This window comes from Lissotriton helveticus, chromosome 7, assembly GCF_964261635.1.
Source record: "Lissotriton helveticus chromosome 7, aLisHel1.1, whole genome shotgun sequence".
Taxonomy (NCBI): Eukaryota; Metazoa; Chordata; class Amphibia; order Caudata; family Salamandridae; genus Lissotriton; species Lissotriton helveticus.
Window position 1 is genome coordinate 916,706,472 of NC_136068.1, and position 72,089 is coordinate 916,778,560.

At 44.1% G+C, this 72,089-nt stretch overlaps 1 protein-coding gene across 1 annotated transcript; it reads right to left on the reverse strand.

Annotated features, from left to right (window-relative positions):
• Window positions 1-24,192: 24,192 nt before the first annotated feature.
• LOC144769326 (uncharacterized) lies at window positions 24,193-35,651 on the reverse strand. The gene is given in 3 exon segments (XM_078653396.1): window positions 24,193-24,326; window positions 32,316-33,950; window positions 33,953-35,651. Coding segments are annotated over 3 exon segments (3,468 nt in total).
• Window positions 35,652-72,089: the final 36,438 nt, after the last annotated feature.

The window sequence follows — 72,089 nt, forward strand, 5'->3', positions numbered from 1 at the left end:
TTTTCCAAACAAATTATTTATCACGGTCTATTGTTCACTAATTTAAAAATGGTTAAAATCCACATTATTTAGAAATGACTCCATTGTTTCTTAAAAATGCATCTAGGGACCTGCATAAAGTGGATCAGACACTCAGTGGTGTAGATCAAACAACATAATTGCATATAGTGCTATAAAAATCCAATTAAGTAATGCTATATTGAAAAACATTAAAATACAATACAGAATAGTAAATAAGACCTTGTCAATGTGCAAATAAGCAATAAAGTGCAATTTATAAAAGTCTTTATAAAGTGCCAATGCATAGTGCAAATACCACAACTCTCTATGTAGTTGAATAAAGTGACAAATGCAAAAAGTGCAAAATATGCAAACATGTAAACAATTGGATATAGTCCAAGAAGACAAGGTTCTTATGTATTCAAATGTAATATAGCAACAACAGATATGAATGCCTATAATGCAGATAAGAACAATGGTCAAAGTGCCAAACTGGAAAGAGTGGATTAATAGTAAAACAAGACCGCAGTTGAGTATTCTCAACACAGTTATACGTAAAAAACGGGATTTAACAGATAGTACCCAATGGCTATGTCCAAAATATAAATAACATAAAGTGTTGCCCAAATAAACTAAGAAAAAGCTTATATGATAACAACCATGAAACCATATGTGATGGGAATACGGGGAAGTGATAAATAAACGAAATTCTGTAAAAATTGGACCGTGAAGGTGTATGGCGGCTGACACTTAAGCTAACCCAAAATAAGCAAAGAAGTTTACAGGAAAACATGCAAATCATCCGTAGTGTTGAGCCCGTTTGGAAATTTGCTATCTAGTTCCAAAATGAATTGAGTCTCAAGTCTCCTAAGCATCCTATCTCTGTCACCGCCCCTGAGAGGCTTATCCACTGATGCGATGACGAAGTAAGTCAGGCATATATATATATATGTTTTAAAATTAAAATTTCTTTTTTTTAAAGTTACATTAATTATTTATTAATTTTAAGTTTATTTAAGTATTTTAAGTATGTTTAAATTAATTATATTTATTATTATATTAGTTTTAAATTAATTTTAAGATATTTAAAAAATTCGATATTTTGACTGTCTATACTTTTTCCTATCGATATTTTGGAGTCAATATTTTTGTACTTACCTGTTTGTAGATAGGAAGTCGATATTCTGGCATTCTATATTTTTACCTCGATATTTTTGCAAGTCGATATTTTGACTGTCGATATTCTGTCAGTGATCCACTCTTACCCTGCACAGCAGAGCCATGCTAAACATTCCAGCCTTCAGAAACACCCTTGACAACCTGGTTGTTCAACACATAATTGAAGTTCTTTTCTCACTGTTTAGCAAAGCTAGTGCCAAGGCACATTTGTGTATTCGAGCGCTCTAGAAGTTGCTGTAACATAACATAACAGATTTCCTGCTTCCAGAGGTAGTTTAATTCTCTCCAGGAGGTCAGACATTCACACCTATTCTGGAATATGTATTCCAATCACTGGAGTGGGGCTCCAAGGCAAACTAAGGGGCATATTATCAAGAAGGGTGTTAAAATTATCGCGCTTTAGCGACAGGAAACTGCTGCTAAACCGTTGATAATGGGCTTGATAATATGCCCTTGAGAATTCCAATAGAAGCCCATGTTCACACCAGAACATGGGCTTCTATGGAAATTCACGTGGGCATATTATCAAGTCCATTATCACCGCTTTAGCGGCAGTTTCCTGCTGCTAAAGCAGCGATAATTTTAACGCCGTTTCTTGATAATATGCCCCCAAGTTTTATTTGATTTACTCTTAGGCAGCACAAAGGGGCCGATTCTGATCCGGTAAAATTCCCGTCTGTATGATTTGCATCCGGAGTCGTTTCCGTACGACTCGTACACACACCGTACGACTCGCCGAGTACGATCCGGACCGGGGTATCAGGACGCGATTCGTACGGTCCACGTCAGGTAAGGGCGATTCGTACGGAAAAGTGCACATTCACATACACACTGAACGGTGTGTACCCCTCCATGATCGCAGGGGTATGCACCGTACCCCTGCAATCATGGGGGGTACGCACCGTACCCAGGAGGGGCCGTTCCCTACCTGTTTTGGGGCAAACTCTGCTTTTACTGCTGTTACGGCTGTTTTCAGCTCCCGTAGAAAAAGGGTCACACGGTGCGTACCCAACACGAATCGTACTTGCCGGTTCGGAAAAAGCAGCCGCGAACCGTACAGATGTCGCGTACAGCGGGTTCCGAGGGAGATTCGTACGGGGATTTCATTCGTACAGTCCCTGTTCGATTCGTATGGAGTCCAGCTCCCGGTACGGATCGTACTTTGTTGTACGTACGGGGGACGTTGCAGGGTACGATTCGTAAGGGAAAACCGCTCCGAACGGCAATTCGGAGCGCTTTTTACCGGATCGGAATCGACCCCAAAGTGTTTTTCAAAAGTAGGGTTTCAGGTAAGTTCGTAAACAAATCTACTTTCACCAGTAAATTAAACTTTTAATAACTAGTGCAAAAAGCGCAGTTGAGTTATAAAAAAAATATTCACAATCAGGCTTGTTCAGTGACAATATAGTTAAGCCTGCAAAGTGAAAAACAGCATGTGGCAACCGTTCATTGTGGGGACCAAATGTTTCTTAATAATTAGTAGGTCCTACTTTTATATATCAAGCATCCAGCTATGTGAACTTAAAAGTCATATTTAGGGGAGGTCTAGCTAATATATAAAATCAGGTTTCCTGCATGGCAAAGCAACGAATAAATGAATGAATCTTTTTTGTTCAGTTATTTAAAACTTTCAATTAAAAACACCTGTTAAAATTAGAAAGTACAATAGACAGGGTAGCTGTAGCGTTGATCGTTGTGTCTTATTCCATCACAAGTTAAAATCATTTAATAGACATTGTTGCTAATTTAGAATTGGTATGACTTGTAACGCTTTGTTGCTATGTTAGTTATCGGTTGTAAGCAAAGTGTTGAGTGCATTAACAATGAGTGAAAGTCATTGACATGGGATGGGGTGCTGAGAGAAAGTGCATAGTGTATGCATTAAAACAGGCGAATGGGAGCTAAGCCTTGAGCTGGACTGTGGGTCATAGAGTAAGGCTCTGAGAGAACGAAAGTGCTTAGTGCATGCATTAAAACCGGGAGATGGGTGTTTACCAGTGGAAGTGTTGCTGGACCATAGCTGCCAAAGTTAGTAGGGTAGTAGAAATAGCTGGCTTGGATAGTAAATGAGAGAAGAACTGGAGGGCACACCCAACATAAAGCCCTAGTGGCCGTGTTGTGGAGGGAGTGTAACAGGATTGCACAAGTATAAAGCATCACTGCTCTTTGGGGTCAACGTGGTCAATTTTGATTTGGCCAGAGTCATACATTTCAGGAATTTCCAACAGAGGATTAAATCCTCTCCTTGGAGGCAGGCTATAATTGCCTGCCTGCATGTGCGAGCTCCGATCCTTATAAAGTGTTGTTTCAACAGGACTTATCACGCTGGCAATAAGACGGGGCAGGTGCAGATAATGTGGCAAATGTCTTTCTTTGGGAAACAGCAGAGCCGACAAGTGGACTCAATAGCATTTCTCCTCCAGAGCGGGAGGTTGAAACCTGTGGAGAACCAGCCTCGCCAAAAGTTCAACAGCCTGAGTTTTGCCTTTAAACCAAACAGTTCTTCAAGGTATGGATGAGGCTTTAAAAGACCATAAGAGCCATTTTTCATCCAGCCATGCAACCTTTTTGACCGCAGGGCTTTGTTGTTGAGAGAGGACAGCTTTCTCGTTGTTGAGTCTAGGGCTCTGTTAAAGGTTGGCTGGGTGAGAGTTAAGGCCCAAGGAACCTCTGCCTGGAATGTTGTTAGAGCCCGATTTACATAGTCGTGTGCATGAGTGTTTCCTGAATCAGAGATAGCTTTCCACACAATGTTGCTCAGCGTGGATCTCGGATAATTTTTCAGCTTGCAGCAGGTTTTAGATAGAGACATTTTACATTCTGTCTTTGAAGGCCAAACTCCAGGCGTATTTGAGCTGGTGAGGCATGACACCGAAGATTAACACCTTCACCGCCGGGGTAATTCCCCCACGGCGCAGGGGGGAGGACCGCAGCACCGTGGTGCTTGTGACGAGCCCAGCTGTGAGTGGAGCTGTGATCATGACGAGCTGGGGTCATCATGACTCCGCCCACTGATTGATTCTCCCACACAGCGGGGAATCAATTGTGTGGCTAGTGCCGCAGCCATTATGACGAGACCAGCTCGTCATGAGCACAGCTCCACTGTGCCTCTTGACGAGCTGAGCTCGTCATAAGCATGGAAGGGGTTAAGCACCCCCGATAATGGCCAGTTATGTCTTTGTCTTATATTTTATCGGCTCTCCCTCTAAGAGCCTCCACATCACATGCTATAGAAGGGACGTGTTTAGCAGCCAGGACTTGTAGGAGTTGTTAAAGTGACAAGCCTTTTAGAGAGTTCCTTAAGGAGCAAAAGGCAGGTCTAAGGGTGTTTCTTTTCCTTTGTATAGAATTGCACTGCCTGTTGAAGATGTCACTTGATTAACAGATTACACCTAAGTAGTTGTATTCTGTCATGCGTTCCAGGGCTGAGCCATCCAGATAAAACGTGGGCGGCAGAGTTCCTCTTTAGTTGACTAACATGGTCTTGGTTATGTTCAGGTTAATTTGGAGCCCGTGCTTTGCTGCATGGCATGACCAAGAACTTCTCATTGCCATGTGCCACTGCAGTGGTTTTAAAACGTCAGGCCAGCCAGAGCACCATGATGCTCTATAGAGCAAGAAACCTTTTGTATGGATGGTGTAATACATATTGTAGGCCACACATGACATCTAACACCCATATCACTGGTGAATTTCCTGTACCAAATTATGAGTTCTTCAGGACAATTGAGTGTAACCAATTTAAAAATGTATGTTTCAAAGCAAGTGAAGTCAGTGGGTTGTAGACTGAGCTAGCAGTGGTATTGGCTAAAATTAGTTGTCAAGCATGGACCACAAAGGCTACATGTGGGCAACTCATAGAACCTTGGGATTTGATGTTTCTCAAGAAACCATGCTCAGCTGGTCACTACTAAATGTAGAGTTTGAGCTACACCTAATTGATTAATATCTAATAGAGCCATGTGTGTTCTACCAAATGCACCCCGATGATGCACGCTATATTTTATTAGAGAGACGTTGCCACAATGCCAGCACCTGTCCACTTAAGAGGATCCTCCTCACTGTGTCTTGGGCATCAATGCCGCCAGTTCGCTTTCGACCGTGTGGCAGGTAGATTGGACATTTGGACACAAGCATTTACAGATTTGAGTGTTATTTTGGATGGCAAGATTCACTAAAGAAAATACATTTCTAATTTAGTTATGACAAATAAAATCATTGCCTATTTAAGTTCATTAACATTTGGGGTTAAACGAGGTAATAAAAGCTGCATATGGTGTGCCAGGAATAGATGCTTTCAGTATCCCAGTGGAACTTGTTGCTAAGTTACAAAGCGTGCAGAATGTTGCAGCACGCCTAACACCATCACTGACAGAGAGGAACTTGTCAAAGAAGCTCCGAAAGCTCTTACCTGTTTTATAGTCCACCAACAATTAAGGCATTTTACAGAGTGAGGTATGCCTTTTAACCCTTTACTGTTGCTTCATTTCTACTGATTCAGTTAATGGATGCGTTTGTTTCCACAACAGTTTCCTGGTCAGGAGGAGTGTTTTTGTTTGGAAAATTCTAATTGACATTAACGAATGTCACTTTCAGTTGATGAAAGATTGAAGAGATTTCTTGTCTCAAAAATATTCTGAATTCTAAATGTGTTCCACGCTGCATTGCTGAATGCGCGATGAATGCCAACTTCACACTTGGACTCTTGATAGCGCCTTGAAGGCCTTGTGCGTCCCAATACCATTGTAAAGTATTGAGGATAGTGAATGTGGGTTTCAATCTTGTTTGTTATTTGATGTGAGCGTGTGGAGAAATGTTGTTTTTGTATAGCTAAGGAGAGGTAGGAGTAGCTGTGTCGTAGAGAGAGCTGGTTCATGGGACCTGTCAGTTGCTTTTCTGATAGCGACCTAAATTCAGATATAAGGATCAAGGAATATTAGGATAAGGAAGAAAAGTAGTTGTTACTGTGCTGGAGATAGGTAGAATAAAAAATGTCTACTATGGTATGTTAAGAGCCTATTTTAAGTCTTTGCAGGCTTATGTGACATTAGATTATAGGAGGCATTCAGGGCAAAACATATTTTCCTCCTGTGTCCTAGCCATTCTTTGATTCATTCAGAACATCCTAGGGTAATATTTTCAGGCAAGACATCCCTGGTTAACATGTCCCTAGCTGCTCCTAACATTTATTTTCAGTGTCCTCCTCATAAGATCGCAAACGGAAGCAGAGTGGTTGGAAGCAGAGAGAGTCACTCCTCCACTACTTCCTCAAGTCTTTTTGGGAGGGCATAAGACCACATGAGCTTGGACACAACCATATAGGACTCCAACTCTTATTGTTTAGCAGCACCTTTTCTCCCACTTCCCCTGAGGGTGCTAGTAGCAGTAGGCAGATTTTAAACCAAAAGGGTGCTCCTTGTCTCTGCTTCTTCTCATCCTTTCTTGACTTTGTCCCCACTACTAATGTCTCTCTGTTGGACGTGGCCATTTTTGCAGGGTGACCCCCAAACATTTGACCTTCCTCCTAATTTTTGCTGAATTCGTTTTTGTTGGTGGTAGGACTCTGTGCACTTTACCACTGTTAACCAGTACTAAAGTGCATGTGCTCGCTACTCTAAGCATGGTAACTTTAGCTTGTACCCAACTGGCATATTTAATGTACTTATAAGTCTCCAGGAGCTTAATACTACATGTGCCCGGGGCCTTTAACATAAATGCTACTACTGGGCCAGCAGCACTGATTGTGCCACCCACATAAATAGCCCTTTAAACATGTCTCAGGCCTGCAATTGCACAACCTGTGCATGCAGTTTTAAACTGTCATTTTGACCTTACAAAATAAACCTTTTTCCAGGCCCAAACCTTCCTTTTAATAACTCAACCATAGGGTAGGCCCCGGACAGCACAAAGGGCAAGGTGCAATGTAATTTATAAGTAGCACATGTACTTTTAAGTTTTACATGTCCTGGCAGTGAACAACTCTTACATTTGTTCAACTACTCCAAGGCCTATCTCTCCCATAGGATAACATTGGAGTTGCCCTAATCATCTTATAAGTGTAATTTCCGAATGGGAAGAGATAGCCAGTTCACTTTTAGTGTCTCAGGAATCCTAATTTAAAATCCTAATTTATGATGAAGTCAGATTTCAAATTGCAATTCTGAAAATGCCTCTTTTCGAAAGTTGCCATTTTCTTGCCTTTGCCATTTCATGCCTGCAGCCTGTCTCTGGTTCTGATGAATGGGTATGGGTGACAGCCAGGCTCTGTGTATTCCTCCTAGACCGCCACACACAATGTGAGCTTAGGTGTAACTGGATGGGACATGGCTGGAAGGATGGGAGGGATTTCTTGGATACTGCCCCACTTACAATTGAATAGGCTGTGTCCTGTCTCCACACAAAGGGCTGTATACCACCTGTAGTTAGTCTTGAGCCATGGTCTGGAAGGCAGTCCATCTGTGCACTTCAAATGCATGCCTCTAGAATCTTCTCCCTACTTCTAAGGCACAACTGTGTATAAAAAAATGACCTCAGAAACTAACTCTTCAGTACACTTCTGGGCCTGTGGATACTCTGCCTGGAGGAATATCTGCTATGCTGCTATAAGGACAGATACCCTTTTGGACTGCTGCTCTGAAGGAACTGCTGTGCTGACCTGCTGCCTGCTGCCCTCTTGCCTCGGAAAGAAGAACTGGACCTGTAACTCCATCTTGACCCAGGACCCCAGAGTGGCTCAAAGGGGTAGTCTGCTGACTTCCTGATTTGAGCCTCAGGGACATAAAAGGTTTGCCAACAGCTCCTGGACCAGTCTTCAGAGAGTTCTTGACCCCCAAGTAGTGCCTTTCAGGTCCTGGATACTTGGTGTGACTCCTGAGCTCTTGAAATCAAGCTATTGGGTTCTTTGTGACAGCAAAAGGGCCAGTTCTCACTGGAACTGCACCGCTCGCACTGAAAATCATCACAAGGGGACGCCAGCCCACCTCTTCGCACAGCAAGGATCGATTGCCACGCCTGACTTCCCCTGAGCCACACTGACTACTGTCAGCGACGCTCTCCTCACTCCCGGTGACCTCCTCCAACGCAAACAGGATTCTTGGCACAAAACTTGAGCAGGTAAAACTTCAGCAGGTCTGCTCCGGGACTGTATCTGACCCATACTCCATTGCCCTTGGCCTTATCCTTTGACTTTGACCAGGTGCAGTGAGACCAGATATTCACAGTTAGTGCTTTATGCTTATAGGCACAAATCTAATACTTTATTGTTTAAAAGTTCATAACTCCGGTTCTACTAATTAGATTTTTGTCATTTTCGTCTTGCTCTATCTTTTTAAATTTGTGATATTTTTGTAATTTGGTTTGGGATCTTTTTGCGTGGCGTTCTCACTATCTTACCATTTGAAGTGTTACACGAAAACTGTACACACTGCCTCTAAGTTAAGGTTGACTACTCTGCGCTAATCTACCAGGGGGCTGGGCACAGGCTAATTTGGAGTTTGCTTGTGCCTTAACCTGACCGGGATTCTGGTTGCTGCGTGACCAGGGCTCACACCCCAGTCAACCAGTAGGCCAGTTTCTAACATTGGTAGTATAGGTGGGAAAAGGACTTGTGTTTGTGCAGTATTATACACTGATTTGGTGTACATTACCAACCCATATCTAAGACCAATTAAGTTTAAATTCTCCCTGATTGGACTGTTTGATTTTTCAAACTTTTCTCCCTCTATGTTGTACCGGAATCTACCTCTACAAGTAGTTGAGCTGACAATCATGAAGTCCTACCCTCTGGCCCAGCTCAAGGACTTCTGTAAAGAGAGTGGACTTCCAACCAAATGCACCACTAGGAAAGTGCAATTAAAAAGGCAGGAGGGCCTGGGCAGAAGTCAACCAGTCACTTGCTACAGCAACTGAAGGAGATGAGGAGATGTACAGACAAGGAGAGGATTTGAATCTCAGTCCTGAGGGTCTAATGCCTGCTGAAGACAATGACTTAACCCCCAATGTGGTGCTCTATGCCCGGGCAGGGAGCAGTGTGTCTTCCCACAACCTGTCCCCAGAGAAACTGGCAGGGTAGAGGGAGGAGGGAGCATTCAGGCTGGAAATGGCCCAGTACAGGATGAAAAATAAACTGGCCATGGAAAAGAAGCAAGCTTTGGAGTTCTTGGCTCATGAAAGGAGATAGAACTGGAGGCAAGGCAGGCAGAGTCCAGAAGCATTGGAGGCAGCATACTTACAGTGTCTGAAGGAGACAAGAAGGTCAGCATACCCAAAGTTCTTGTGCCCAGCTATGTGGTAGGGGATGACATAGACAACTGGGCTGCCGCATATAAGGTAGCTCTAAAGGTACACAGGATTCCAGAGGAGCACTGGGGGTGACTTGTGGAAAAACATGCCTCCAGTGGGGAGGGACACACCGCTTAGTGTCCCAAAGAAGGGTGGTGCAGTTCCCCCCAAGCAGAGTGAGGGAAAGGTTAAGGATGAGAGTAAGGTGGGAGTAAAGGATTCCCAAGCCCCTTCTGCAAAACAGGGGGGTGGTACTGGCCCTGAATACCACACTTGTTCCATGTCTTTGAAGGAAGCTTATACTGGCCCTGCAGTGCCCCACGCTTTCTATGTCTTTGAATGAAGCTGGCGGTGGCCCTCAGTAGCACATTTGTTCCATGCCTTCCCTCCATAAAAGTAAAGCTTATTTATCCATTACAATGTGATTGAATCTCGAGGGTTTAGTTTTGGTTCTTGCACTTTTCTCCCTTTGGTGGGTAGTGGGGAGATTAGAACTATCACATGATGGTTTGACCACAGAACCATTCTTCAAAAGAGAAGTGTTTTTGATGAGAACAACCCTATTGAGATTCCAAATACGAGAATCTTAAGTCTTAATTGCATTAGTTAACACTTTAATAACCTTATGAGGTTTCTGAAATAACCCATATGCCTTTCACCCCAGAGGAGCCTTGATCATTACTAGATCACCAACACTTACCACAGTAGTTTTAACAGCTTTCCTGACATCATACCTTTGTTACGTGCCACCACCTTTTCTTTTTCTTTATACTTCCAAAGATCATCTGAAGATACATTTTCTTTCTTAGACTCTATATCATTGACCCAGAAAGGCGCCACAAGAGTACTGGGATGTCTCCCCTTAAAAGATCAAAAGGAGCACGTCCAGTTGCTGCATGAGGGGAGAACGTACAAACTTCAACCTTTTTACTTGCTTCTTTTTTCCAACCCAGTCCATTTTGTTTTGACATGGAAATCTTCTCTTTAAGCACGCGAACAAAGCATTCCACCATACCATTCGTTTCCGGATGATAAAGTGAACAGCGTTTGTGCTTGATGGAACATCGTTGTAAAAAACTCTTCCATTTCACCTGACACAAATTGTACACCATTGTCAGTCAATAGAAATCCAGGTAGGCCTTCATGCACAAATATTTCTTTAAGAAAGGAAATAACATGCTTAGAAGTTATGCATTTTGTGAATGTGATCTCTGGCCACCTTGAGTACATGTCAATAAGGACAAACACACCGTCACCAGTGACAGGACCTAATATGTCTAAAGCCAATTCTTGCCAAGGACCTTTGGGATGCTCTCTGATGACCATAGGCTGAACCCTAGGTTTGAGACAGTTTCACTTAGGGTACAAGGTATGCACTCCCTAATTAATCATTCAACTTGAAGAGCAATGCCTGGGCACGAGTAATTAAGACTCAGTCTTTCTTTAGTTTTGGACATACCCTGTTGACCACTGTGAGCTAGCTCTATCAACTCCCCTCGGAACACCAAGGGCAGAATTAATTTTGAATCCCTGAAGGTGAGATCATCGACTTCAGATAATTCATTTCTAACATAGCAATATTTATCCAAGTCACCATCAGTTTTTTTATTCCACCCTTTATTGATTAACAAACTCAGTTCTTTAAGAACCTCATCAGTCTTACATTCTTCTCTCCACCTATCTTCTTTTATACCATCATGTTCGATGTTACACACCCATTCATTCAACTCATTATTCTCAAAATTTGCTTCATTCGCATTGGAGTGTACAAGCCTCGAGAGGGTATCTCCAATCCAGTTCTGCGTACCGGGTAAGTACTCTACATGAAAAGAATACTTACCCGTGCAGTGAGTGCAGGATAACCACCATATTTTGCGTGTGCAATGTGATGCATGTATCTGTGTGAAAGCAGGATTAACATTGTCTTATGTGAGTGCCCGGTAAGTGGTGTACAGGTTGAAAGTTGTCCCTGTGTGTGTGCAGAGTGAGGTATATGCCTGTTTGAGTGCAGCATGAGGCATGTGTCTATACAAGGTCAGCAGTCTGAGTTTGGGGACCCTACATGTTATGCCTTTGTGTGCATGCAGTTTCCAGTGGCCAAACCTTTTGGTTTTGGTAATACTTTCAAGGGTAATGGCCCTAACTTGCAGAAATGCAGTGCAGGGAACGAAAATATAATAGTTCGAATATGAGAATGGTAGTGAGTTTTGATATTGCAGATGCAGAGTCTGTCCGAAGAGGTTGAGTGTGGGGGGCAACTGACAGAGATGGCACCATGGTGAGGGAGGGGCAGCTACTTTGCTTGTACGGAGGCCCATGGCAACCTAGCAATGCCCCTGAACAAATTATGCAGCTTTCAGGAGCACTATTGGCCAGGTCAATGAATTGCAAAAAGAAGTAATTCTGCACCTTTTCATATGAGTATTGCAATTATTCAGGTTTAGTACTTATTTGTGCATCAAGGGTCAGCAGCTTTCCTCTGAATTGAATTTCACTTTTAGTGGCCCATGAATGTGGAAAGAGAGTTCTGATTTGCAGCCCAGCAGAGATTCTTTAGCTATAGGGATCTTTAATTGGATTCTAGTGATTTAGCTTGTCTATGATATACTATTGACCTGTACAGCAAATGGTATAGATCTATTTTGCACTGATGCCAAAAAAAAGAAAATTGATCTACACTTGTATTGTCCCTTGTGTAGTATGGAATGGAGTAAACAATATTTGCATCAGGTGAAACACAGCACATACTGATTTCATATTAGTTGCTGTGTTCACCATAAATATAAAATATGAAACACGGTCTAAGACAAAATCAATTTTTACTGTTCACATTTTTTTAAATAAAACAAATTAAAATAAAAAGTATGTGTTCAATAAAAATCAATATCACTATTAAGACCTCTGTCCTTGTTATAAAAAGGTGTGTTGTATATGTTTATCTAACGGTTCTGCAATACATTTTTTCATTTTGACCCTTATTCAAACCTTTTCTGTAAAATGGACTTCATTTCAATTTGGTACTACACAATGAGCAACTGAGTGCTAAGTGGTGTACCCTTGTTAGTGCACTCGCACTCTTTTTTTGTAATATGGCAGCAGGTATTTTGAGCACATTAAAGATGAACTGTTGTTTCACTGGAAGTCAATGTAAAAATTCAGGGTGCATTTAATGTGATCTTTCCTCGATGAAAGAAGCAGCAATCCGCTGTTTCTGCAGACATTTCACCTGGTGCAGAGGTAAACTGAGATAGGTATATCAGCACACTCTTAGTTGAAGAACACTCAAGCGCTGATAGCACTGACGCTCTCAAGGTAAGCCAAGTAGCAAGTCAATTTCTGAAAAGAACAAAGGTGACACAATCCTATTTCAAAAGTGATTGACATTTGGCACCCCCGTATTCTCTTGGTTGGAGTGTATGGTTGATGGTATAGAAGATGTCTAGACAGTAGACAGTGCCTTCGTAATTTAAGCCTCCGTATATGTTCATGCTCGGCAGTCTTAATTTAGATGGTTGGTGAGCAGCAAAAACACCTGGGATAATGAGCAGCAAAAAACACTTAGGGCCAGCGGTAAGACCCTTTTTAACGGTCGCAATTGGGAGATCGGCCCGTTTGCGACCGCTAAAATAGTTTGTAGCATGTACAGACCCTATTTTGCGAGTCGGTAACCTATTATCGACTCGCAAAATAGGATTGCAACTTGCTATTAGGAAGGGGTGTTGCAAGGGAATCCCTTCCTAATAACGTGATGCATTGGTATGTACAATTGTTTTGCAACCTCAAATGTGGTCGCAAAACAATCACAGTTACTACCTACTTCAAGTAGGTGGTAAGCCAGTCCAAACGTTAAGGGGTCCCCTGTGGAAAATAATGTTTACAAGCAAGGAGTGGTCTCATGGACCACTGTCTGCCCTTAAACAAAACTTTTCATTTTTTCTTTTAAACGCCTCCCATTTTCCTTTAGGGAAAATGGACTGCATTTGGAGAGGAAAAAGTTGCTTTATTTAAAAAAAGCATACACGGACATGGTGGTCTTCTGTCCCCAACAGGATACCAACCCTGTGATATGTGAGATTCCTAAGGGGTCGCAAATTGTGATGAGGTGGGTCTTTAGCGACCCCATTAGGAATTGCAAACAGTGTCTGAGACACTGTTGTACATTCCATTTTGTGAGTCGCAAATTGAAAGTCATATTATGTTGCAAATTATGACTCACAAAATGGAATAGTCTAATATGTGGCCCCAAGTGATTTGATTGTTTCCTCCTGGTATTCCTTTATTCCATGTACTACCTGCTCCCATCTGGTTTGCCTCAGTGTTTAATCATTTCAGGTGGATATTTCTTGGATTCTCCTTTTCCACGACTTTCCTGGTCTCATGATCTTTTTCTGCTTTGCATATATCGCATGCTCTGCAAATAATCCATTCTCATCCTCAGAGATCCCAATTCCACAACATGAGGGTGCCCCCTACAGCCCCACTTAAAGCATCTCTATCCAGCCTCCCTAGAACCTCACAACCACCACACAGGTCGCTCTCAACCCCAACGTTAGTTTTTTTACCATGACCCTTTTAGCTCTTGTGATGACCTCACTGGTCCCCTCCAATTTCTTTTTATTGGAAGGAGCTGTGCCAGTGAGCAAAGGCGCCTGCGAGTACTGCAGAGACGAACTGAAGAGTCAAAAGAGGGGCCATCCAATTAACTGTATGAAAACGTTAAGATACCACATTGGTGTCCGCTTACTATTTCACAATGTATAATTATTGTTCATTTCTCTTTTCCATGTTTCTTTGGGAATACAATAGAGCTGATGTACTAACTGTTAACTTGTCTTCTATGTCTCTACTCATTTCCGACATTAACCCAGCTGCATTGAGTGCTTGAGAAACTAATTAGCTGACATTCCACATCAAAAAGGGCGAAAAGTCCACGTGAAAAATAAAGATTACCCGCTTTTACATTTGTGGAAATGAATCATGTAAACCCTGTTTCTTTACTTCTATCGGCTTGTTTCTGCTTTAATTTAAAAGACAGATAGGCGGGTTAATGAAGTCTCGAGTGATGCTTTTTTTGCACAACGCACTTTGTCTTATATATTTTAATGGCCATAATTGTGAAATTTTGTGGCATAAACAGGTCCTGTTATTGAACTTTTTCTATGTAATGACTGCAGCAATCTCTGCAACTTTATGGACCTATTTGAGCTATTGTGCAGTAACTGATGGGTTGGCCATAATTATTTCTCTTCCTTCTTTGTTTTTCTCTTTTATGAATACAGCAGATGTATTGATGTACTCAGAAACGTATTTATTGACGATTTTATTAAACAAGCATTTGCAATGCAATGAGTTACGCAATTGCGAGTTTTTTAGCTATTGACATTGAGAATGTCAATGACTTTTATAATATTAAAAGGCATTGTCATTTACAATACCAATAGTTCGAAGTTTTGCAATAGCAACACCTACTGTATTGCAGAGCGCTGTGTCCGTGAAGAGGGCACCGCGCTCACTATTAAAGTTAAAAAAAAATAAAAACAGAACGCGTTGTCTCTGAAGCAGACGCCGCACTCAACATCACTGTTAAAAAAAAAAAATTCAACTGAGCACGGTGTCCCTAAAGCCGGTGCTGCACTCAGCATGCAAGTTAGAGCGGCATAACGCTCTATAAGAAAAGCAGCCGCCATTGTCCCCATTAGTAAATAAACAAAATAGTCCTCATCCGCTTATAACACAGACCGTGTAACAAGGCAAGTAAAAGTCCAGTTGTTATGGGCGATAACAAATGCAGACAAGGCAGTACAATGGAGGGACTAACAAGCCTATTTACGAATCAGAAGCCAGAATTTACAAAGGACAATGACAAATATGGGCGGGGAGTGGGTGGGGCTTCCAGTGCATACTTCAATACAGCATGCCTCGCAGATCGAGCAGTGCATGCGCGCTGCCATTAGCCTCGACCTAAGAAATTATTTGTTGCATTTGTGGAAGGTACAAGTTTGTCATTTTTCTGTAAGAATCTACTTCTTGGAACTAAAGATTTATGAATGTGTTTTAAAAGATAGAAGAACACTTAATTGGCATTAAAGTTGGAAGCCGTAATTAAAATGTTTATGTGCATACCTAGTGCAGGTAATATTCCCTTTAACTGAATGTTGTAGCGCAAGTAGAAAGACAAATTATGGTTTCAGTGGATCAAAAATGGTAATTAATGTATCCAGTGGTGTGACAACTTGATCCTGATTTAAATTGTGGGTATATGGTTAGGGGTTGTGAGATAATGTGTCTGCTCTTTTGTCAAAAGTGGGACAGGCAGATGAATGATCAAACACACAAAAGGTAATGGGAAGGGTATTTGAAACTAATATGCCTCTTCAGTCCGCATACCATTATCCCGCATGCTGTCACAACGCGGTCGTAACAATGACCGTGTTATGACAACGCATACCATTATTTCACAAGTCGTTACAACGACTTGAGGAGGGGGGCGCTGGGTGTTGGAATAGTAAAATTTACTATTCCAACTCCAATCTGTGCGGACTTTAGGGAAGGTGTTGGATTTTAAATCCAACACCTTCTCCCCCCCTCCGCAAGTCGTTGTAACAACTTGCGGAGTAATGGTATGCGTTGTCACAACGCGGTCGTTATAATGCCCACGTTGTGACAACATGCGGGGTCACAGATGCGGGGTGAATATGCTTTACCGTTTGAAACTATCCAACCATTGGCAATTACTCGAGGTAGTATTCCAACCCATCATTTTGTTGCCCACTATATCACTCAAGATTAGACTCATCTATATGCAAATCATCCTTGGTCTTGCTACTTTAGGAACAATCCAGCCAAAACGGCCTAACCAGATCCGCTCTGAACTGGAAAACAAGCAAAGTCATGCCTGGTTTTAGCCTATTTGAGCCTGTGCACCTTGGTACCAGTGACACAGTGAGCATGGAAATGAGGTCACCTATATCCTGGATGGTAGCAGAAAATGCAAAGAATAAAGGAATACCAGGTATGAAGAAAAACATTAATTGTGGGGAAAATTCAACTATCACAATACTGTTAATGTATCGATAGGTGGGACCTGATAGGACTGTCAAGAGTGGGGGACATATGGAAAGGGGGTAAAGTAATTGAGTTCTCTACATTGCAGCAGGAATATGATATGGTAGACTGAGAAATATTGCAATACTGTCAAGTGCGACCCGCCCTGTACACACACATCCCAAAAGGGGAAACCCTACCTGAAGCAACACCGCTGGATGACAGGCTTCTTGATGGCTATATGGTCAATAAGTCAATCTCCCTAACGTATCGTAAATTGATTAAACACGCTACGGACCCCCTGATAAAGCTGCAAGAGAAGTGGGCTGGAGACCTGTCAGAATTAGATGATGAGGATTGGATGGAAGCCCTTGCCTGTACACACACATCCCAAAAAGGGAAACCCTACCTGAAGCAACACCGCTGGATGACAGGCTCCTTGATGGCTATATGGTCAATAAGTCAATCTCCCTAACATATCATAAATTGATTAAACACGCTACGGACCCCCTGATAAAGCTGCAAGACAAGTGGACAGAAGACCTGTCAGAATTAGACGATGAGCATTGGATGGAATCCCTTGCCGCTCCATAGGAAGGGGCAATCTCATTGAGACTTAAACTAGTAGAGTTGAAACTACTACATAGAACGTACTATTCACGAACAGCCCTGGCACAAATGGGCTATGGAGTTGACGCAAGGTGTAAGAGAGAATGTGGAAGGGAAGGATTGTTCTTCCACATATTGTGGGACTGTCAGATCATTCATAATTACTGGACGAAGGTGTTAGGATGTATGACGGAGGTGCTGAGTCACAAACTCGATCTGAAGGGCAAAAGGTGTTTGCCTAATATATGGGGACCGACAGATCTAATCAACAAAGAGAAGCTGTGGTTGGCCTTGGGACACATGGTAGCTAAGCGCAATATTGCTAGATTATGGGGAGCGAGAGAGGCCCCAACACTGGCCTCATGGAAAAAAGACATGGACTGTTGTATGTTTAGCGAAAAAACAGTCTACATATCCAGGGGGTGTCCAAAGAAATGTTCTCAAGTATGGGCGAAATGGAATGAATATTGCAGAAATGTATGTGTTCCCCCGTTGCTCCCTCCCCTCCCCGTCCTTGATGAATATATGACAACTGGTTAATGTAAATTCTACATGTGTGATTTTGCCTGCTTATTGTGCCATCGAAGTCTCTTGTCAGATGCATGTAAGTACTTTATTTGTTTTTATGTCATGCTATTGTATCTTTGCAATACTGCTCTCAATAAAAAGTTATTAACAAAAATACTGTTAATGTAAGTGTACATAGGTAAGTAAAGATGTATTATTCTTAACTTCACTTATATGTACATTGAGGATATATAGAAGGCCCGTAGAGGTGGCCATAAGAAAAGTAATTCTAAACTTGCATGTATTTACTTACCTTCACAATACAGTGGAGCAATGTTTTGGCAGGCCATTATTTTTGTCCTTAATATTTTGACATACAACCTGTGCCTGATGGTCATCAATAATTGTTTTAACCTGACATGCTTCATAATGCTAACCCTTAATTGCTTATTGGTATTCCATTCAGCATGATCAAAGCATGGATGGTGGCCATGTAAAGGGCATGGTAGGTACCAGAGGTTATCCAAGTGTCTTTTGCCTAAAGCAGCAAATTTTCTTGCACTATCCCTTGTAGAACTATTTTATACCTGCTTAAACTATTCTAACACCTTTGCATTATTGCACATTAACATCCATTTTAAAAGTACTGCCATTTTGTATTCCGATTTTGTACACTGCACATTTATCATGACTGTTCTAGTATGCCTAGTCTCATTTTAAAGTTGGCATAGGCAGCTGAGAAACCTCAGTTTAGTTAAGTTAGTTTTCTACCGTTCCCCAATGTACCCTCTTCTGAAAGGCTTCTCATAATCTTACCATGATAAAAGAGCTAGGATCTTCTCATCAGTGGCTATCTTGAATTTCAGTTTACATCATGTGCTCTATCCTCCACTTGCTGAATTATAAAAAATGTATAAAAAAAGATAAAAAATGAAGTAAAATTCCCAATTGTTTGCCCCAACAGCTCTTATGGTGATGGACAGGACTAATGACATTGCAAATTTCACACTTAGAATATGTTTGCTTCTTGCTATATTTTATCTTAAACATTGTGATGTAAGTGCCAAGGTAAGAGAGAGATTTCTCCAGGGGGTTGGAGCTGGACCCTATAATTTATCCAGATATTGTAAGCCTGCTGAACTAAATTAAGATGAAGTCTGATCATTTTTATTAGTTGTTGCTCTGCTCTTACTATGCAATGTGTCATGAAGTTTTTTATGGGCACCAAAGTATGGCCTGGGAGATGATGGTATATAGACTGGTTGGGTAGGAGTGGGAGGAGTTCCACCGAAGAAATGGTGTGAGTAACCCATGAAATACAGCAAGCAGGCACTAGAAAATAGTGAAAATACAGGGAATATAGGCAGGAGGAACAGGACCCAAAGCAAATAACCTTGAAGGATGAATGTGTATTAGAAAGAGGTTCTTTGATCCAGCTGCACCCGCCCCTTTGCTAGCCCCGCTTGACACACAACCGAATACAATTCCAAAACAAGGGAATCTTTGAATGTGAGTCATGATGCCTTTCCTCCATCTCTTCATGGGTTCAGTTAAACAATATTTTCTGAGGGACTCCACCACCCTACTTTTGATTTCCTTCTCACCTTCAAAACGAATTTCCACATTATCCCAACGAGAAGAGCTAGTCCCTGCTTTTTAGTTGCTATTTTGAGTTTAAGTTAAACATACATGTTCTATCCTCCTCTTGCTGTATTATAGAACTTGTATAAAAAAAGATAAAAACATAAGTTAATTTAGCATTGTATGTTCTTAACAGCTCAGACAGTGAAGCAGTGGTCCATTGACATTCCAAATCCATACTTAGAATATTTTTGTTGCTTTCTACATTCTCTGTTAAACATGTATTAGATTTCTGAGAGCTTCCCGGATTGTTTTTTACTTTCACATGATGAACAAATAAACATGTAAGATAAAAAAATGTACAAATCGAGGATTTGTCCATACAAGTGGTAATGTTCAATACCAGGAGCAAGATAAGTGCATGTGTATGGGTGGAGAGGAATTTCATTGGATAGAAGAGGGGCTGCATTTTTCACACATGGAAAAGAAGGTATAACATATGTGGGATTTTTCTCATGGTCTACTAGATTGTGAGATTCTGGGCTGGTTACCACTGGTGTCCTGGGGTTTAAACGTACTATTGAATCAACACTGCGCAACAAATATACCCCTTTACCACTTGACTCTTAATAGAGCAGGGGCAAGCATTCCAAGGCATACTCATGGAGGAGGTGTGGGGTTAGAGCATGAGAACTCAACAAAATGCAAATAACAGCTTTACTTCACTGCCCAGTTAAAACTATGGTTGAACAGAAAAAAAGTTATGTATTGCACTATCCTAAACACATCTAAAATTAGTACAGAAGGATAAAAGGCATTTCTGATACTAATGTGAAAAATACTAACTGCCATTACAGGGACAGTCTCTGAAGGTAAAATGTCTTGGCCTATGGCCATGTAATGGGGAGGATGTCTGTGACGCCAGGTAGGGGGACCGATCCTGTCATTTAGCTCACACACGTTCACTGATAATTCCTTCCTGACCACTACCTATCCTTTCAGATGCCAGGTTCACAGTACATGCTTTAGGGCAAGTTTGTGCAGTCTTTTCAGCAGGGCGTACCTTTTCTGTCACTGTCAGCAAGAGTGAGACTGATACACTGTGAAGTGAGGCACTCCAAAACTCCACACTTAGAAGAATTTCCAAGTGAAACCAGTCAATGTTAGCCTACGGAAGGAAATTCAAGTTACTGTAACTATGATTAGAATTACTTTTCAGGATCAGTAGTAGGCTGAAAGATGCAGCACTGAGGTCTCTCCTGATAACAGGTGAGTAAATTGGAATTCGTAGTTCGGCTGATTTTAGAGGAATATTTGTACGTTTCAAAAATAGACAGACATTTTTCTGGTGAAAACCACACAATACATTCCTATGCATGTGGAAAACACTTTTGGGACCCCCCTTTTTTCTCAGCCCCTGCTTGACAAATCACCCCCAAACTTTCAGGGAAGGAGCGGAGCGGAGCGCCCCATCTTCTTTGTGAATTTCGCAAAGCTTCGTCAACCGGCGCCAAACTTATTCCAAATAGAATGTTGCGGATGTCCTATGGAAAATAGGTCCTAACTATAACTACCTACTGGCAACCGCCAGTAGGTAGTTATAGTTAGGACCTATTTTCCATAGGAAATCTGCAACATTCTATTTGGAATAACTTTGGCGCCGGTTGACGAATCTTCGCGAAATTCACAAAACTAATGGCCAGCTTCGGTCTGCTCCTCTTCTGAAAGTCTCAGGGGGATTCGTGAAGCGGAGGCCGAGAAAAAAACGGGGTCCCAAAAGGTGTTTTCCCCATGCAATTTTCCACAGGAATCGTTCATCGCGGCTACAGCCCGAACTGCTGAACGGAATTACACCAAATTTGGCAAAGAGGTAGTCCTTAGTTCAGACTCATGCCTTTTGCTTAAATGGTGTAAATCCGTTCAGCAGTTCCAGAGAAAATGACAATTAAAAGTACATGTATATATCTATGGCCGCGGTGGATTCGCGCACCCTAAGAGCAGCCTGCCGTGCACGAGCTGAATTCTAATCGGCTGTCAACACTCCAAATCAGGAAGTGTTGGCAGCCATCTTGTGCCTCGGTAGAACCAAGGCACAACAAACCTATAAAAAAAACACGCAAAACGCAAAAAGGGGGCAGGGTAGAAACACCTTGACCCCCTAGGCCTGTTCACGGGGTCCCACAAGGACCCTCAAGGCCAAAAAAATATATATATATATTTTTAAATCGGCAAAATAAGCACAGGATGCGCAGATCCTGGCGATATAAAAAATGCTAATTAGTCACCGGGGGGGCCAAATCCCAGGGGAAAAAAGTGGAGGGGGGTCAATCCCCCCCAATGCCCTGGGGACCGCCACCCCCGGGGATTTAACATAATAGAGGTGGGGGCTCACGGCCCCCCCACAGCCCTGGGGACTGCCACCCCCTGGGGCTTCTTTAAATTGGGTGGGGGGCTCTCAGGCCCCCCCAGCCCTGGGGACCACCGCTGCTTGGGGCTTTTCAAAATTTAGTGTGGGGGGCTCTCAGGCCCCCCCAGCCCCAGGGACCACCACCCCCCAGGGCTTTAAAATATGAATGGCAGGGGGCTCACAGCCCCCCAGCGGCCCTGGGGACCTCCACCCCCAGGGCTTTATTTTTTTTAAATACCCTGTGTGTGGGAGCTCAAGCCCCCCCACATGCCCCAGGAACCGCCACCTCCCCAGGGCACTAAATATTCAAATTGAGGGGTCCGTGATGAACCCCCCAGCCCCGGGGACCACCAACCCCCCCAGGCATTGTAAAATGTGGGAGGGGGGCCACGCGGCCCCCCTCCTGGAGCCTTGTTGAGGTCCTGTAGTGTCCCGGGGTGCCCACCCCCGGGACACTGCAGTTTGCAATGACAGGGCGGGAGCCTCGCGGCTCCCACCCTGTCATTGCAAACTGCTTTGCTATTTGGAAGAGAGAGCAGGACATCTTCTGTCTCTTCCAAATAGCAAAGCAGATTGCTTTTCCACAGGGGGAGCAGTGTGTTAGCTGCTCTCCATGTGGAAAAGCAATGCCGGCTCCTGCAGGACGCGGGGAGCCGACTGGTACCTTGGGGGGATTGGGGACCCCCCCACCGCCTCCAACGGAGAGGGCCAGTGCCGGGGATGGGGTTCCCAGGGCTATTCGTGGCCCAGGAGGGGGGCCTCACGGCCCCGCTCCTCAAATTGAAATTTAAATAAAAATAAAGGCGGGCCCGGGGGATGGGGTCCCCATGCCATAAGTGGCCACAGGAGGGGGGGTAAGGCAGCCCTTCTCCAAAAAAATAATATTAAAAAAAATGGGCCATGCCCCGGGGGATGGGGTCCACGGGCAGATTATGGCCTCGGGAGGGGGGCCACGCAACCCCCTTCCCGATTTTTGCATTTAAAAAAAAATTGGAGGGCAGACCCTGGGGGATGGGGTCCCCAGGGCCAATAATTTAGAACAAGAAGGGGCGCTAGACAGCCCCCTACTTAAAAAAAAGTTTTAAAAAACAGGATTGTGCAGGAGGCCACGCCCCCTCCTTGCACCACTCTGCAAACGCGCCCCGTGGTGCGTTTGCAGATGTGGAACACATTCCCCTTGAATACTGGGGGTCCCTAGGTGCCAACTAGCCCACCAGGAACCTCCAGTATGCGCCAGGGGGCTGCGTTGCAGAGAGGTGTTCTGAGGCCACGCCCCTTTTTACACCCCTCTGCAACGCAGCTCCGTGGTGCTTACTGGAGGTACCTGGTGGGCTAGTTGGTCCCCAGGGGACCTCAGGATTCAAGGGGACCTAATCCCCCAACTTAAAACACGCCACGGGGTGCGTTTGCACAGTGGTGAAGGTAGGGGGCGGGGACAGAAGTGATATGTGTGCAAACACGCCCTGTGGCGCGTTTTACGTTGGGAAATTAATTCCTCTTCAATCCTGAGGTCCCCTGGGGCCAACTACCCCACCAGGTACCTCCAGAAAGCATCACGGAGCTGCGTTGCAGAGAGGTGTAAAAATGGCAGTGACCTCTGAACACCTCTCTTCAACCATAGAAATTCTGCCGTTTTAGTTAGTAGACCTAACTAGAACTCACGCCTCGCAATGCACTGCTGATGACGTCACATATTACATCACTCATGGCATGCTCAGAGACATCACTGATGACATCTCAAATTACATCACCAATGATATCACTGATGACCTCATCCAGTAAATATGTGTTTCTGTAAAGTATAAAATATGTTTTTTATATATATATATATATATACACACACACCAAGGTGTATTGAAGTATGAGTGGGTGTATGAGTGTCTGAATGGATTATTTAGTAGGTGTGTGACTGACTATATGAGTGAGTGATTAAATGTGCCTTACTGAATGCTTGGGTTAGTGACTAAACTGTGTGAATGTCTTCATTAGTCTGTTAGTTGGTGTGTAAGCAGCTGCATAGCTTGGTGAGTAACTACATGAGTGTCTATATGGGTTATTTATTGGTTGTCTGAGTATCTGTATGGGTGCCTGAGTGTGTTTGTGGGTGGGGGGGGTGTGACTCTGTGCATAGTTTGTTATGTGAGTGGTTGTTTCACTGGGTGTATGGGTTCAAGAGTGCATATGGAAACAACTGTATGGGTGGGTGAGTGTGTGTATGAATGTGTTGGTGAGTGAATGGAGTTCTCAATGGTGCATGTGTGAGCAACTACATATGTTTTAAAGCAGTATATGTGAGTGTTGTAGTATATAAATTACTATATGTGAGAGTGAGTGATTGCAAGAATATCTGTAATGGAGGAGTGTGTGTTTCTATGAGTGATTGTTTAAGAGAGTAAGTATATGTTAGTATCTGAAAACTAAAGTGAGGCTTGACCAAAGCACACCTGAAAGTCCTATCTTTTAAGTCGTAGCTAAGTGATTGCTTATTAAAGGATCAATCTATCCACTGTAGACAATAGAGCAAAACATACAACAAACATCAATTCCAAGAATGAAGATTCAAGCAATCCAAAGTAAATTCAGTGTCAAATGTCTTCTGATTTCATCAACTCTTTATTAATGTTCAAAGATTTCATATAAGATCTCACAGGACGTAGTTTGCCAACACGTGTTTCGTCTTGCACTAAGACTTCATCAAGGCTGAAAATATTAAACAAAGCTAGTATAAATATGACATATAAAATTACAAACATTTAAAAGTACAAACGTATAACTAACATGAACTTAACTTAGAATAAAAAGATTGACATCCTAAAGCCATATACAACACAATTGTTTGTATAAACACATGGAAAACATGAAAAGAACCATATGTTCTGGGACAAAGTAAATTTTAAATATTTCCTGTGCCCCCAACCTTTTGCTGATCGGTACTGGTGGTAACTGACTCTGACTAACCAGGCCTAGAGCCAGTGCCGTGCTAAAAGACACTCAGAATACAGTGAAAACACCTACATACACTAGGGAACACTATGCGTTGGGGTACCCCTGTGATTAGCATGACCTCCTCTGTATTTGCCAAGAGTTAATGCCTGGGTCATTGCATGAGTACATGAGTAGAGGCTGGATGATTAAAGTGCTACAAGAAGAGTGCATGGTGATTTTATAAGTGCTTCGGTTTTGGCGCAGTGATTGGATTAGTACATGGTAGTGGCTGGGTGACTGGAGGAGTGCACAGGGAGTGCATGTGTACATAGCTACTTACTGAAAGAATAGAATACTACAAGGAGAGTGCCAGAGTGAATTAATAAGTGCTTGGGTATTGGCGGAGTGTTTGGATTAGTACATGATAGTGGCTGGGTGGCTGGAGGACTGCTCGGGGAGCGACAGGGTGATTGCTGGACTGCATGGGTACTACCAGGGTACTACCAGGGGAATTGAAGGAGGGAATGAGAAGTGTGTAGGTGGTTAGAGGACTGCATGGGTAGTACACAGGGATTGTAGCAGTACATGTGTTAGTGCCTGGATCATTGCATGACTACATAGGTAGCGACTGGATGATTAGAGTAATGCAAGGAGAGTGCATGGTGAATTTATAAGTGCTTGGGTTTTGGCGCAGTGATTGGATAAGGACATTGGACTGGCAGGGTAATTGGAGGACTCCATAGGTAGTACCAGGGAGATTACTGGACTGCATAGGTGGTCCTCAATGGAATGCAGCAGTGCATGTGTTAGTGACTGGGTCATTGCATGAGTACATGGGTAGTGACTGGATGATTAGAGTGCTGCAAGGACAGTGCATGGTGATTTTAGAACTGCTTTGGTTTTGGTGGAGTGATTGGATAAGTACATAGTGCTGGCTGGGTGATTGGAGGAGTGCATGGGTAGTGACAGAGGGATTTCTGGAGTGCATGGGTACTACCTGGGTAATTGGAGGAGTGAATCAGTAGTGTGTAGGTGGTTAGATGTCTGCATGGGAAGTGCTTAGGGATTGTAGCAGTGCATGTGTTAGTGCCTGGGCCATTACATGAGTCCATGGGTACCGACTGGAAAATTAGAGTACTGCAAGGAGAGTGCATGGTGAATTTATAAGTTCTTGGGTTTTGGTGGAGTGATTGGATAAGTACATGGTGATGGCTGGGTGATTCAAGGAGTGCATGGTACTGCCAGGGCGATGGCTGGACTGCATGGGTAGTGCTCAGGGTATTGTAGCAGTGCATGAGTTAGTGCATGGGTCATTGCATGAGTGCATGGGTACTGACTAAATGATTATAATACTGCAAGGAGAGTGCATGGTGAATTTATAAGTGCTTGGGTTTTGGCAGAGTGATTACACACATGTCACATAAGTCCAGCCCCCTCCCTTCACCACTTTCCAAACGCACCCCCTGGCAGGTTTTAAGTTGGGGATTAATTCCCCTTGAATCCTGAGGGTCCCTGGGGGACAACTAGCCCACCAGGTACCTCCAGTAAGCACCACAGAGCTGCGTTGCAGAGAGGTGGTCCAAGGCCATGCCCCTTTTTACACCTCTCTGCAACGCAGCTCTGTGGCACTTACCGGAGGTACATGGTGGGCTAGTTGGACCCAAGGGACCCTCAGGATTCAAGGAAACTTAATCCCCCAACTTACAACGTGCCAGAGGGCCCGTTTGCACAGTGGTGAAGGGAGGGGGTGGGGCCTGATGTGACAAGTGTGCAAAAGCGCCCCATTGCATGTTTTAAGTTAGGGGAATAAGTCCCCTTGAATCCTTAGGGTCCCTGGGGCCCATCTAGCCCACCAGGTATCTACAGTAAGCACCACAGTGCTGCATTGCAGAGAGGTGGTCTGAGGCCATGCCTCTTTTTTCCCCTCTCTGCAACGCAACTCTGTTGCGCTTATTGAAGGTACCTGGTGGGCTAGTTGGCCCCCAGGGACCCTCACTAATACAAGGGGACTTAATCACCCAACTTAAGATGCACCACGGAGCGCGTTTGCACACTTGTCACATCAAGGCCCCGCCCCCTGCCTTCACCACTGTGCAAGCGCACCACATGGCTCGATTTAAGTTGGGGGATTAAGTCCCCTTAAATCCTGAAGGTGCCTGGGTCCAATGAGTCCACCAGGTATCTCCAGTAAGCGCCACAGAGCTGCGTTGCAGAGAGGTGTAAAAAGGGGCACGGCCTCGAACCACCTCTCTGCAACACAGCCCTGTTGTGCTAACTGGAGGTACATGGTGGGCTAGTTGGCCCCCCGGCACCCACAGGATTGAAGGGGAATTCATTCCCCAACTTAAAACGCGCCACAGGGCATATTTGCACACATATCACATCAGCCCCCCCCTTCACCGCTGTGCAAACAAGCATGTGGTGCGTTTTAAGTTGGGGGATCAAGTCCCCTTGAATCCTGAAGGTCCCACGGGTCCAACAAGCCCACCAGGTACCTCCAGTAAGCACCACAGGGCTGCATTGCAGAGAGGTTTTTAAAGGTGTGTGGCCTCGAACCACCTCTCTGCAAGGCAGCCCTGTGGCGCATACTGGAGGTACCTGGTGGGCTAGCTGGCCCCCAGGGACCCCCAGTATTGAAGGGAAATTAATTCCCCAACTTAAAACACGGCACAGGGCACGTTTGCAGAGTGTTGTCGGGAGGCAGCGGGACCTCCGGCACGATGCCGGTCTTTTTTTTTTTTCTTTTTTTTAGAAGGGAGCTTTGTGGCCCCAGCGCCTGACCCCTTTTAAAAAAAAAATCTGAACAGGAAGGGGCCACATGGACCCCCCTCCCATGGCCAATTCAGGCCCCGGGGACCCCATCCCGGGGCATGGCCACATTTATTAAATTTTTTAAGGAGGGGGGCTGTGTGGCCCCCCTCCTGAGGCCTCTATTGGCCCCGGGGACCCCAGCCCCCGGGCCGGCCTTTATTTATTTATTTTCTAAACATTTTTGGGGGAGTGGGGCTCTGTGGCCCCCATCCCAGACCACTTCTAGCCCCAGGGACCACATCCCCCGGGGCATGGCCACAAATATTAAATTTTATATGGAGGGGGTCTCCATGACACCCCTCCTGAGGCCTCTATTGGCCCCAGGGACCCCATCCCCGGGGCCTACCTTTATTTATTTATTTTGTATTTTGTATTTTTTTTGGGAGGGTGCCGCGTGGCCCCCCTCCCAGGCCTCTTCTAGCCCCAGGGACCCCATCCCCCGGAGCTGGCCCTATCCGTTAGGGACCATGGGGTGACCCCAATTCCCCCACGGTCCCGCCAGCTCCCCGCATCCTGCAGGAGCCAGCATTGCTTTTACACACGGGGAGCTGCTGACATGCAGCTCCCAGTGTGGAAATATAATAATAATAATCACATTTATAAAGCGCCTGGTTACACTAGACTAGTGTGTCCCCGCGCTGTGGAACAAACCACGCTAGGCATCTCAAGAGGGCATGCTGAGACTGAACATAGCAAGGGGGATCTAAACAGGGGGGAGAGGTATGTTTTCAGTTCTTTACGGAAGACAATCTCAGAGACCTCCAGCCGGAGGCTCTGAGGAAGTTTGTTCCACTGCTGAGCTGCCAAATAGCGAAAGGAGCGGCCACCCATCCTTACTCTCCTGATGGTGGGGATGCACACCTGCCCTGTCCAGCTAGATCTTAGTTGCCGGGTCGGAGAGTAGGGAGTTAGAAAGTCATGCAGGTAGGAGGGACCCTTCCTTTGAATGATCCGATTGGCCTACACACAAAGCTTTGAACAGAGCTCTCTCCCTGATCGGAAGCCAGTGAAGAGAGGCTAAAGCCCTCTTGGAAGAGGCTCTTTTAGGAAGCATTAAAACTAGACGTGCTGCTGCGTTCTGGATACGTTGGAGTCTCTGCATGCATTCTAGCAGTTGCACCCAGGTACAGTATGTTCCCATAATCCAGACGCGGTGTCACCAGGGCATGCACCATGGTTTTCCTGGCTGAAATAGGCAGCACATCTAGGGTTTTCCGGAGACCACACAGGATTCCAAAACAGGGGTCTGCCACTCGCCTGGTATGGTACTCAAAAGAGAGCTTAGTGTCCAACCATACCCCAAGGTTCTTAACCTGTTCGCAGGATGTGGGGGTGGGTCGCAGAGTCTGGGGCCACCATGCCGATGACCATACTGATGGTGCGTTCCCTATGACAAGCACCTCGGTCTTGTTGCCATTCAGTTTCAGGCAGTTGTTAGCCATCCAAGATGCCAGTTCTTGAAGGCAAGTCACGAAATTGAAGGCTGCCTTATCCTGTGCCTGTGTGAGGGATACCACCAGTTGAGTATCTTTGGCGTAGGACACAACATTGACCCCGAATCTTTCCGCAATCTCCGCCAAGGGAGTGATGTAGAGAGTAAACAAAGTCGGACTCAGGGAGGACCCTGTGGCACCCCCTGTTCCAACGTAATATCTTTAGAGTAGTGGGATCCCTGCGTCACCTGGAAGCTGCGCTCAGACAGGAAGGATTCCATCCAGTTCAAGGCACTACCTGCCACACCTCCTTTCCTCAGACATTGCAGCAGGGTGTGGTGGGCAACAGTGTCGAAGGCGGCACTTAAATCTAATAGAATTAAGGCCGCCGCCTGTCCCTCGTCTAAATATTTCTGAATGGTCTCTATGGAAAGGAGCAGAGCTGATTCAGTGGAATAGAGGGCCTGAAACCCCGACTGAGTAGGGTGAAGGAGATTATGTTTGCATATATGTGCCGTCAACTGGATATTTACTACCTTCTCCGCAACTTTTGCATAGTATGGTAGCAGTGAGATAGGGCGCACATTATCCAGATGGTCCACACTAATGTGAGGTTTCTTTTGTAGAGGTAGAACAACTGCCTCTTTCCATCTTTCTGGAACTATTCCTGAGGTGAAAGAGAGCTCCAAAAGGTGTCTTATACAGGGCTCGAGAGTCTCAATACTCCCTCTAAGCACCTTAGGGGAAGCGGGATCTCTGGGTCAGCCAGACTTGAAGCTGATGGCTATCTTCTTGAGAATCTCTGGGAGAGGGACAACAAATTTGGCGAGGCGCTCTGTCTCCAACATTTATTTATTTATTTTATTTAAAGAGTTTTATATAGCGCTGGCTAGACCCGGAGGTATCAGAGCGCTTTACATGAGGTTCAACAAAATTACAAGATTACATCAGTTTCAATTTACAACAGTTGGTAGAAAAACAATTACAAGAGCATTGAAGACGAGATAAGTGGAGTGTAGAGGGGAAGGGGGAAGGGTAAAGGAGTGGTGGGGAGATAGAGCAGAAAGACGAAGGAAGGTCTGCCCAAAGTCCGGCTGGGTAGGTGACGGTCGAGGGGGAAGTCCCAAAACCCATCTGCTCTATAGCTATCAGGTAGCTCCACTGGGCTTTGGCCAAATAGCTGGGTCTCAAGGGAAACATTAAAAGAATATGGAGGGTAAAATAATGGAGCGTAGAGGGGAGGGTGAGAGAAGGGAGGATAGGGGAAGAGACAACAAGGGGAGACAAAAAGAAGTCTGTCTAAAGGCCGATTGAGTAGGTGACGACCAAGGAGGGAGTCCACAGCCCATCTCCCCTATAGCTAAACCAGGTAGCTCCATCGGGCATCAGACAGAATAGTTCAGTCTCAATACATTGAGAGAGGAGAGAAGTAGAGATATAAATAGAGGGAGGGAGCGGGAAAAGACGACAGTAGAGACGAAAGGAAGTCTGGCTAAAGACCGACTGGGTATGTGACGTCCAAGGAGGGAATCTCGACCTGTCTCCCCTATAGCTAAACCATGTAGCTCCATCAGGCAACAGACAAAATAACTAGCTCTCAAATGACGCAGGAAATTCACAGGTAAACAGGGTGGGGGCTAGGGCAAGGACAGGTGAGGGCAGAGGTTAGTGGCAGGGAAGGGTTGTGTCATACAGAGGCTGGAAGGGATTGGAGAGTTGCTGGAGCAAAGAATATCTCAAGGGTTCATTGTCGTTGAAAGAGGCTCAGACCTTGGTCAGGAAGTTGTTTCTCTTTAAACATCGGGTCATCGTACGTAAAACACCCGTCAGATGTAGGGGATCTCTGAAAGTCGGGGGTCGGCCATCTTGGGGCCAGGCGCATTGTAGTGGTGTAGTGAGGCTCCGATTATAGATGTGCGCCCTTGTTTCCGGAATTCCAGGTCACCCCTGAACATATAGAGAAAGTAGGAGGCCTTGCTCTTATCGTTGGGGGCCCAGGGGCTCTGCGAGCGCTAGTAGACATAGATGGAGGGGGCCGTGGGATATGCAGTGGTGGCCATTTTGAGGACAGGCATCGGTGGACTGGTAGAGCAAGGCTCTGTTGGGGGCTTGCGCGCTCGTACCTTCACAGAGGAGCGGTCCTTGTCCCGGTGAAGATGCTCATCAGGACAGGTAAAACTTGCATAGATTTGTCCATCCGACGTGAGGCTGGTCCGGGAGTGCTGCACTGCATATCGTCCTGGGCGCCGCCATTTTGTTGCTCCCTACAAGCGCGTTTGGATATGGGGCACACACCAGCATTACCTCGCTCACGCTGTGTTTCAGGCTGATTTCATGCTCGCGGAGCGAGGCATCTTCCAATCGCCACCTTACGAGTATCGCCGCAGGTTTTCATGTCTCGTTGTAACCCCTTATTCGTCCCGATTCCTCTGCATATCAGGGCGTCGCCATTTTGCGTCCTCCCGGCTCCGTCCCGCGCCTGGCCGTCAAACTCATTTTTGCCGCATTAGACCCTCACTAGCAGGTAAGCAAACATCGCATATCATAGCCCAGGTATCTCGTGCAGAGACTGGGAAGGTGGAGTAAATCTTCTCCACCTTCTCTGCAAACAAATCGGCCACCCGGTTGCATGACACCTCTGCGCCTATAATGGGAGCTGCAGTGTCCGCTAAGGAGGATATCTCTTTATAAACCACTTGCTGACCCGTCGCGCGTTGCTGCGATCTCATAAGAAAGGAAATTTAAGGAAACTTGTTATGTTAACATTCAATTTACATTGTGTCATTTTTATTGAAACTTATTCATTTTAATATGGAAAACATTTCAAAGTGTCGTTTGAATTCTATTTATTTATTCAAGTGCTTTTGGATACACAATATTTTTTGTTTTTCCGTCTGGTGCGTACACAAATAAATCAGAAGGTTTTCTGACGCGTGAGCCGGCCACATACAGTTGTCCATGTTAGAAGCATGGATTCTACAAATGGAGTCCACACACTTGCAGCGATTGTCCTTGTGCTTTGTTGATGGTCATTGCAAAAGCGAGTCCCACAGGAAACTGTAAACGTTTGAATTCAAATGGCATATCTGTTGGGATCATTGGAATACGTGGCAACAGTACATCTTCCCCCTTGAATTTCCCATTCAAAATTGTAGCTTCGATGACATTGTTAATCATCTTTTTCACCGAAAGCCTTGTACCGTTGCAAAGTCATGGTGGATTGATGTTTCGGAGAAGAATGATAGGCACGCCAATTTTCAATGTCAAAATATGCGGTAGCATACCGGGAAAATCCAGTGAATTCAAGAATTCCATTGGGTAATTGACAACTTCGTCTTGATTCATCACAGTATCGATGGACTTATACGTTGTCGCTTCGCCTGGTATTCCGTTTTGAATGCTGAAATTGATGGCATTTACATCGTTGTTCGTAGCTGCCAATATAGCAAGTGCACTGAGCCACTGATGATTTTTGTAATTCTGCGTGATATTTGGGAAAACATTTTGAATCAATTTGTCTTTGGTTGATGTCATCTTACAAAAGTTTGTTGGCAATGTGATACATTGAGTAGATCTGTCGATTGTCATCTTCTTATTCCCAATATCCAGCAATTGTTTTGCGAAACGTTCGGCGGATGCATCATTTTGTAGTTGAACACGCATATTGGTTTTCAAAGTCAATTTCTTTACATGTAGCCATAGAACTGATGATTTGAGACATGCATTAAGTTCATCAGCCGGTGTTGAACGTGGTATAACTGGCAGAGTTTGTCGAAAATCACCAGACAATAAAATGAGTGCTCCACCGAAGGGCTGTCCATTTCCCCTCAAATCTTGCAGTGTACGATCAAGCGCTTCCAATGCTTTTTTGTGAGCCATTGTGCATTCGTCCCATATGATAAGTTCACATGTTTGGAGAACTTTGCCCATTCCGGAATTTTTGGTGATATTGCATGTTAGCGTGTTAGTGGTTTGCAAATCTAACGGCAATTTCAGTGCTGAATGCGCTGTTCGACCACCATCCAAAAGTGTTGCCGTAATTCCAGATGATGCAATTGCCAGTGCAATTTTATTCTGTGATCGTATGGTTGCCAAAATGATTGAAATGAGAAAAGTTTTGCCTGTACCTCTGGGCGCATCTATAAAGTACAATCCGCCGCTTTGATTTGTAATTGCTTGCATGATTGTGTCATATACAATGCGTTGTTCTGGAACCAATTTTGGAAGATTTTTTTCAACAAATGTACCCAAATTATCGACATCGAAGTGTGTTTCACGTTGCAAATCACGATCATAAGCGTCATTTGCAGATCGATTCGGTGCACACATTCCCAACTGCACCAATATTTTGTTAGCGATTGCTAAACATATATCCTCGATCGAAACCAACGCCTCATTATACACGTTTGGTGTGAATTGCATGTCCGGATTTGTGGCACGCAAACGACGTAGGATGTCTTCACTCATGTAATCTTTGTATTTTTCCCAAAGATATTTCGGATTGGATGGGAAACACGTTGTGATTATTATCGCAAATAACGTGCGTATTTGCTGTGGTTGAGCAGTATTCGATGCATCAGCGAGTGCTGTGTCCCAATGGGCATCGTTTTCAATAAGATTTAATTCTTGGCAAGCTTCTCGATAGTTCGCACATACTTCACGATTTACTGTTCTCATTTCTTGGAAGGATTTCGGTCCACGTACGTTAACTAACAGTAATCGCAAGTAAAAACATTCTTGATTGTTTAGATGAATTGTATACAGACGGCCTAACGTGTCGGACGAATATAAATTTGGATGTCCTTCAACTGGTTTGCCCTGTTTACGACGTTGAAACTTTTTCGCAGTTGCATTCCATGTGTAGTATTTTGGCACTTCTGAATAAAGTAGCGTTCTTGCGAACAAATCATCTGTGCACAATGAGAAGAACGCAGTTAACGTTGTTTGCGATGGCGAAAATGCTCTTGCATATACACTTTCTGTTGTAAAATACACGTGCTGTCCATTTTCAAGATGCACTGCCAAATGAACAACTGTTGGATGACGTTCATGAATTGGAAAGGAGAAAATACGCCAAACAGCTTCATTGCTACTAATGTAGCGTTCCAATTGATATCGTTTGATTTTATCGATTGTTGCAGATGCATTTTCCACTCCAAAAACTGCCATATCTTGACATATTGGCAAATGTATTTGATTGATTTCACTGAATTGCAATACTCGACATTGATGTGTGCTTTGAACGTCTTTGAGAGTAATGGTGAATACGGCACAATCCAACGATTATCGACTTCAATGTCATTGTTGCGCACTTTTAGAGTGATGAGTTTGCCACCATCTCCAGTTGATTGTCGATGATATTGTGGATATCCATAATTTCCAGTGATAGTTTCGGCGTGTAAGTCTCTTGGATATCGTTTCGTGCATTTTCCATCCTTCATGCACGGAGAATTGTTGTTGATCGCGCCACATGAACCATGAATCATGTTTTTGGTAACAACTTCAAATAAGCCTGGTTCAATGTTGACATCTGGTATTTCTGCTGAGATGACTGCATCAATTTTGTATGGTGTAATTTTGTCGATCAACCAAATCAAAGTGTGTGCATGCGGTAATCCTCTTTTCTGCAATTCAATGGGATACATCCAACGGCGTGTCTCTCCAAAAACATGATGTTTGACAATGAAATCCATCATAGATTTCAATTTTTGTTGGAACACATGTGCGATGATGTCATGGCGATCCGAACACGATTGTCCAGGCAACAGAAGTTCTTTAATTTCATTCCACGTAGGATTGCACGTGAATGTTATGAAAAAATCTGGACGGCCATATGCGCGAACATAAGTCATTGCATCTTGTGCGTATTCATGTAAGTGCCGTGGGCTTCCTGTGAATGTAGCCGGCAGTATGATAATTTTTCCCAGTTCATTGGGATTGCCATCCGTAGCAATTGCGTCGCGTAAATGAATATATTCTTCTGAGCGCAGTTTGGTTTGATTCAATCGAATGAAGAGAAGTCGTTCGGTCTCGATTTTTGCATATATATCGACAATGTATTGATGGAACAATTGCCGACATTTCAAAATGTGATTGTCTTGGTTCTCATGAATTATCAATCGATATGAATAGTAATTCATGGCACTGACTTTCTTATTGGTCTCCTCATGTGTTTGTGGATTTCTCATTTTGATGTTGAAATGATATCCATCTTCTCCTTGCCAGAATAAAAATGGATATTGCAATGCATCGTATGAGCAATGAATTATATCACGCAAGTTAAATTGTTCGCCAACTATGACGATCGCCAATTCATTAGTTGTTGGTGCGTTGTATTGTCTTTCGTGTTGGCCGGCTGGTGTTTTGTCAGCTCTAATGACAACAACATAATCATCAGCTGGCATTCGCTCGAGGGCCGTCCTGAACAGTCGAACTAATTTGCTGTGTTGATCGAATACATTTTGTAACGCATCAACAATTTCTCGATTAGTGCTGGTATTGATTCGACAACGTTGATCAACTTGTTCATCAGTGGTTCCCATGAAATAAATTTGGAGAAATTTGTGATCTGAATCTGGCAGTGGTAGAGGTGATCCAGCACAATGATAAATTTGCCCTTGGACTTTAAACGTTGGCATGTAATTGTCACGTATGATTTCTGTTGCACCGAAGGATGTCATTTGGAAACATGAATTGTACTTGCGTATGTTTGCCAAGAAATATTTAGACTGGCTTGTGTCACCTGATACCAACGCTGATAATGGTTTGGGTGGTAAATGCAATTCTGGCAATTTCACTTTTCCACCTGCGCAGCACATTCCTGGAGTTTTATTCTTAAATTTCAATGCATAGCAAAATTCGCATAACTTGTCCATTTTTCCAATAACGACACTTCGATGAAGACTGTAATCATAATCAGCCTTGTAATGGAATGCAGCAAGATTCAAATCAGCGTGAAGTGTCCTCTTGGATCGAACATTGCGTGCTCAATTCAGTTTCCAGTCTTGCTCTCCGTTGGTCAATTGTTTCATTCGAAAGGACTTGAGCAGTGCGTACTCGATCGGCTTCCAATCTTGATTCTCGTTGCTCTCCTGTTTAACTCGAGCGGGCTTGAGCAGTGCGTAATCGATCGGTTTCCAATCTTGATTCTTGTTGCTCTCCTGTTTCATTCGAGCGGTTTCAAAGTTTCATGGCGATCGGGTGAATGGTGTAGTAATGAATAAAGGACAAACAGACAGACAGACATACATTTGTTTATATATATATATAGATGAACAGCTCTTTAGCTGAATTCTCAGCTGTCTCAATCCTTTCCTTGTAGTGGATAGCCCTAGCCTTTCTGATGAGCGCATGATAACTCTTAAGACTAGCTTTGTATTCGCCCTTCACCTGGCCTGAAAAGCAATCCGCTTTGGATTTCTCTCGCTTCCAAAATCCAAAGTAAGTTTGGTATGGCAGGGCGGGAGCCGCACGGATCCCACCCTACCGTATCAAACAGCAGTGTCCCAGGGTGGGCCCCCCTGGACACTGCAGGAGTTAGCCCCGGGAGGTAGTGGTCCCCAGGGCCATCAAGGGCTCCAGGAGGGGGCAGCACGGCCCCCTCCCAACGTGAATGAAGCCCCGGGACCTCCCATTTTACATTTTTAGTGCCCCAGGAAGGTGGCAGTCCATGGGGGGTGTGGGGGGCTGTGTACCCCCTACCAATATTTGGCAAAAGCCCTGGAGGGTGGTGGTCCCCGGGGCTTGCGGGGGCATTGGAGGTCCCCCCCACAAATCAAGTAGGTCCCGGGATTGGCAGTCCCCGCATATTCCAAACATAGCCCCGGTCCCCGGGGCTGTGGGGGCCACTGCTAATATATTTTTGCAATGCCCCCGGGACCCGGCCCAACCGGGGGCCTAAATTAAATGAAGCGTAATTCGCGACCCCAGCGTGAATTTCGCTGAAATATACAAATGAGCAGGCCTAGGGGGTCAGGGTTTCTACCATGCCCCCTTTTCTTGTTTTTAAACATATTTTTCACTGTTTTCTTGTGACTCGGTTCTACAGAGCCACAAGATGGCTGCCAACACTTCCTGGTTTGGAGTGTTGGGAGCCAATCACAGTGAAGCTCGTGCTCGGGAGGGGTTGTGACTCCAACGCGTCCCCAGATATCGAAACATTTTCTTTTTCAAATTTCTCAGGAACTACCGAATGGATTTACACCATTTTAAAAAAGGGCTATTTCTGAACCAAGGGCTACCTTTTTGATAAATCCATTCATCAGTTTGGGCTATAGCTGTGTCTAAAGTTTCCTATGGAAAATTACATGGGGAAAATAATAACCCTGGGCAAGTGGGCGTAGTGGGGCTACGTGGAGCACCACGAAGTGGGGGGGAATCTGTGCACACCCGCACACTCCGCGTAGCCCCACTAAGCGCCGCCAACTTCTTCCTCACATGCTCATGCGCATTTCTCGCGAGAAATGCGCATGCGCGGGCGCCTGCGCCTGTGCATTTGTGAGGAAGAACTCTGCAATAAAGCAGGTAGAGGGAGCCTCGGGACGCCACATCTCAGGTAAGTCTTTTTTATTACTTTTACAATGCTTTTAATGATTGTAAGGGCATTTAAAAGAGGGCGGGAGGGAGGAGGGTGACAGGCAACAACGCTCCTCCATGGCGTGTGCATAGCCTGCCTACTATGCCTACTTCCCAGATAGCAAAGTAGGCAACACTACGCACACTCCGTGGAAGGAGCGGAGCACCACGCCCACGGTTAGAGAATATGTTTTCGGACCGCCCCTTTGTTCTCAGCCCCTGCGTGTCGAATCACCCCGAAACCTTCAAGGCAGGAGCTGACCGGAGCGGGTCACTAGTTTTGAAAATCTCGTGAAGATTTGTCAACCGGCGCCAAAGATATTGAGAAAACAAAAATGCTTTTCCTATGGAAACTAGGTCCTAACCAAAACTACCTACTGGCGGCGGCTGCCAGTAGGTAATATATACTGGCGGCTGCCAGTAGGTAATATATATATTGTGAGCAAGGTGTCAGGGAACACCGAAACGCGTAGATCGTTTTAACTGCCCTTTGCTGCAAAGAGAATTTAAATAAAAGAAAAAGAAAAATTGCAAAACGACCTTTGGAGTGAGACCCGTTTGTCTCTCTACTGGAGAGATTGAGTGGAAAATATATATATATATATATACAGAGAATTGCAGAAATTGTCAAAAGAGGAGTCTGAAAATAAGAACAATATAAGATGGAATCTGACATCTGATGAGAGGGCAGCAATTTCCAGTTTAGAAAAGGACGACTCCATTGTTATTAAGCCCTCAGATAAGGGCGGCAATATTGTCATTCAAGATCGTGCAAATTACTGCAAAGAAGCTCTCAACCAGCTCCAAGATCGTACCAATTATTCACTGACTACAGAAAAAGAATACCTCACTAGCATCCACGAATATCATTTACTAATTGATTATTGGCATAACAGGGGGATCCTAGCAAAGGAAGAACATCTCTATCTGCAAAATCAACAACCCAGACTCCCCTGTTTTTACCACCTGCCTAAAGTACATAAAGACCCCACTAGACCACCTGGGAGACCCATTGTCTCCTCCATTGGAGGACTAACTGAGAAGATGTCCAAATTTATCGATCTTTTCCTAGCACCATGGGTCATGCAATTAAGTTCCTATACCAGGGACACTAAAGACTTCCTACGGCAGATACAAGACATTAAATGGGAAGATGACATGATTATGATAACCATGGACATCTCCAGCTTTTATACTAGCATTGGACACGTGGATGGAATAAGAGCAGTGAAAACATTTTTGAACTCACGCTCTGCAAGATATTTGGAACATAGCAAGATGATATTAGAGTTCATATCATTTTGTTTGAATAACAACATCTTTGTCTTCCAGGAACAGAGGTATAGACAGACAAGAGGGACGGCGATGGGTACCTGCTTCGCCCCCAGCTATGCGAATTTATTCGTAGGCTGGTGGGAGAAGCAGGTAGCCTGGGCCGATGAGAAGGCAGTGTGGGTGGATCATTTGATCTGCTGGAGGAGGTATATAGACGACCTCTTCCTCATTTGGAAGGGACCGGAATCCTCGGCTGAGGAATACATCAGGTCCCTTAATACAAATGACCTAAATCTTAGATTTACTTATGAGATAAGTAAAGAAGAGGTCAGTTTTCTTGACCTGAAAGTCTTCGTAGAGTCAGGCATGATTCAAACAGCTCTCTACAGAAAAGAGACAGCAGGGAATTCTGTCCTCCATGGACGCAGTAACCATCCAAGATCCCTCATCAGTAGTATTCCCTATGGTGAGCTGTTAAGGATCAAACGTAACAGCTCCCTCGAGAGAGACTATACAATTGCAGCTGAGGGCAGCATTAGACGTTTTGAATCGCGTGGTTACTCGAAAAAGATCCTCGCAAAAGCAAAAGGGAGAGTAGCACAAATTGAAAGGGAATCACTTCTGAAGGAGAAACAGAGTAAGAGCGGCAAAAGTGGCAAGGGCATAATTCGATTAATTACCAACTATTCGGTGGCAGCGAATAAGATCAGAGCTATTATGCTTAGGAACTGGAATATCCTTAAATCAGATACAGTCATTGGCAAAGAATTGTCAGATCATCCGATGATAACCTTTAGGAAAACCAAGTCCCTGAAAGACAGGTTAGTACGAAGCCACTTGCCTAATGTGAAATCCAAGAAAGAGCTGCAGTCTATGCATGGATGCTTCCCATGTGGGAAATGCAAAGCCTGCAGCTCAAGCAAGAGAGTGTTGTCATACAATGTTCCCCACAAAACAGAGAAGATTAGAATCTCTAAATTCATCACGTGCTCAACACCTTTTGTCGTCTACTGCTTGCAATGTCCCTGTGGACATCGCTACGTAGGGAGTACTATCAAGGCAGTCAAGCTGAGGATACTAGAACATCAACGTGCCATCGTGAATAAAGATGACAGCTATCCGATGGCACGTCATTTCGCAATACACCATGGAAGTGACAGAAATCTTTTGAGTTTCTTCAGTTTAGATTGCATCACACAAGACCTAAGAGGAGGAAACTACAAATGTCAGTTGAGACGTTTGGAGTCTAGATACATTATAGAGCTCCAAACGAAGTCCCCAGGGGGTATGAATTCGGGGGAGGAACTGCTTTCACATCTGTAGTAATTGAGGGCAATGGTATTAACTGACTGAACTATCTAGCTGTGTAAAAACCTGTGTTTATCAATGTATATATATGTATAGGGTCGAAGTTGGAAGAGTGCTGTCCTAAAATTTGTAAATATACGAACGGAAATGAATTTAATTTACGATAATTGTTTTATTGTTAAATTCTATAAGAATTACCTATTAGAGGTGTCTATAGTTCGTGACATAAGGACAAAAGACATTCAGTTCTTCCACCAACCGATGAAATTACTTAGTGTGGACGTAATTGTTATGATTATTGTTCAATGAATTAATAATTTGAAATATCATGAATGCCCATACAGGGCGAAATGAACTTAATAATGATTTAACTGATACAACAATCTAATCATTCAGACAACGTTCCACAGTATGATTTGATTTGTGTTTTACTGCTTTAAGATGGCGCCTATGATTTTGGACATGTAGTCCTACCTTTATGTTTTCTTAATTTCGCCATTATGTATGTTTACCTCACGGACGCCAGTGTGAAACTGACGAAGGCAAGAGCCGACACGCGTTTTTCTTTACTGTGCAAAATAAACCAAAGGGTTTAAACTCACTGGGAGTGCTGGATTTTCTGACTTTGTCAGGGGAGCTGCTATATATATATATATATCTATATATATATAGATATATATATATATATATATCTATATATATATTACCTACTGGCGGTCGCCAGTAGGTATATATAGTTAGGATTTTTTCTCTATGGGATTTTTGAAAATTCTATGTCTAATAACTTTGCCGTTTGTGGACGGAATTGGCTGAAATTTTCAGGAAAATGGCACATTTTGTTTCTGAGCAGCCTTTGAAAATTTGGGGGGGGTTCGTCAAGGGGGGGCCGAGAAAAAAGGGGGGTCCCAAAACGCGTTTTTCCCATGTTAATTTCCATAGGGCGGTTGGCCTCACTTTTAGACCGAACGGCTGAATGGATTTGCACGAAACTTGGCAAAATTGTAGGGACTGGTAGCCCGATGTGCCTTTTGTAGGTCTCAATATATGTGCTCCAGTGGATTTTGAGAAATTAACGTTTAAAAAAAGATATATATCTGTAAGCGCGGACCGGGCAGCGGCCTAGGACGCGTACTTTTCGCGCAACGGAGCTTTGTGAAGCGAAGCTGATTGGTTCTCCGGCGTCTGTCAACATTCCAAACAGTCCGTAGTGGCCGCAAACAGTCCGTAGTGGCCGCCATCTTGTCTCTCGGTAGGATCGAGAGACAAGAGGAGGCCAAAGCGAAGGGGTAAATGACCATAAGGGGGAATAGTAGATCCTCGCTGACCCCCTAGGTTTGATGTGGAGGTTTTAAAAGGGCCCCGCGGGGCAAAAAAAAAAAATTATAATAATAATCTTACGGCTGAATGGATTTGCACGAAACTTGGCAAAATTGTAGGGACTGGTAGCCCGATGTGCCTTTGCTAGGTCTCAATATATGTGCTTCAGTGGATTTTGAGAAATTAACGTTCAAAAAAAGATATATATCTGTAACAGCGCACCGCTTCGCGTACTTTTCGCGTTACGGAGCTTTGCGTAGCGAAGCTGATTGGCTCTCCGGTGTCTGTAAACATTCCAAACAGTCCGTAGCGGCCGCCATCTTGTCTCTCGGTAGGATCGAGAGACAAGAGGAGGCCAAAGCGAAGGGGCAAATGACCATAAGGGGGCATAGTAGATCCTCGCTGATCCCCTAGGTTTGATGTGGAGGTTTTAAAAGGGCCCCGCGGGGCAAAAAAAATAAATAATAATAATAATCGAACGGCTGAATGGATTTGCACGAAACTTGGTAAAATATTAGGGACTGGTAGCCCGATGTGCCTTTGCTAGGTCTCAATATATGTGCTTCAGTGCATTTTGAGAAATTAACGTTCAAAAACAAGATATATATCTGTAACAGCGCTCCGCTTCGCGGAGATAAAATTATATCTGTATTACCTAGCTGTTGCTAACACCAGTTAGCGACGGCTAGTAGGAGATAGCGACCATCTTGGGCCCCACTTTGCATGTGAGTGATATTTATCACTAATGACATGCAAAGTGGGCATGCCAAGATGTTAGCGACTGGAAACAGTCGCTAACATCGCTATCTCCTATTATCAACTTTTGGAAATATTCGAGATAAGCGCGAATATCTCCAAAAAGTAACATCTGCCCTGAGCAGTTCTTAGCCATGTTATCCTATGGGAGGTGGATAACATGGCTAAGAGGATTAGCTCGGTAATGCATGAATATCGCTGAGTTTTCAGCGATATTAATGCATTGCGGTCGGTTTTTATCGTATTTGCGATAAACTTTGATAATAGCAAGGTTTATCTGCGATAATTTCTGACGGTAAAAAAATCTTTGCAATGCATCGTTAGGGATAAATATCGCTTAACTTTGGTAATATGCCCCAACGTCTGTTAACGTTCGATTCGAAGGAAATCAGGAAGTGTTGAAAAACATTGTCTGCGCCATCTTGTCTTTTTTCAAATGCCACACTTTTGTCGTGCACGGCAGCCATTTTAGATGCCTTGACCAGACCCACTCTGTGCACGCTGTCGATCCTTAGCATGGCTCCCCACCCTCGCAAGCATCTCCCCCAGGCAGTGGTCACCCCCGCTCTCTGTCTTATGCATGGGTAATAAACCTCCCCCCATCTGCGCTGCTCTTTCCTGAGAATCACACCCTGTGCCCGCCCGACACCTCCCTTTCGCCCTATTCACTACTGCACCCTCTGACACTCCTTTTCCTCTGTGTCCGATTGTCCAGGCTGGTCCTAGGGTATCAGCTAGCCCTGCAGATGTAGTTTATGGCCACAGCTGTAAAGATTCACCCCTCTTCAAAGGAGTTATAGTAGATCAAGGCCCACACTCGATGAGATCCGTCACAGCAGAAGCGTTGCTATTATCTGAAAACCATCCTGTATTGTGATTGGGGAGGGGACCGAGCGTGAAGCGGAAGATTCCAGGGATGACTCTTTGTACATCAAAGTTTTTACAATTATGTGTCACATTAAAAATATATAGCACTCCGACAAAGTAGTAAGATTATAAAACTTTAATAATTTATAAATATATACAAGAAAACAAAAATAGTAATAACATATAAACATTTTTAGGGAAAAACAACGAAGTAGCGGTCGGCTGTGCGAATAGTCCCAACGCAGCACAACGTCCAGATTTCCGGCGTGGGGCGGGTCATCAGTAGCAAACTGTTGTGCGAATAGTTCCAAGGCAGCAGAACGCGCTGAAATCTAGATGACACGAAAGTGATGTCTAGTAAGTTGCCACCCAGCAAATAACGGCGTGGGGCGTCGCGGGGGGTGGGTCTTCAGTAGCAAACTGTTGTGCGAATAGTTCCAAGGCAGCAGAACGATGGCACCAAGGTGATGTCCAGTAAGTTGCCGCACTGGTTTTGGTATCCTACAATGCTGCTCCGAATAACGGCGTGGGGCGCCCCGGGGGAGGCGGCGTGAACGGGCCTCTCCAGGTGGAGTGTCATCTGTTGTAGTGGGGCGCCCCTTTACCGTTTCAGTTGCCATTCCGTCCGTTTTTGGTCCACTGTGTCAAAAGCCGCAATTCAGCTGAGTTGCGCCCACTCTTGCGGTGCAGCGATAGGCGGCTGTCACAGGACTCTCAAAATGGCGGCAGGCTCTTTCCTTTTTGGGCCTGGTCCACTGAAATGGCCCTGGGACACCTTGGAAATCGGACGCTTGTCTGCTAGGTCTTGGACCCCATTCTCGAAAGCGTCCCCTCCGCCTTGAGAATTCATCAAAAGTTTTGGGGGCCCCGACTCCTGCAGGCTTCTGGTGGGGAGCGGCTGCCATGATTGCTCGCGGAATGACTACGACGGAGCTACGAGATGGTGGTGCTCTCATGCTGACGCCAGCTTCAGTCTGAAACATCCAGAAACAAGGTGGGGCTTTCATCGTTTGGAAAAAAAAAAAGTTTTCATCCAATGAAAAGTGTTGTTTTTAGGTCATATGATCAAGCCTTCCATCATTAGGAAACCAAAAGTAAAATGAACCAATGAAAAGTTTTATAAACAAGTCACATGACCTGTTATGCGGCATAGGGTATAAAATGCGGAGAAAATACGTTGGCACGTGAGGCGGCGTCAGTAGCGGACCGATGTGCGAATAGGCCGAAGGCAGCACAACGCGCCAAGATCCGGATGGCACCGAGGTGGTGTCCAGCAAGTTGCAGCACTGGTGTGGCCATCCTACAATGTTGAAAGTCGGCGTGGGGCGCCCCGTTGGCCTGTGAGTTTGCGTCAGTAGCGGACCGATGTGCGAATAGGCCGAAGGCAGCACAACGCGCCAAGATCCGGATGGCACCGAGGTGGTGTCTAGTAAGTTGCCGCACTGGTGTGGCCATCCTACAATGCTGAAAGTCGGCGTGGGGCGCCCTGTTGGCCTGTGAGATGGTGTCAGTAGCGGACTGATGTGCGAATGGGGCCAAAGGCAGCGCAACAATATTTTCTGACGAGAAGACACCACAAGGCGCTGAGATGCCAAGATCCGGATGGCACCGAGGTGATGTCTAAGTTGCGGACTGATGTGCGAATGGGGCCAAAGGTAGCGTAACAATATTTTCTGTATGGAAGATACCACTAGGCGTTGAGATGCCAAGATTCGGATGGCACCGAGGTGATGTCTAGCAAGTTGGTGTGGTCATCCTACAATGCTGAAACTCGGCGTGGGTCGCCCCATTAGCCTGTGAGATGGCGTCAGTAGCGGACCGATGTGCGAATAGGCCGAAGGCAGCACAACGCGCCAAGATCCGGATGTCACAGTGGTGGTTTCATAGTTGAGAGGCACTTCATCTGCAGTGGGGCGCCGAGATCCGGATGGCACCGAGGTGATGTCTAGCAAGTTGCTGTACTGGTGTGGTCATCCTACAATGCTGAAAGTCGGCGTGGGGCGCCCCATTAGCCTGTGAGATGGCGTCAGTAGCGGACTGATGTGCGAATGGGGCCAAAGGCAGCACAACGCGCCAAGATCCGGATGGCACCGAGGTGGTGTCCAGCAACTTGCCGCACTGGTGTGGCCATCCTACAATGCTGCGCCGAAAGTCGGCGTGGGGCGCCCCGTTGGCCTGTGAGTTCGCGTCAGTCAGTGGGGGCTGTTTGAGGATCTGACTGCATTGGAAAGCAATGTGATGCTGTGCGTCGCCCCCAAGATGGAGGTTCCTCGGCTGCAGTGGGGCGCCCCTTGGTGTTTCACTCGCTATGCAGCTGAGTTGCGTGCGCACTTGTGGCGAATAGGCCGAAGGCAGCACAACGCGCCGAGATCTGGATGGCACCGAGGTGGTGTCCAGCAATTTGCCGCACTGGTGTGGCCATCCTACAATGCTGCGCCGAAAGTCGGCGTGGGGTGCCCCGTTGGCCTGTGAGGTGGCGTCAGTAGCGGACCGATGTGTGAATAGGCCGGAACCAGCACAAGGCGCCAAGATCCGGATGGCACCGAGGTGGTGTCATAGTTGAGAGTTCTGAGCAGCGCTTGTAACACTGTCTGAAGCTTATTTGCACCTGCTGCAGCTTCACTATTGCCCTGGTGTGGCCTAAGATCGCCCATGACATAGGCGGCCACCTCCCGGGGTCCGGCGGAACTTTTTTCCTTTTCCTTTCTGCATCTTGTCCCAAATTCGTTTGACCTGAAGACACGACCAGGTCCCTGAATGTGTGCAGGGGGACGCTATTGATTGAATCAAAATGGCGGCTTCACACAAAGCTGACTCAAGCGTTTTCTGGTGGTTTCATAGTTGAGAGGCACTTCATCTGCAGTGGGGCGCCGAGATCCGGATGGCACCGAGGTGATGTCTAGCAAGTTGCTGTACTTGTGTGGTCATCCTACAATGCTGAAACTCGGCGTGGGTCGCCCCATTAGCCTGTGAGATAGCTGTTCTTTGGATTTGGGCCTGGTCCACTAAAATGGCCCTGGGACACCTAAGAACTCGAACGCTCGATTTTTTTTTCCTTTCCTGTACATGCAAAAAAAGGTAAATGCCCGGTATGTTACACGCTTCATCTGCCACGATGAACTCTCCAGAGGAAACGAAAAAATATATAGTTGTGGTAACTATACCATGCATCGTCATATGGAGAGGTGGCACCAATTAATTATAGTGCTGCATAAAAGAGAGATTTGGAGGAGAACCCCTGACCTGCTAGTACATTCATCAAAGAAGTGGCACTGAGAGCTTCAGAGGCAAGGGAAACGGTCCCAAATATTTAGAAGAACTTTGGAAAGATTAAAATGACATGTTTAGATTGTGGTAAATTAATTTCATGTGGGCAGATGAGTGTTACTCTAATAAATACAGCATATGAACATCATCATAGTCGATGGTTGGTAGAGACATTTTGACTATATCCTGGACCTGCCCGTCCTCGCCCAAAATGGCGCCGGAATAAATGGGACTCGTAACTCCTTGTTGTGTACTGGTTGCAGAACCTTGAAATCACGAGATACGTATGCAGTTTTGAAGCACATGGCGGGCGGGGACGAGAATTGATTGAATATTTCGACATCCCTATTGATATTAAGTTCTGATGTGTTATTGATTACTGTACTGTTGAAAGTTCGAATTAACGTCACCCATGGTACTTGCCCGCAAATGTATATCTAGATAATTTTATTGTAACTGGCCCTGTCGTATTTTAATTATAAAATGTACGTCCACCGATTCCATAACTGTTAGACACCTTAGTTCTTGCAACCTAATGGCCCGCCCGTTACGTTCCTCTACAGTGTAAATGTCTACTCATCACATACGATTACAGTTTGCTCCGTGGCCGGCCCACGTGGTTATAGGCTCGTATTTGTATAATGAAATTTTCACAATAAAGGTTTTTAAAAGAAAACATGGTAGTAGTATATACATTGGTAAAGTTTGTAATAATAGTCACTGATTTAGAATCATTAAAAGGCAAGTGAAATAAAGCAGACCAATTACATGAAGGGTAAAAGGTATAATACGAAGGAACGCAGTAAAGATAAATGGTCAAGGGCTGTTGTGTTTTCTATTCCTGCAACATAAAGTGATCGATAAGAATCTCATATTCAGGCGTATCGGCGACTAAGACAGCAGGTCGACCCTCTTTTGCTCAACGGCTCCATCATGGGACGAAGAAACGCTCTTTTTCTCGAAAAAAGAATATATTTTACTTGCAGGACAGTTGTAAAATTTCCGGGAAAGTACATTAGCCTGGAACATTATAACATATATTTAAGAAAAAATAATGTTCGGAAGTAATGAAAAGCGTAATTTTTAGGTCATATGAGCAAGCCTTTCATCATTACAATAAGAAAAGTAAAATGAACCAATGAAAAGTTTTATTAACAAGTCACATGACTTGTTATGCTTACGTTACGCGCTGCGCGCCCCGGATGACTTCCGGATGCGCTAACGCGGCGCGTCATATGACGCATTACGCGACAACGCAGGTCCAGAATATAGTCAAAATGTCTCCACCAACCAGCGGTCGGAACACAACCCCTTTCAGCAGGCTAAATAGTTCTGTTAAATGAGAACAGAAGGGACAGGCAACAAGAACCATCAGTGAAAGAGGGGAGGGCTAGTTCTTCTCTACCGGGTTACATTGGGGCGCTACCGGAACTGATCGAATTGGTAGTCTACAGTGTTTCTGGATGTTTCAGACTGAAGCTGGGGTTAGCATGAGAGCAGCATCATTTCGTAGCTCCGTCGTGGCCATTCCGCAACCAATCATGGCAGCCGCTCTTTATCGTTATTTTGGGCGGGGTGGGTGGCGGAGCCGAGCTGTTTTGCAGCCATCATTGTGTGGAGTTCAGTTCATCTCACTAGTTTTGTATTTGTCATGAGGGGTTGTTCCTAATGTTTCTATTTTAGCGAGGTCAAAAAGAGATCCCATTAGTGGCCTACTGATTTTGCTCGATTCCTTTTCTTTTTTTTTACACGATTTTTCGTTATCTGCAAAGACTAAACAGAGTATTGCGACTCTGTGTTTGTTTGTAAATAGAGAATGAACCAAAGAGAACTAATTCTAAAACAGTAAATACTTGGATAACAATCAATCAAATGGAGAGAGAAGCAGGCACGACGGATTACAACGGGGGCAAAGGCCTGCGTTAACTACCTTTCACTATCTGCAAAGAGAGAGTACTCCTAATAGAAATGAGGGGGGGGGGCACCATTCAAAGCAGATCAGTGTGCATAAACACGAAAATGTTTTCACTTACCACGTACTTGACATTCGACAGCTTATGATATTTGCTATTAAAAAACCATTGAAATTCACTGAAAAAACCATAGGTTATAGACCATATATAGTTAGGAATTAGCATTTACAAAACCTTGAAAATTCACTGAAAAAACCATAGGTTATAGACCATATATAGTTAGGAATTAGCATTTAAAAAACCTTATTTTACTCACACAAAACCATTGAAATTACATATATAGTTAGTTGCACTAACTATATATCGCGCACCTGCAATCCACTGCTGATGATGTCACATATTACATCATTCATGACATGGTCAGTGACATCACTGATGACATCACTGATGACATCTCAAATGACATCACTGATGACAACATCCAGTGACTGTATGTTTCTGTAAAGTTAAAATGTGTCTTACATATTGAAGAATGAGTGGAAGTATAAGTGTCTGGACAAAGGATTTAGTAGGTGCATGACTGAATGCATGAGTGAGTGATTAAATGTGTCTCACTGAGTGCATGGGTTAGTGACTAAAGTGTCTTAATTTGTGCATCATTATGTCTGTTGTTCTGTAAACTGCTGCATGTTTTGATCAGTAGCTATATAATTAACTATATGGGTTACTGATTGATTGTCCAAGTATTTGTATGGGAGACTGAGTGTGTGTGTGGCTGGCTGGGAGGTGTGTGACTCTGTGCAGATCAATGTGTACTTGTATCAATGATTGTATAACAAGGTAAGTATGTGTTAGTATATGTTTGAAAATGTAAGGTGCTCTATGTTTAACTGTATAGACAAGAAAATGGAAGTGTCATTGATTCTTTACAGGACTGACTAGGTGTGTGAGTAACTCCATGGATGAGTGGCAGACTGTGAGTGTCTGTATAGGTGTATGAGTGCATATGATAGTGTTGTAAAGATGAGTGATTGTATGTATGAATGATAGTATGGGTGAATGAGTGAAGGTGTGTGTAGACGTAGGAATCAGTGAGTGCGTATGTAGTAACTAGTATTGGTGTGTCAATGGTTTCAAAAATTATATTCTGTATTTAACACTGGGTGAAACAGAGGTTATATTAAAATGTGAGGAGATGCATTGTATTGTCATATGAATGATATCATCAGTGATGTGGTCATTGATGTCAAATGAGATGTCATCAGTGATGTCATCAGTGATGTCATTTGAGATGTCATCAGTGATGTCATCAGTGATGTCACTGACCATGTCATGAATGATGTAATATGTGACATCATCAGCAGTGGATTGCAGGTGCGCGATATATAGTTAGTGCAACTAACTATATATGTAATTTCAATGGTTTTGTGTGAGTAAAATAAGGTTTTTTAAATGCTAATTCCTAACTATATATGGTCTATAACCTATGGTTTTTTCAGTGAATATATATATATATACATATATATATATATATATATATAGATAGATATATATATATATCTATATATATATATATATATATATATATATATATATATATATATAAATATATCCAAACTTTGCAGGAGCACCCAATTTTGAAGGCGGCCTCAGGGAGCTCTGAATAATCACGTTGAAGCGTGACAGCATGCTGGCAGGCGACTTGATGAGGCATCCATCACAAAGTTCTAAAGCCAAACGCGTTTCGAGAGTAACTGACTCTCTTCATCAGTGGCATGAAATACGGACAACTGAGAGCGCTGTTCAAATGCGCACCTGAAGTAGAAACACCTGCCGGGTTGGGCGGGGCCCGCCGCTCGGCATCCTGGTTGTTGTGGTGCACAAAGTCTTACTCAAGTGAGCGCGCCAGTTCAGAGTCCCAGTAAAACAAATGTTAATCCCCAGTGGGTTTGATGGGGGCACCAACTAGACACCTGCCCCACTTCTTTACTGTCACCGTGGTAGGGCAGGCACCACCCTGCAGCAGCGCCTGTCCCGCTCCCTCCTCGAACCCAAACTCCTTAGTAGGTGCCTGGCGAGGTCCGCACAAGGCGATGGACCGCTCTTCACGACCGGGACCGGCCGTTTATAATCCAAACTTTGGAGGAGCACCCAATTTTGAAGGCGGCCTCAGGGAGCACTGAATAATCACGTATATATATATATATGTATATGTATATATATATATATGTATATATATATATATATACACCCACACATGTCACATATTTCATACTTACTTCAAATTGACTTACCATGTGTGGTAAAGTCAGGCCTGGTAAAGGTATATGTGTGGAAAAAGTTTGTGTGGTATAAAATGTGTGGTAAAGGCCAAGCGTGGTAATTTTTGCATGGTAGATGCTATTTCCCCTCAATACATACCTGCTGGCTGGACATACACTGTCTGGACAGGTATTTGATGTCCTTCTTAGCTCAGGTAAATAGACAATGCCCTATGAAAGTGAAGAGCCTACATTTTAAAAATTTCCTTTTGTTTTGTCGAAGATCAATATTTCATCAGCGGATTTTTCATTCCATATTCATTTTCGCTTTTTGTTTTTTTATGCAATTATGGAAACCTTAATAATTGCCATAATTTCAATGATTTTTAAAAAGTATTTATTATTGATGTCGTCCAAGCAACAATAGAATAAACTGCAATACGTGAAGGATGGAAGAAATTTCCTCCGCAAACACTGTAAATAATTAATCAATACGCCGCAATAAAAACACATAAAACGCCGTAATCAGTATAAAATCCGACAAACTGGCATCCAAAGGTGCTCAATCGACACCCAAACTAACCTTCCTCCAGAATTTGTAAGGGAGCAAAATCTCACACAAATACACCTGCTTCAACACCCTCTGCATGTTCCGCAAGATCTACAGATGGATCCCGACAAACACGAGGAAATTAGTCACCCAGGCCCTAATCAGCAGCAGACTCGACTACGGAAACGCCCTCTACGCCGGAGCCTCGTCTAAGACTGCAAAGATTCCAGAACGGATCTGCACGCCTAATCCTCGACATCCCGCTCCGCGACCACATTACCCTCCACCTGAGGAACCTGCACTGGCTCCCCATCGACAAAAGAATCTCCTTCAAGCTCCTGGTCCACGCACACAAGGCACTCCACAAAACCGGCCCAGCCTATCTCAACAGCCGACTCTCCTTCTACGTACCCAACAGGAAACTCCGCTCCACTGACCACGCCCTGGAAACGTTCCTGCGCATCCGCAGAACCACATCCAGAGGCAGGTCCTTCTCCCACCGCGCCGCCAAGACCTGGAACACCCTCCCCCTCAACCTACGACAAACCAAAGACCTGCCTTCCCCCCCTCAGCGCCTTGAAACCCTCACGGGTAAGTAGTGCGCTTTACAAATGATTTGATTGATTGATTGAGAAACAAAAATCAGAGCTCCTGCAAACTCAGTGTTTCCGTGTGGTTTTTTCTAGCAATAACTGGTGCTATGAAGCAACAGTACTTTGAGCAGACTGACATACATGAAGCATACCTGGGGCCTTATTAAAGATGGTGCCCCGGGGGCACCAGATTTGCGCGCACCCGGTGGCACTTCGGTATTATAAAAGGGTGTTCCCTCATTTGCATAGGGGATTGACCCGGTGATTAGAAGTCTCCATTTTAGGCTAATTGCTACAATAGCCACTGGCTCCCAGAGTCAGCACTAGGTTATAAGTGACAGTACAAGGCAGAAAGCAGGTTATTTCTTATTTTACATGATAAAGCTGAGAGGAGATGACGTGCTGAGAGTCAGGCAATAAAAAGGTAAAGCTTTGAGGGGAAAGAAAGAGTAGGCACTCTCTGGGGTGTCAGGCATGTCTCATAGAGTAATAAAATGGTAAGCATTGTTTACCGCGCATGCAATATAAGGCAGGATATTACAACGTGGCCATTAGATGACCGCGTTGTTACATTGCATACCATTACAATGCATGTCGTTACAATGACTTGCTGTAGGGGGCAGAAGGTGTTGGATTTTAAGTCCAACAACGTCCCTACTGTTGCACAGACTGGAGTTGGAATAGTAAATTATACTATTCCAACATCCAGCGCCCCCCCATAGCAAGTCATTGTAATGACTTGCGTTGTAATAGTATGCAATGTAACAATGACCGCGTTGTAATGGGATGCGTTCTAAACGCATGAGTTGTAACGTGGCCTATTCAATAGAAATAGGTCTCCTTTTCTACATATACTATCAGATCCCATAAAATTATTTCTGATTTGAATTCTATTTTTAAAAGGTAGCTCAAAGGCCGTCCTGAATTAAAGCTTCTGATCTATTCGTGCATGGCTGAACTTTTAGCCAAGTCACATGCTTTTTGAAAAATGTTTCACCATTTTAGCGATATAAACGGCTAGGGTGGCACCCTGTATACATTGCAGTATTTCACTGAGCTCCATTTCACTTTGGGGCTGTCAGTACTGTTTTGTGGCAGCAAAAATCATATTCTGTATCACAGTGGACGGATTCGTTTCGCAGCGGCAAAAATCTGTGTTCGTCTAAAGCCCACAGACACCAGATATGCCAGCTATCTTTAAGGCTTGTTTTATGCGGTGGTCTACGCTATTTTGCCTTTTGTCTACCTTGATCAAATATGAACATTGATTTTTGCTGCAGACAACCCCCAGTACCCAAAACATGTAGCACATAGTAACAAGAATTAGGAAGAGCTGCAGGCTAATTTGGAGTTCAAGTGCCTTAAGTGGCACTAACACAACGGCCACCTCTAGAAAGTGTCTGAGGAGGGCAGGAGTCTTGAGGCAGCTTCACCAAGCTGGCCTTTTATGTTTATTTTAGATTTTTTTAGCAAATGCATTGTTCTACGGAGTGCTAGTTCTAATCATTTCTACATAAGGCAGCAAAATAAAGTAAAATACTAAATTGCCATTTTAAAACGTAATGAGAGCTTTCTACATTATTTTCAAACATAGTTATGAAATTATTGAATTTTTGACTTGCTTTCTTTTAAATGTAAGCTTCTCGCGTTGCACAGCTCAGAGAACTGCCTCGAAAGCAGGACTGGAAACATTAAAAACCAATTGCCTTCCAAGGGACGTCACTGCAGCCTTTCAGGATAAGATTGCTATTTTCTGACTTCTTTGCTGTTGGTATCAGCTAAGGCAGACAGCCTTATGCGCGAAGATAGATGTACGTTGGCTTTTGGCAACCTCCAAGCGGATCTACTCTCTGATAGCTGTGGCAGACCCCATTAACCCCCAGCTCGGCTCACAGAGGCCCTGGGGGACTAATGAACTAGTTTGTCTCTGGTCTTGCCCTGTTTATCTTTAAACTCTATCCCCTTGGTGCCCAGGCCCAGTTCGGCCCAATGCACTACTAATCTGTACCTTGTTTCAAAGGTCGCACAATCCTCATTTGTGTCTGCTGGAGGTCGCTCTGTTCCAAGGAATTCTCTGCTCATGACTCTTTACACACTTTTCTCAAACTTTTCATTATACAAAGCATTGTTAAAAAAACTTTGCTGGGCTCCTCTTCTCTTCCTCTCCTCTCTTACGTTCTTGCCTTGTCCATACCTGCTCCATTTCACTTTCTGTCTACATTTGCTCACTCTCTACCTTTCCCTCCTTCTCCCTATTCCTGGCCTCTCCTCTAATTTTCCTGCAATGTATTCAAAATGTCTTTATGCCTCCTTTATGCACGTGAAGTATAGGCCATAGTAAGTTTGCAAATGGGATGGAAAAATATCTACAAACACTCCCATATTTTTGGGTGGCACAATAGAAGTATCTTTCCAACAGAAAAAGGTTTCCAATATGAGAAATAAGAAATAAGATGTTTGCTGTACTCATACACAATTCCTACACATGTACTCTTGTTGATCATGCCATTCACACTAAAGTGTGGAGCAACAGGACTAACTCTAGGGTCTAAAACGTGCATAGATTTCCTTGAGGATTTCTGTGAAGCCCTCAAGAGTTGAAGAACTACTAAAAAAAACAGGATGAATATTTTTCCTACATAGACAATTAGATTAGGGCATCATTCCTAAGAAGGAACTCAAGAAACATAATTGTTCTACAGACCCGCCCCCTCATTAGAAGACATACAACTGTAAAATAGGATACATTTTAAAACTTACTTTGACAATGTTCTTTATTCATGTTAACCTACTCATTACTCTGAACTGACTACCAGTATTGATAATAAACAATGGGGTGGGGGGTAATGTAAGGCCGCACATGACTTTTAACCCCATTTCAGAGATGAGAAGTGTGACAAAAGATTGTCTCTGCTGAACTTCCATCCTTTTTCAGCCACATTTCATTGAGATTGAATGGGATAATACCCACCTAAAACGAGCCCCTACTTTGTTAGCCTCCCACAGCTATTCAGGAAGATTTCCTGCCAGTTATCCACAGAACCTTTACCTTTCATGGGGCTTTTTTACCTTAAGCAACCATGCCATGTTTAAGACTGCAACTAGTCAGGAAAGGGGGAAAAGTTAATCACACAAGGATGGTGTTCACATAACTAAGTATGATCACAGAGTTTGCTACATTACGGACCAAAACACTGTTTATCAGTCTATTTAGCACAACAATACCCTATATGAGCTAGGCAACATGTGAAGTTGGGGTCATACAAAATAACCGTATTAAAGCCTTTGATTCTTTGGATTGGGAATTTCTATTGCATATTCTACTTGTTTTAGAGTTTCGACATACATTGTAAGGATGTGTATTAGTGAACAAATCATGTGTATTTGTAAAGCAGACATACACTGATAGGCATATTGGCACAGAATAAAAGAATAACATGTTTACTGTTACCCAACTCAATGGTACTCATTTTATCGACCTCAGATGGATGAAAGGTTGAGCAGACCCTCTGTTATTTGAACCTGTGACCATGAGGTCAAACACAGGACCCTACAGTGGACGCATTAGTCTGTTGAGCCACTAGACCCGGCTTCAATATTACCATTTTTAACAATAAGTCAACACTCAATAGTTAACGCTCCACATGTGTTATAGTGGAGGGGAAGCAAGGAAATCAATACGTTTTCCTTATTGCCTTTTATGTTACCGCTGAGATTTAGGGAAAATGCACGGTTGATGCTCTTGTTCTAAATTCTAAATTCAATCAATAGCCAATCTTCTGGTAGAATTTGTTATCCAGACCCAATTAATATTGCGTTTGTGCCACTTAATATAATATGTGATAGGTAAGAAAATGGGTGAATAAGAATGACTATAACTAAGGGGTAGAATGCGGCGCTACCAACTAAGGGATATAATCAAGAAGACATTTTGTAGTAGTAACAAATTTAAAGAGATGTGTTAGAATTAATATTCCGAGCTCTTCTCTGCAAAATTAAAGAAGACAAAAAAGGCTGAAGTTTTTTTTTTTTTTAAATGGACAAACTAATGAATATCATGGCACTTCACTTAAGGTTGCAGGTGGATGGAAATAACCAGATAAAGCCATAGCTGTTACCATATAAAAAGAACTGGGTTAATTAAATGGTGTTGGTAGTCAATGAATTGCTAAATATTGTACATTTTATGCCACAAAAACTGCAATATTAGGTACCACATCGATATTACTTCCTATATTCTGAAGGATGCTGGACCAATATCAAATATTTGGGACTTATCAAAACATGAGACATATTAGGAAGAAATCGTGCAACTCTGCAAATATATTCAAAATAGACATAATAGTTTATGCTTCTCTTGCTTACCAACTGCATACATATTTCTGCATACATATTTCATGTAGGGAAACACCAGGGTGTATTCTTATGGAAAAGGCCATTCTCCATTGTATAGGAAGCTTAAACTGCTTTTACATAAACAGCCCTAGACTATGCGGAGAATTGAACCTCATAATATACTTCTCAATCTATTGCCTGGCATATGGTGCCCAAGAAAATGGGTATTACTGTAAAACACAGGATGGCCAACCTTTGTGGCAGAATAGGGCTATCCTCATTGATGGGGCCCCTATATTCTGGAAACTGTGTAAAGAGGATGAAATTCTGATATTATGTTGAAGATGATGAAGAATGTAACCCTGGGGGGGGAGAGCTTTTAGCCTGGCAGCAGCCCGCCTTTGAAACCGTCTTCCCCTGGAAATCAGGAGAATATAGAGCGTGACGTTGTTCCGTAAGAGAGTTAAGACCTGGCTCTTCCCTAAAGTTTGAAAATCTTGATTCTTCTCAGTGATATGATTCCTCTCTGTAGTCCGCCTTTCTTATATTTAGCAGTTCTTTACTATGTCTCAGCGGCAGTATGGCCGCAGAGTTGCAGTGCGCTCTACAAATACCAAAAATAAATAAATAAATGTTATGCTGATTTGTATAGCGCAGTAATCACCTGAGAGAGCATCCAGGCACTTGGGCAAGGTGTCTAGGTTGAGGGTCCCTGGGTGCTTACATGAAGAGCGAGGTCTTCAGCTTCTTGCAGAATCAGTAAGGGAGGAAGAGGGTCTGATGTGTTGAGAAAGGTTATTTCATGTCTCGGGTGCGATGTAGGAGAATGAGCGACTTCTAGTTTTGCTTTTGAGACTGTGGGGCGATGTGCAAGTGAGAGTGAGGAAGAGTGTAGGTGTCTGGTGGGTTGGTGAAAGTGTATGTGGCTGATCAGGTATTCTGGTGCTCGGGTGTGCAGGGCTTTTTACGTGTGCCTGAGAGGTTTGAATTGGTTGTGCTTGTGAATGGGGAGCCAGTGAAGTTTCTTGAGGTGCAGTGAGATGTGGGTGGGGTGTGGGAGGTCTAGAATGAGTCTTGTGCCTGTGTTCTGGATAGTATGGAGTCTGTGTAGGAGTTGCATGGAGATTCCAGCATAGAGAGTGTTGTCATAGTCCAGCCTGCTGGTGATGAGTGCTTGTGTGATGATTCGTCTGGTGTTTTGAAGCAAATATTTGAAGATCTTTTGCAGCATGCATAGGATGTGGAAGCAGGAGGAGCACACTTGCGTTGACTTAAGCCGTCATGTTCAGCTTGTCATCTAGGATGATCCTTAGATTTCTTGTGTGGTCTGTGGGTGTGAGTGCTGGTCCTCTCGATGATGGTAGCCAGGTGAAATACCATGGTGAGGTCTTATTGTCGAAGACCAGTACTTCCATCTAGTTGGAGTTGAGCTTGAGGCAGTTAGTGTGCATCCACTCTGCTACCATAGTAAGGCAGTTGGTGAAGTTTGTTCTGGTGGTGTCCATCAGGGAGATGATGAATTAGGTATCATTAGCATAGGAGATGACGGTGATGTCTAGTGATCAGATAATGTTGGCAAGCTGTGTCATGTATATGTTTAAAAGGGTGGGACTGAGGGATGATCCCTGTGGGACACAGCTATCAGTTTCTTAGTCTGTGATGTGAAGATTGGTAGACTGATCATTTGGTTCTTCTCGTGAGAAGTTATTAGATCCATTTTGAGAGCAGATCCTGGTATGACAATCTTGAGGAGACGTCTGGTGAGGGTGGTGTTTGAAACAGTGTCAAAGGCCACAGAGAGGGCGAGCAGGATAAGGGCAGCTGTTTCTCCTCAGTCAAGGACATTTTGAATGTTGCCAGTGTCCATGATGAGTGCTGTGGTTCTTTCTGAAGCCTTATTGTGTGTTGTCTAGAAGATGGTGAAGTTCGGGGTGGGTTTTGAGTTGCTCGTTAATGTCCTCCCCAATCACTTTGGGTGGATAGGAGAGCAGCGAGATGGGTCAGAAGTTCCTTAGTTGGTTCTGGTTGGCTGTAGCTTCTTAAGGAAGGTGTTCATTTTTGCAAGTTTCCATTCATCTGGGAAAGTGGCAGACGTGATGGAAGTGTTGATGATGCGTGTCAGAGTGGTGCTGATTGGTTATGTTCCCAGGTTGTAGATGTGGTAGGGAAATGTGTCCGTTAGTGCAGCTGATTGGGTGGTCTGCAGGATTGCCGCTGTGTCTTTTCTGGTGAGGGGTGTCCATTTGGTCATGGGCTGTCTTGGTTGCTGATGGGTAGATTAGTGATAAGTACTCTACGGTTGCGTTGGTGTGCAAAGTTGCCGTAGATGTATGTGATTTTGCTATGGAAGAAGTTAGATAGGTTTTTACAAAGTTGTTGGGAGGCAGCGATATTGTTGACAGTGGCTGAGGGCTAGGTGAAATCCTTGATGATCAAGAAGACCTCTTCGAAGTTCTTGGAGCGTTCTTCTAGGTGGTTTGCTACTGCTTTCTTTTTGTTCTCTCCAATTTGCTGGTGCTAGTGTCTGAGTGCAACCTTGTAGGTAGTTCTGTCAGTTGCATTGTGACTGACTCTCCATTTCCTTTCCAGCTGTTTACAGTGTTGTTTGGTGACTCTGAGGTTTTCTGTGTACCAGCTGGTCTGCTTCTTTGATCTACTATGATTGTTGGGTTTGATGGGTGAGAGGGAGTCAGCACAGTTCTTTTTCCAGCTGTTAAAGTTGCTGATGTCCTTGTCGAGGTTGTCTGTGGGGCTAGGCTGATCTTTGTTCAGGGCGCTGAGCCAATCTGCTTCTGTGATTTTTATCCAGCTGCGGCTTAGTGTGCTAAACCTAGTAGGGGTGTTGACTTGAGGTGTGTTGATTTGGAAGTGGATAATGGAGTGATCCATCCCTGTGAGCTGTGTGATGCAGTAGTATTTGATGCTGTTGCTTGTGGTGAAGATGGGTCCAGTGTGTGTCCTGCAGTGTGTGTTGTTTCTGTTGCAAGCTGTGTGAGTCTGATATTGCTCAGCCGTTAGAAGTTTTGTGCAGCAGGGGTTGTCTCTGCCTTCCAGGTGAAAGTTGAGTTGACAGAGGAGGATGTAGACTCTGGAGTCGATTTGTGTATGAGGGTTTAGTTAGGGGGAATGTTTCTGAGATTTGCAGCTTGAAAATCAGATGTTCCATAAATAAGGTGGCGTTCTTTGTGGATGTTGTGCATTTGTTGCTGGCTTGTAAAGGTGGTCCTGTCGAGCGATCGTGTAGATTTGTTAACTGAGGGATTGCTGTAGTGATGTTGGGTCCAATGAGGGGTTGAGCCAGGTCTCTGTGATGAAGAGGGTGCTGGGTGCCTCGCTGCTCAGAAGGTCCCATATTTTGATTGTGCAGTTGCTGAATGATTGTGTGGTGAGAAGCATGCATGCAAGTGGGAGCTGACGTGCAGCTTGCTATGGCATGTGGTATAGGGTGGAAGAGTAGGCATTGTAGTTGCCTGTGTGTTGTGTGTGTTTAGAAGGGGTGTTGAGGGCATTGTTAATGTTTGTGTTTGGCTGCTGCACAACCGGAGGTGGGTACAGGTGAAAGCACTTACCATGGTATGAGGTATGGTGTGGGAGCAGTTGGGGGAATGACATCCGAGGTCTATCGACCTAAGGAGGGCTGCAGACTATCGCTGGGCAGTGACCAAACCAAGGTTCCTGGCGCTGGACACTGTCCAGGCGCAGATGAGGTCAGGTGGGCTTGCTTTTGGAGCACCAACAGCACACACGCTGAGCATCTGTAATGCAGCTGTCATGAAGTAGGTCCTGGGAGGTGGGAGGAGTACAGGGGACCATGATATCATTTTCTGTGCTGATGGGTGATAGGAAGGGAAGACCTCTTACTTGGCTTCTTTTAAAGATGGTTTTGGCAGGAAAACCAGTAATTTCACTTCCTGTCCAGATGGATGATGAGAAGTTTAGTTATGTCACTTCCTTTTGCAGGTGGGTGATGGGAGATCCATTGATGTCACTTACTGTGCTGATGTGTGGTGGGAAAAATAATTAAAAAATATATTTTTAAAAGGTATGATGATTAAGTCCTTCGTATTTACTAGACTTTTTAAGTAATTTAAATAATTAAAAGCAGCATTTTGACTGCTACAAGCTAAATTTTGGAAATGTCACCAGTTATCTCATTGCTTGCACCATCTGCTAGGTCCATTTCCTATTAACTAACCCAAAGTAAGCAGTTAATCAAGGACAGCTGAGCTGCGTAAGCTTAAGGAAGCTGTCTTGAGCCATTACAGGAGCTGATTGACCTTATCTTTCCACCTCCCTCAGCTTTTTAACTTTAAAGACTAGTGGGAGCATCAACTGTCAACTCAATTCTCAGAAAAAGCATGTGATGACATTCTAATATACCATGACATAAGGCTGAGGGAAATGTGAATTAAATTTGGGCTTTTCAAATTTTAACATCGATGGTCCTAGCCTTGTTAAGACTGCAAATAGCAAAACTGAGTCTCTGAATAGTGGAGGTGTGCCCATCCAGGGTGTGATATTGTTCACATTCCAGGGGAGTGCACAGAAACAATATTGTCCAACTCTGTGGGATGAAATGAACGTTAATCATGACTTTCAAGAAAGCTCACTACAGATGATATTTTTCCACAACCTTGCGACTGGCCAAAATTGGCATTCAAGGTGATGGAGCACATTTACATTCCAGGTTTACGAAACAGGGTTGAAGGCCCCTGATATTTTACGAGAAGTTTATCTGTAAACTTAATATGCAAAATACCCATAGAGCATGTCATTACAAGTTGAAATCTGGCCTGATTTGCAAATGGGAGACATTTTCTTTTAGCTACCTGGTTCACTAATGGGGGCCACCTTGATATTAGTGCCTGAGCCTATTTTTTGGCCCAGACTGAACCTGATGATAGCAACCAGTGTACAATCCTTAACATTCCTCTTTTTTGCTGAATATACATTTGTAAGCCATTTTTCCAGTGGAATCATACTTACGGTTGGAGGTTGGATCTACAGTTGTGTCTCTCCGGAAATATGTATGTGCAATGTCACATGGGCCCTACGGGCCTTGCCTCACAGGCTCTACAGTCAGCCCAGTCACGAAGGGAAAGCCTATTGTGTCACGTGCCTGACATTATTTAAGCTGCCCTGGCGCAATTATTGGCCATTTGCTAATAACACCTGGTCATTACAGGCGCGTGGTAAGAAAACAGAGATATAGAAGCAGCAACCTCCTAGGATAAGTTATCAATATTTCCTTGATAAGCACAATGGGATTCTAGACAGACTGTTGTGGTAGGATGTGAGCAAGGAGCCTGTAAAGATCGTTGATTGGCTGAGCCACAGCACACCGTTTGGATGGGTGTATGAGTCATTATGAAAGTTGCATTTTTAATTTCCGAAATTCTTTATTGTATATAGAAAAATATAATTTTACATACAGGGAAGAGGCTTATACATGAGCGGAAAGAAGAAAGGAGAGAATAAGGCAAGAAAAGAGAGAAAAAAGGGGGGGGGGGGGGCAGTCCGTACTCCTGAGATCATTCGCCAGTTCGTAGTCTCATAGTCTCATAGTCTCATAGTCCATATTGCGTCCATTGGCGTTCCTTGGCGTTTGTGACCAAGCATCTTGTGCCCCGCGCCGCCCCGGGGGGACAGTGGAGAGAGATATAGGTTATAGGTTAAGTAGGAGATGTACACGTTGCTCTGTTAGCACTAGAAAGGGGAGACTTAGAACACCTCCTTCTAAAATGCCCCAAAATCAAGGACTTCTGGGGGAAGATCAGAACACTCATCCACGAGATCACAGGCATAGACATACAAACGAACCTCACAAGTCTGGCCCTAGGTTTCACGTCCCAGGCAATCACAAAGACAGAGGACCGGGACCTCATAGATCTCCTGCTGACAGCCGCAGTCAAAGTAGTCCTAACTAACTGGAAGGACACATCAAAGGCGGCTCCACAGGCATGGCTTAACTGGGTCACGTTCCTTAGAGGGGCGGACAACATAACAGCAAAACACACACCGAAGACACACAAGCAGTCGACCATGTGGGGATCTTTAGACCACTACCTGTCATCACACAAGCCACCGTAGGCGTGAACGAGATACATCTGAGGTCACGGGATGAAAGTTGCATTTTAACCCCTTCAGTGCTCCGTCGACCGCTGGCCAACGGGAGCACTCCCTCCCCAGTGCTGCCGATGGCAAACGGCCGACGCAGCCCCGCCCACCGTTTAGAACACCCGCACCGCGGCGGAAAAAACGCCGCCGGTTAAGGCGTTAAAGCTGTTCTTTACTGCCACTAATCTTTATTGTGACCAAACATGCATGCTATTCAGAATGCATTTTACGTACCTGTGTTGAAAACTGCTTGCATGTTGGAGGGCTTTGGTAGCGGACACTGCTACAGTCTCTGAAAATATTGGGAATCTTCCAGGTGTCTTAGGAATGCAGAGAGGACTGATCTAGTGTTTTATACAAGCACGGGATGACGATTTCTTGTTACAACTACAAATGAGGATGAAAGGGGTGACTGAAGGCGTTATATAACGAGGGTCCTGCAAAACGCAAGGCAGGCACCAGATCTCTCTATGGCTGATGGATTGTAGCAACTCTCAAAGTCTCACATGAAATCAATGTTGTGGTTTGTAGTGATAATTCGTGCAGTCACTTCACTTTATGAAACAGTTGAGCATCTTGTGCCATATTGAGACCTCAATGTGGTGCATGCGAAATGCAACTGAAAAATGAGATTCATGAAGCCACACAAGGCCACTTTGCGTGGCCCGAAGTGGCTTTATAAATCTCGACTAAAGCAACGCAGCACAAATCGCTGAGTACTTTCACTCTGCATTAGGGAGGCATTCCATGGACTATGGATGGGTGTCCTCATGCAACGCCTGTGGTTTTTAACACATTCCCAGATTTACCAGAAATTAAAAACCTTGGAATGCACCAAAAAGATTTGCCTTCCAGGAGAGGTGTAATGGGGAAAATATCTTTCTTTCTCCTTGTTGCTTCCTATTTTTATGTGTGCTGCAGAATATTTCTATGTGTGCTGCATTTTGCAGCACACATAGATACAGGAATATGCCTCTAAGAATTGTTTTGTGCAAGAAGGTACTCCTTCCTGCACAAAACCAATCATGAATGCAACACAGGCACCCATGCACCGTGGTACAAGGGTGCCTGTATCAAAGCTAGGCAGGTAAAATGGCTTCAGTGCAGGAAAAAGGCAGAAACTAACCATATTCTTTTAGATACAGCACATTCTTGCCCTTTCCCTGTCACACAGTGCACCGTAGCAAGGTGACTTGCTGCCTGCACTGCATGACAATGCTATATCTATGCCCTATAGTGCTCACTCTTGACCTATATCACAAATGAATCCTATTTTCTCAAAGTGGCAATCAGGCACCATGTTTTCTGTTGAATTCCAATGCTGAGGATATCTGTCAGTACGGATTAAATGGGTGTATGGTGCATGCAGCACTGCTGCTTTTTATGGTTAAAGGTGTTCTTAGTAGTGCACAGCTGTAGTGGTACTTGGGCCCCTCAGTGTACAGCTTTATTTTACTGCTCAACCACAATGATGGGTGCGATCACCTTTGCTTTCTTAAAGGCCCATTGCACCCTTCCTATGCTACTGGCTAGTCCTCAGTCAGATGTACATTCACACTCTGTGTTTTTTGTGCTAATTCATTCCATCACTTGCTGTGCATAGAAATTGCGACACAACTCACTCCCACTATTAACCTCCTTAAATCTCTGTAGTCAACGCTGTAATGAGCCAAATGACTTTTACGATGGATGACAAGCTTTTTACTTTCTCCACTTCATACCCCTGATAATTACTAGTGGTTAAAATAAGTGACCCTGTATGTGTCCACATTATGCCTTCCTGCATAATGAGTTGTCAAGCAGAATCTGCATTTTAAAATAGCATTTGTGTTCAACAAATCCAAATTTATATTCATTGAAAAAATATATTAAAAGGTGGTTTACTATCTCCAGATTAAAGCAAGTATTGACAATGTCAATGGGTCTGGCATTAAATAAATGTTGTATCATAATGTGAAGCATTACAAGTAAATAGCATGGGAATGTGTGAAAGAAAAGAACAGCAGGATAATATTGGTGTAGGTTAAAAGACCAAGTGACATTTGCACTGCCAAGCCAGGCCAAAACATCCATGGAGGTTAAAGACAGCCCACCTTGAATCTGTGTTGCTGCCAGCCACGGCCGGTAGTAGGTGTAACTGCAGGGCGGTGACATGGGGAGAGGGAGGGGCAGGGTGGGGGGTAGTAATGTATGTATTACGGCCATTAGCAGGTAAGTAAACATATAAATAAATAAAACGAATTTCGTTGTGTGCACTGCATCACCAAATGCGATGCAGTGCGCGCAACGAAATTCATTTCGTTTATTTATATGTTTACTTAACTGTTAAAGTCTGTAATCCGTACATTACTACCCCCCACCCTGCCCCTCCCCACGTCACCGCCCGGCCAGTACTCCCACTACCGGCCGCGGCTGGCTGCTGCCAGAGAAAAACATCATAAATTGTCTAGTTATCCAAGACATTTTAATAGCATTACAATCGTATGCATATTCCCCTGAAATTTCAAGCTGAGGTAGCTGGATAAGCAATTTGAGCACAGCGGTGTGGCGGGCAAGCTTTTTTTGTGGAAACACTCAACTTCTGTGCAACCAAAACATGTAGTCCTGGCACTCAACATGTGAGCGGTGCCAAAGCCCCTCTATACTGATGCTCACATAACAGACTGGCGACAGCTGCACTTGGAAGCCAGACCATAAAAGAGGAGGTTGAGGGTTCTCCCATATAAATTCAAGAACACTAAACGGTGCACCATACAATGATTGTATTTTTGACATGAAAGTAACAGTTTAACATGATTTTTAAAGATGCGTGCAACTCTTCTTTTATTCAGTCACAATTCTTATATGAATGGCATATACAGTAGAAAACAGCCAACGCGTTTCGTCCAGAACACTGGACTTCTTCAGGGCAAAAATCAAAACAGAATAAGTAATGGTGGTACTTCTATTTCACCCATCCAACTGTAAGAGCTGTGTGCTATCTCATCGCACCCTGATAATCACATCCTAGATAAAAGAACCGTTGATTGCGCATAACCATTTAACTGGGTAAGTAATGGAGTGAAAATGTTGTTTAATTCCACTCCAGAAGCTTCCAAATTAGGAGGCCGAAGGGTGCATAAACCCCAATGGAGACACCGATACCCATGCCATGCGCAGTTGGCGCCTTGGTACCAAGGCACAAGGCACAAATCCAGTGTGGGCCTTTTGGTGCCATATAAGGACCAAACCATCAGAACAACATCGCACACCTTGCAGAGCTCAAAATAAGCAGCACTTTTCTCATAAACTTTACCGTGACCCTACATTCATCACATCTCTCACAAGCACACACCGCAACAAACTCTAATGTACCACGCAACAGCAACCAAAACAGCCTCATTAACATTCCACTCATTAGCACCTACAGTTAAAATGTCAACACCCCTCACTTCATGCGCATCAATCAATATAGTTGACATAATTACGTTCAATAATCTAAGTACCATATTTATTACAGACAACTGGCTCACTGTCCCCATCGCACACATATTGACATCCAGGTCACTCAATATTACAAGTCCAGTCCACTGACCATATGAATTGACCAGGTGTTGTAGTCATCCACCAAACATTCTGGCAGCACCAAAGCTCTTCAGCTTCATCTTCCACACCTGCCATTATCCTATGAACACCACAGAGACACCCCATTTCATTGCATCCGCTGAGCCCTTTGCTCCAACTCAACATTCAACACTGAAGTGGTGCGTCTATTCACAGCGTACTCCACCAGCTGCTCAAATAATAACCTCCTTGGTGGCGTCAACGTTCCATGAAACTTTAAAAGACCACAAATGGTGCCTTCCTAAGCATACTGAACACTGCTTGAATTGCACAGATTACGGCAGTGTCAACCCATACCAAAGGAAGCAGCTTAGATCTAATTTACACCAATGTTGCCAATATCACCTGCACCGCCCCCTTTTCCACTGCAGCATGTCGAGTGGACTGACAACGCCCCTTTGCCTCATTGTGACCTCCACTTCCCCACCTCATTGAAGCAATCAAAATCGATGAAAACAGTGAACAGATATTTCCGGAACTTTGCATGGGATGTTCTCTACAGCAAACTGACAGCAATGGCAGCTCATCTGAGCCCAGGATAGGTGGCAAGATCCTTCTACGGGAATACAGAAGCACATTCCAAGCAATAGCAGATGCCCGCACAATGAAAAAACATATTGCATGAAAGCCAAGTCATCTGCACCATGGAACAGGCAGGAGCTCATTAAAGCTAATGTGCCATTAGACATCAGGAAAAGACGTGGGCGTGCAAACAGCTGTAACATGATCTGAGTGCCCTGAAAATCTTTGTACCACCCACAGACGGCACATTACAGATGCTAAGGCTGCCTAGTACAGAAATGTCATCAGCTTGGCCTCTAACAGGTGTTAAGACATATCATCTAATGTTTATTACTTAATTAATAAAAGTGCCATTCTTTTGCCATAAAATTGTAGCCAGCAACTCATGCCCGCTAGCAGCAATCTAGCCATGCAAACGCATTGCAAATGACACCGGCACCTTCCCTCCAGTTGTTCCCTCATGTAGTGGACTGGAATTATTGGGGGGGGGATCAGGGGTGCAAGTAAAATGAGTGGTGGGGTCTTCTGCAGAGGAAAGGAAAGTGCACCCCACTTGAAATAGACAGATGTTGTCAACAACGTTTAGCAAAGAAAAAAGTACAGGCTCGTTCACAGTTTTATATTATATTGTCGATTCCTCACCGTTTTTATTTACCATTTTACTAGAGGGCATTGTGGTTCTTCTGTCCAAGTTAACTGCAAACTATTGACTCAATTGACCGAACTTGCTGCGTCTCAACTTTAACACGGATTATAAGCATTATCAGACTTTTTAGCTTCCAATTCTGGCTTATGAGGTACATGCGAGTAAATTGTCACACAGATAAATTCCGAAACCAAAGGGCAGGATATGCCTGATTACAAGTTTGTCCGAGCCGCACAGGATCGGTAGTTATTTCATGTGATAAATGTTGCATTAAAAATGTCGCATATGGTGAAAATAGCACTAGCACAATTGACCACAGACAGAAAAAAACGTGCATGGACTTCTGATGTGGAAATAAACACCTCAGTCATACAGTGCCCCTGTAGTGCTCCAATTTTCGCTGATGGCAACACAATTAACAACTTCAATATCACAGGTGCCCATCCTCTGCATGGTATTCCGCCGGATTTTTGCCTTCTGTAGCCTAACCTGTTTTTGTTGGTGCTAGGACTCTGGGCACTTTACCCCTGCTAACCAGAGCTAAAGTGCATGTGCTCTTTTCTTTAACCATGGTAAAATTGGCATCCTCTGATTGGCACATTCAATTTACTTATAAGTACCTAGTTTATGGTATTTCTGCTATCCCAGGTCTGTAAATGCTACTGGTGTGCTGCACCAATCATCGTGCCATCCACCTAAGTAGCTCCATAGATCCTGTCTCGGGCCTGCATTTCAGCCTGGAGTGCAGTTTTGAATTGCCATTTCAACATGTCCAAAAAAACCTTTGCCAAATATAAACCTTCATTTTTAATACTTATAAATCACCCCTAAGTTCGTCCCTAGAGACTTAGAGGGCGAGGTGCAGTGGATTTAAAAAGTAGGACATGTGTATTTAATCTTTTTCCTGTCCTGGCAGCGAAAAACGTCCAAAGCCGCTTTCCACTGTGGCAAGGCGGCTACTAAACACTGGTTTACCCTATTACATTTGATAAGTGCTAAACTCAGTTTGGGAACAGCTAGAAATGTTTCTTCCACTCATTTTAATTGTAATTTTAAATCATCCTTAATGGTAAAGTCAGATTTCAAAATATCATTTGGAAAATGTCACTTATTGAAAATTGGCATTTCCAACCCTAAAGTCTCTAGGGTCTTTCAGCGAGTGGCCAGTTGCTCTTGGCCTCGTGATGGCTCCCTCACTGGGACATGTGTACTGAAGCCAGACAGTAGACAAAGTGACTGGCTGTAGAGTGGAGTGGGTTCTCCTGAAAGGATGACTGGGGCGGAGCTGTGCTCTTTCCTGACTGCACTTTAAACCAACCTGCCCCATTACACACAAAGGAACCTGACACAAGTCCTGCTCCTCCCTTTTGTTTCACTATCCAGGCTGGACCAAAATCCAGGGCAAAAGGGAAAATTGACCAGCACTAGTTGTGCAGGTAGGCAAATGAATACCCCCATCAGCAGGTTGGCACCATCAGAATCTGAAATCAGAACACTCTTGGACCTGCGAAGATTCAGAAGATGGACTGCCTTGTGGTCAGAAGATGGAAGAGTAGGCCTGCTTGCCTTGAACCAGGAAACCAGAAGTGACTACAAGGACTATTTGACTGGCCTTCTGTTTGGGCTACATGGACACAGCATTCTTCCAGAAGCCTTTCCTGCTTTCCAACTGACCAGACCCAACTGGGCCTGACCTGATCCCCTCTACTAGTATCTGTGAGAGTAAATCCTGACCCTTCTGTGCTGTCCTCGCGGTTCTGTACCCTTGGCTGGAGTCAGAGTGCACTTCTCTTTGATTATTTGACAGTTTCACCTGATCCAACAGAGAGAAGCACAGAGTGACACAGGACCTCGCTTTGCAGCACTGCACAGCTCCTGATTGACAGCTTCCATGGATGTGCTGCAGAGCAATGCAGAGCCTCTCATTGCAGCACCACACAGTTCCTGATCGTCAGATTCACTGAATCGGACACAGAGCCTCACATCGCTGCACTGAGCAGATCCTTTTTTACGACTTTACTGGACCTGATACAGAACAACACAGAGCCAGCCTTACAGCACAGCACCACGCAGTCCACATACCTGGTCCCATAGCCAGTCCATGCCCCATCGTAATAGGCTTGAACTTTTGACATTGCTGTGGTCCACTGAGACCAAATACCCGCAGTTGGCGTGGCATGCCTTTTGATGCTATTTTTTACCATAAACTTTGAAAATTGACAACTCTGATTCCACTGATTTCATTTTTGGTCGTTTTGGTGTCATTTTCTTTCTCAATATATTCTCTATTTTCCAAATTGGTTCTGCCTATACCGTGTGTGTTGCTGGTTCCTATTCCTTCCTGGAATCTTCCCCCTGCTATCCTCCTCTTCTTCTTTCTCTCCTCCCCGGGTCAGGCAGACAACATGAATGTGCACACGGCCAGACTGGGAACAGAAACTAGCCCTGGCAATTCCGCTGGACTGGTTGGGGGGGTGGTGCTACTGAGCAAAGCTCCAGCCCTGGGGGAAGGGGTGCTAGTGTTATGCACTGCTACCGCTTTTGTTACAAGGGGTAAAATAGCAGCACTGCTGCAGAACCGGCCCCCAGTAACAAAACCGACCCCCAGGGGTCAAAAACCAGCCTCCACCCTTCCGGCCCATCATGAAAAGGCCTGGTGCCCGCTAGGGCAAGGTTGGCTTGTATGTACAAAGGGTACAGGACAGCATACAATATGGAATTTCCTGTTGTCCTTACCCCTTGAAAAAACAAAATGGAATTCCCCTATTCGATTGCACCCGGCTGTTATATCCCTCAATTATTCCCGGCTGTGATATCCCTCAATTATTGGCTGAGTTTTGAACTTCGCAGGGTGTTAGTGTGAAGAGAGTAGTTGTTGGGACTGGATAATTAAATAGAACCTGATTGGGTGTTGGTTGCAGGTATGCAGTACATAGTTCTCACAGTTTTGTTTGGGATGCTGAGATACACACTCATTGCATGAGCATTTCACTCTATCACAATGACACAGCCATAACTTAACATACAGAGTCTATCAGAGTAACACATAGGCCAACAAACTTGTCATCAGTGATGACATCTGAAAAGTCATCACTGATGTCATCAGTGATGTCACTGACCATGTCATGAGTGATGTACTATATGAGGTCATAAGCAGTGCATTGTGGGGGAGGAAGTTATAGTTACCTCAGCTAACTATAGTGACTGAACTTATCTGGTTTTGTATGAGGAAAATGTCAGACTAACTAAAATGTCTCTCTAACCTTTGGTTTTTGTCTGTGAATATATATGGTTTTTTAAATGCTAATTTCTTACTATGACGTCCCTGAAACCTGTGTTTTTTTTCAGTGAATTTCTAAAGTTTTTTAAATGCTAATTTCTAACTGTAACGTCCCTGAAATCTGTGTTTTTTCCAGTGAATTTCTAAGGTTTTTTAACCATCAGTCACATTTGCATGGTGGTGGAGAAAGGGTTCTGGGCATCCGACCAGCTCTCAGTAATTCTGTAGCAAAGGACTTACAGGAGGTACCAGGAGGGCTTCTTGGCCCCTATTGTCCCTCTGGTGTAAGGTGTGCTTCATCTCCCAACTAGTAGTGCACCAGGAGGTGCATTTGCAGAGTGGTGGACAAAGGAGGTGGGGCCTCCAAAGACCTCTTAGCAATCCTGCTGTGTGGGACTCACTGGAGGTAATAGGAGGGGTAGTTGGCCCCTATTTTAGATCATTGCTCCCGAACCTGGCCCACTCGAGGTCTTAAAGAAAACGAAGCAAGACGTTTCCCGCCGAAAATTTAAAACAACATTTGGTTTTGTTCCTGGCGGTCCTTGTGGGACCCTCTCTGCAGGCCTAGGGGGTCAGGGTGTTTCTACCCTGCACTCTTTTCTTAATTTTTCACATTAGTTTACCTTTTTCCTTGTGACTCGGTTCAACTGAGTCACAAGATGGCTGTCAACACTTCCTGATTTGAAGTGTTGGCAGCAAATCAGATCTCAGGCCCGAGATCAGGAGGGTTCACGTATCTCTGCGGCCATAGTTGTATATCATAATAATAGTACATTTATAAAGTGCAAACAGCTACCTCTCACCCAGCGCTATCGCAGACAAGCAGGAAGGTAGAAACTGAAGAGTCTAGCTCTGGTTGAATAGCCAGGTCTTCAGCAATTTCCTAAACTCAGGTTCTGATTGAATTAGGCGTAGTTTTACTGGAAGAGAGTTCCATAGTATATATATAGTATATCTGAGAAATCTTTACATTTTTCAGGAACTACCAAATGGATTTACACCATTTAACAAAAGGAGGGCCTTTTGAACCAAGAGTTATCTTTTTGCCAAATTTGGTGTAATAATTCTGTTCAGCAGTTCAGGCTGTAGCCTTGTCTAAAGTTTCCTCGCGAAATTAACATGGAGAAAACACGTTTTGGGACCCCGCTTTTGTCTGCCCCCACTTGACGAATCACCCCGAAACTTTCAGCAGGGCAGCTGACCTGACCTCCCCATTAGTTTTGAAAATTTCGCAAACATTTGTCAAACGGCGCCAAACATATCGGCAAAAGAAAAAACTCTTTTTGAATAGAAATAAGGTCCTAACTATAACTACCTACTGTATGTGTGCGTGTGTGTGTGTATATATATATATATATATATATATATATATATATATATATATATATATATATATATATATATATGCCAGAATGAATATATATATATATATATATATATATATATATATATATATATATATATTCACTGAAAAAACCATAGGTTATACACCATATATAGTTAGGAATTAGCATTTACAAAACCTTATTTTACTCACACAAAACCATTGAAATTCGCATATATAGTTAGTTGCACTAACTATATATCGCGCACCCGCAATCCACTGCTGATCATGTCACATATTACATCATTCATGACATGGTCAGTGACATCACTGATGACATCACTGATGACATCTCAAATGACATCACTGATGACATCTCAAATGACATCACTGATGACAACATCCAGTGACTGTATGTTTCTGTAAAGTTAAAATATGTCTTACATATTGAAGAATGAGTGGATTTATAAGTGTCTGGATGAAGGATTTAGTAGGTGCATGACTGACTGTATGAGTGAGTGATTAAATGTGTCTCACTAAGTGCATGGGTTAGTGACTAAACTATCTTAATTTGTGCATCATTATATCTGTTGTTCTGTAAACTGCTGCATGTGTTGATCAGTAGCTATATGAGTAACTATATGGGTTATTGATTGGTTGCCCAAGTATTTGTATGGGAGACTGAGTGTGTGTGTGGGTGGCTGGGAGGTGTATGACTCTGTGCATAGATGTGTGAGCAGTTGATTCACTAGATGTATGGGCGGTTGACTGTGTGCATGAGTGTATTGGTGAGTGAATGGATATC